General features: G+C 43.5%; 1 long non-coding RNA gene across 1 annotated transcript; it reads left to right on the top strand.

Annotated features, from left to right (window-relative positions):
- Window positions 1-3,251: 3,251 nt before the first annotated feature.
- On the top strand, window positions 3,252-48,201 carry LOC116760792. The gene is made up of 5 exons (XR_004351870.1): window positions 3,252-3,383; window positions 20,372-20,535; window positions 24,112-24,327; window positions 44,095-44,254; window positions 48,043-48,201. It is a non-coding gene; the product is annotated as an uncharacterized LOC116760792 (long non-coding RNA).
- Window positions 48,202-72,089: the final 23,888 nt, after the last annotated feature.

A 72,089-nucleotide genomic window follows, 5' to 3' on the forward strand; every position in this document is an offset into this window, starting at 1 on the left:
GCTGCTGTGCATCTGTGCATGAACATGCCAAAAATAATACATGGAAGTTAACAATTTGGCTGCTCAGGGCACTCAGATGTTATAAACATGAGCACAAAAGATGGAACATCCAAAGACCAATGTCAGAAGAAGCCGAGATTTCAAGAAGCTTAAGGACAGCAAAGATTTTTGTTTCAGTCGTGTTCAGAGCAGGAAGAACCAGAAAAAGTCTAGGCTAACTGCTTGAGGCAGATGGTGTAATATTACAAACAGGACTGAAAAGCTGGAAACCAACATGGGATCATTAAGAACAAGTCTCATCAAACTCTCATTTGCTTTATTGATGGGATTACCAAACAGGTAATGTACCGTAGCTTGATCTGAGCAAAATATCTTATCAAAGCTCTCATGGGTAATGCTTTCATGGGCAAGATGGGGAAGCCTAAGATGACTTCCTAACTCACTGAGCAACTAAGCCCATAGAGTATAAGTGGACTATGCCGGTCTGAAGGCCAAGCGTGCCTCGATGTTCTGTACTCTTAACACCTGAAGATGAAATTTGATCTAAGAGTGCACGTTATCACATTCACAGATAACCTGATGCCTGGTAGACGCCTGATTTGTTCAAAACAGACTCAAGTGGCAGAAATATCTGGCAGGCTGAGGCTAACAAGTTTGATGTATATCTACGTAAATAGCTCGGAACTAGTTAGTACAGGATGTGAGGGGTTTGACTTTACAGTATTTGCTTGGAAAGGACCTGGGAATATTAATTCACAGAACAAGAAATGGACAAGAACAGAACCTTCCAAAAGCCTGCAGTCTTTGGCTGTATTCACAAAAATATGGTGTTGAAATTAAAGAAGAAAGTATTTTCACTGCATCTGTAGTGCTCCATTCCCTATTTGGAGAATTGTTTTTTAATTCAAAAAACCAAATTATAAAATGATCTTTAATGGATAAAAGGAATTGTTGATAGCAAAAGTCAACTCTGGGATCTTAGGATCAGAAAACATATTACAGAAAAAAATATAAATAATTAGCTTTGAAAAAAAGTAGGAATTCTAATACTGAAAAAGCTGAGTTCCTTGGAGACTCTATCACGTTGCCCTGGGTGTAGGCTCTGTTGTATTTATCAGCATCTGAAATCATCCTGCTTCTTTATTGTCTATTTCCCCTTCATATTTTTCTCTTTTTTTGGCCACACCATGTGGCATAGGGAATCTTAATTCCCTGACCAGGGATCAAACTCACATCCCCTGCATTGGAAGAATGGAGTCTTAACTGCTGGACTGCCAGGGAAATCCCAATGATTCACTATTTTATCTACAGCACCTAGAACAGTGCCAGACACATAGTAGACACCAAGGGAAAGAATGGGATTGACTCTACACAAGTCACAGACAGCCTCCTTTGGGTCCGGTGGATGGGGACAAACTGGTATCTGGGTCCTACCTTTCCCCAGCAGGGGATATGGGGAGAGGCAGTTCTTTAGAAGAGGCTCTGGGGATAAAACCCCTAAACATCTCACTATATGCAGAGGGACATGTAGCTTGAGCTGACAGTTTTTGCTGACCCCTCTGAGGCTTCAGGCATGTCTGGACATGTCCAGGGAAACGGTGGGACATGCTGGGTAGAAGTCAAATTTGCACAGAGTCTAAAGAGCCCTCTGGGAGAAACAAACAAACAAATAAACAATCTCAGGCTGTGCCCCCTGGGTGAATTTCAACCTGTCTGGGAGGGTCTGGTGATTTGGTGGGGTAGTCAGTTAAAAGTTTACTTTCTGATGAAGATGTGGAGAAACTGGATTCCTCCCACATTGCTAGTGGTGACAGACAATGGTCCCACAACTCTAGAAAACTATGTGGCAACTTCTTACAACACGAAACCTGCAACTACCCTACAACCTAGCAATTGCACTGCTGGGCATTTGTCCCAGAGAAATGAAATTTTATATTCACATAAAAACCTATAAAGAGCAGTTTTATTCATAATAATCAAAACCTGGAAACAACTCAGATGTCCTTCAGTAGGTGACTAGATAAACAAACGATGGCACATCTGCACCATGGAATACTGCTCAGCCATAAAAAGGAATGAACTATTGATAAAAGAACTTCAGTGAATCTCCAGATAATTAGGGACTTACACTGAGTGAAGAGAAGTCAATTCCAAAAAGGCACACGCTGTATGATTCCATTTATATAATATTCTCAAAATGACAAAATTACAGGAATTGAGAACAGATTGCCAGAGATCAGGGATGGGGGAAGGAGGTGGAGTTGGCTACGCCAGAGTGATATGAGGGATTCTTGTGGTGGATGTGGAAATTTTCTGTGTCTGGCTGTGTTGATGTCAATTCTGACTGTGGTATTGTACCATCGTTTTACAAGATGGGGGAAATGAAGTAGATGGTACACAGGATCTCTCCATATTATTTATTACAATTGCAAATGAATCTACAATCATCTCAGAATAAAAATTTAATTAAAACAATGTTTACTTGCAAGTTGGGAAGGTGAGATGGTAGGGAGGTGTGTAGGAGGGGAGTGAACAATCCAGATAAGTCTCCCAGGAAAGAACTCATCCTAGATAAACAAAGAACTTGGTGCTATGACCTTGACCTTCCAGAGGGTAAGATCCAATAGAGTAGGAATTGCATCCACCTTATATGTCACTGGATCACTTGTGTCTACAACTACAAGCCTGACATATCAGAGGGCTTATGACTAGCGTTCCCATCTATCCAAATAAGAGCACTTAGGTATTGAAGAATGATGGGCTACCCAAATCTGCTTGAGTCTTTAGTTTTGAACAACAAAGGTTTAACTGAAAATGTACTTTACTCCATTCAGTTCCTAAGTTCAGACTGACTGATAGACAGCCCTGTTGTGGAGACACCCAGTGGAATCCAGTAGAGCTCTGTGGCTGTTAAATGCACCTGTCCCAAGGTCACCCCCGGATACATAAAAACTGACATAGCTGCTCAGTTAAACCCTGTATCACACTGCAGTCATAACAACACTGCTTTGGGAGTCTCTGACAAAGCATGATTCCACAAAGAGGGAGGTCCCCTACACTGCCACAGAGCACCAGATATCCTTGACAGCCTGAGGACTGGAAACGAGTACTAGCAGAAACTGGTGGGTCTGATGAAGTTGCAGGAAAGAGCACAGCTCCAGAGAGGCAACGACAGTGCTGGGGTGGGTCCTGATCAGTGGCCTAGGGTGCTGTGACCTTCATGGGGTCCAGCCAGAACTGGAACAGTCACCGGCAGCAAAACTTCTGTGAGTGGTCTTCTTGCTGAACGCATATGAGAAACCTCTTAGGGACTCCCAGAACTTAGGGACTCCCAGAACTAATCAAGGGGGAATTTGCAGGAGAGTAAACGCCTGCATACACAGGTAAGCGGCAGAAGCATGTAACTTGGACTATAGACTTTTTAAAAAATTGAAATAACCTTATATCATATTGGTCCTGATTTTCATGAGGGAGCTGGATTTGGGATCAGAAGACCTCAAGCCCAAGCTTCAGATTTAATTTCTTAAACTGGTATCCTAATGTCTCCTCTGCCGCTTGATAAGGCTGTTATTCTGAGAATTATATGAAATGATATAGATGAGAAAGCTTATAACATTGTCAAGCACTGTATGCATGCAATGTTTGGTATCATTATTTTAAGAGTGCTTTGTCACCTCCACTGTAACTTTCTGTCATCTCATCTTCTAGAAGCTGCATACTTTCTTAGCCCCCTTTTTGTGCCCCCTATAAAATACCGTGGTATTTCAGGTGCTTGTGACCTAAGACTATTTGAAGTGTGTGTCTGTGGCGGTCTTTGTCTGACATCATTTAAAAGTTGTTCTGGGACCAGAATCTCCTGCAGTTCCCTGCACCCCTACCCAGGGCTCTGCTGAAGGTGTGGTCATGGGTGTTGGCTGAATGTGAAGGCAGAGGATCCAATTACCCGAAGGCTAGGAATTTGATAATGTGTTCCAGGATTAGGCTTCTAATTGTCTAATTCATAGCATTTTACAAGACCCAAAACCTGAAAATTAAGGGATGATAGTGAATCCTGGAAATGAGGGAGGCGAGAGCCAGGAAGTCAGACTCCCTGTGCCTGGCCCCCACCCGCTCAGTGGAACCCACAGCTCTGGGAAAGATTTAGTTCCAAGGAAAAGTGGAAAATGCACTGATTCAGAGTCATGGATTGACTCTGCCACTTAAAGCTGTGTGACTCTGGCTTCAAAAGCTACTCTTTTGAAATAGGGATAATACCTGCTCTGCATATCTTGATCAATGGGAGCTTTTTTTTTTTTAATAAAAAAACCTGTTGTGAATTGTAAAGCATGCAAATGCAAAGATTTGTATAGCCCCGGGTCCCCAGACCCCCAAAAAGAAAAGGTCAGCTATAACTGGCTACTGGGATGAACCTTCCACTTACAGATAGAAACTCTCATCAGTCCTTCAGCTGAAAAAAGGTCTTGTTTGTTTCTGGATCAAGAGACCTTTCAGACACACACTGGAAGCCATAAGCTTTTGTTTTTGCACATAAGCTTCTAAATTGAGTGAAGGAAAATTATTACAACCCATGAAGATATAGCTCATTTCATGGAATTAAAAGAAGCATCAAGGGCTTCCCTGGTGGCGCAGTGGTTGAGAGTCCGCCTGCCGATGCAGAGGACACGGGTTCATGCCCCGGTCCGGGAAGATCCCACATGCCGCAGAGCGGCTGGGGCCGTGAGCCATGGACACTGAGCCTGCGCGTCCGGAGCCTGTGCTCTGCAACGGGAGAGGCCACAACAGTGAGAGGCCCGCGTACCGCAAAAAAAAAAAAAAAAAAAAAGAAGCATCAATTAAAGTCAAACCCCAGTGTTTCAGATGCTGGGAAGAGGATGAGAGTAGTGCAGTCCTTGCAAGGCCAGGCACGTGAGTGAACCATGGCAACCAGAAGCAGGGACAGAAAAGAGCTGAGAATAGAATGCAAAGAATCCAGCTCTCCAGGTAGCCCGGCTTAGCTGCAGGCTGGGGTTTCTTCATTCATTTATTCATGTGTTCATTCTCCGAGCATCTGCAATATGCTCGATGCGAGAGGTACAGACCTGAATAAGGCAAGGTCTCTGAAACTGAGGCATTCCCAGCAAGAAGGTGTTGCTGCAGAGAAGTCTTGTGTGAAACAGGGAGAGAGCCGCCCGGAAGGTGAGTGTACACATCTGCCCCAGGCTGGCCGAACTCTCTGCTTATGTGCTTCTCCAGCTGCCAGCTAGAATGTGTACCACAAAGGAGTCTGAATGTCCCAGGGCCTGCAATGACTCACCTGGATGCAAGAGCAGACAGTTACCTTTGCAAACAAGCAGATTTGGGGTTCTTAAGTCATTATTACTTGAGAAACAGGCCACTGGATCTTTGAGGCAGGGTCCCCCAACATATTAAGGAATCTAGAGGTCGTGACCCCTTGCCAAGGTGGAAAACAGACACCATCGTGGACTTCTAAGGCCCAGGCAGAATTAGACATTTTCTCTTCTGGGCTCTCACAGCCCTGGGCCCACAGCTCTTTTCAGCATTTCTTACAGTGCATGGTAGCCATCCTCACTGCACCAAGAGCTCCACCAGAGAAGGAACCGTAGGGTGCAGTGGTTAGGCACCTGATCTAGGTGGCAGAAAGATCTAGGTTCACACCCTGATTGGGTCCCTTAAAGACTGTGTGCTTTTGCTGGGACAGTGCAATTAGATAACATCTGTAAACGTTTGGACCTATAGTATAACCAATATTTGGTAGCTGTTATTATTTTAATATTATTTAATATATACAAATACTATATTAATGTGCATAATATATAATGATATATTATATATTATTTATGACAAGATAATATAATATATTAATATTAATAACACATACAAATAATAATAGTTGTATCCATCAGAATTCAGGGCATGAAATAGAAATTGCTTTATTTATATTAAATAGGATTTAATTTAATGATTGGAAATGGAGTTTATAAAGGAATAATGTGCTTGCAAAGTTAGTAGAAGGGTTGAAGGAGCCGATTCTAGGCTGGGGCTCCAGAAACAGCTTCCAAAACAACACAGAAATGACCAGTCAGGGGAGTTACCACCTCTGGGGCACCTCGGGAGCTGTGCTAGAATCCTGAAGCTACCTCTGCTACAGTCCCTGCCTCTCAATGCCCAAGAAGCTGGAAAATGGACTCCAGAGCACCACTGCAGAAAACTCTCACATTTCCACAACTTTGGTTGCCAGCAAAAACGGCTAAAAGAGGGTCAACCTAAATAAACCTCAGAGACAATAATCAAGCAAAAAGCTTGATTATTTAGGATCAAAGAATTGCAATTCGGGCACACAGATTTCGGTAACAACCCAGTGTCCCTAGTAGGGACACTGAGTAAAGTTCAGGGGCTTTTAAAGGCAAAGAAGGGCAGAAGATCTAAATAGACATTTCTCCAAAGAAGACATACAGGTGGCCAAAAGGCACATGAAAAGATGCTCAACATTGCTAATTACTAGTAATGCAAATCAAAACTGTGAGGTATCACCTCACTCCAGTCAGAATGGTCATCATCAAAAAGTCTACAAATAATAAATGCTGGAGAGGATGTGGTGAAAAAGGAACCCTCCTACACTGTTGGTGGGAATATAAATTGGTATAGCCACTATGGAGAACAGTATGGAGAACAGAATAGAATAGAATAGAACAGAACAGCCAAGACATGGAAGCAATCTAAATATCCATTGACAGATGAAAGGATAAAGAAGATGTGTGGTGTGTGTATGTGTATGTGTGTGTGTGTGTGTATACATATATATGCAATGGATTATTATTCAGCCATAAAAAAAGAATGAAATAATGCCATTTGCAGCAACATGGAATGACCTAGAGATTATCATACTAAGTGAAGTAAGCCAGACAAAGACAGATATCACATGATATTGCTTATATGTGAAATCTAAAAAAAAAAAGATACAAATGAACTTATATATGAAACAGAACTAGAACAACAGACATAGAAATCAAACTTATGGTTACCAAAGGGGAAAGGGAGAGGGGTGATAAATTAGGAGTTTGGGATTAACATATACACACTAAAATAGATAACCAACAAGGGCCTTCTGTATAGCACCAGGAACTATACTCAGTATTTTATAATAACCTATAAGGGAAAAGAATCTGAAAAAGATATATATTTATATATGTATATATATATATATCTGAATCACTGTGTGTACACTTGAAACTAACACAATATTGTAAATCAACTATACTTCAAGAAAAAATTTTTTTTAAAGAAACAAGTATTAGAAGCTGGATATTCAAAGCAAAAAATAAATAAATAAAAACAAAATAAAGGCAAAGATGGGAGGTCTGCATTACAAAGTCTTAATTGGAGTTGGAGGTGGAAGCTAGTCTTGGCTAATCATGATTTCATGCTAAGGCTATCACTAGAGGAAGGTAGAAGTTTGTTACTATGACAGTTTTCAGGTGTTCTTATAGAGTCCTTGGAATTTTCGTGGTTTCAGTTCAAACCTTCATGGTTCCACCCAGTGAGGACATGCATAAGGTTCACCTCCTTAATAACCTCCCAGCTCCATTTTAAGACCCCTTGACATAAGTGACTCCATTTTATTTCACATATCACAAAAGGGAGCAGATTATGCCTTGCACTTCTTATGCTGAGTGCGTCTACATGATAGAAGGCAGTTTGCATCTAGAACTCTGACTGCAAAGACATCCAGAAAACATGGTGCTTGGCTTCCCAACGTCTCCCTCTACCTGGGAGGCTGGAATGAAGGTCTGTGAGCCAGTCCACACAAGAGCTAACATGTGTGGACTATTGCATTCCTGGCACTCTTCTATGTACTTCATGCCAGGTTAACCTCACAGCCATCCAGTGAGGTATGTACTTATTTCACAAATAAGGCAGCAGAGCCTTAAGGAAGTTGCTTTGTCAAAGGTCACAGATTAAGAGGTGAGGATGGGAGGTAAACAGGTTCTATATTATTCTGGAGCCCTCACTCTTAACTACCGTATTATTCTACCCATCACTGTACCTTGCATGCCTAACCCAGCATGTGGCCACACCTACTCAATGAACATTAGAGGAATTAATTATCAGGGATTTAGACAGAGAATTAAACCTAGATACTGTGGCTTCAGTCTTCTTCACCTTCTGGGTCTGATCCAGGTCAGGAAGGCAGAAGGCCGACAATGATAAGAGAGACACAAAAGAGGTGCCCATGTGGTGGACGGAGTTGGAGCTGTGTGTGCAAGTCCCACAGAGAACTGAAGCCAGAATATAGGGGAAAAGCCATTTGGTGGATTTGAGTGCTTCTAGGATCAGAGGATGCTGAGATGGAAGGGCCTAATAACAATGACTGACTGATTCACCCAAGAGATTTTTACTTTTGCCTTTTCTTTTTCTTTTAATAGAGAATGAAAGTATGATCTTAGAGGAGAAACAGACCCCCAGGAATTCAAGCAGCCTGGTGCCTGTGGTAATTGCTTCCTGAGGGTCCTGTCTCTGCTGATAACTGCAGACACCTGTCCTCTGCAGAAGCAGTTGGCATATCACACACCCAGGCACACGACTGTGCAGGCTTATAAACACCTGCAATAGGACATGCTTTCTCCACTCTCTCCGGACACAAACCGCAGTCCATGTGAGTGCCTAGGAAGTCTCTGTATCTGTATTCTGGCACAGATGCTGAGGTCTGAGAGAAGGGCCCAGGACCAAGACCTGTGGGACTGAAGTCCCCATACAGGAGTGAACACACACACAGGCACAGAAACACAAACATACACACACGGAGGGACACGAACATACACACCACATATCACACACAGAAACATATGCACCACAAATATACACACATATGTACACACAGATGTACACAACACACACACAGACATACATACCACACACACCTCCACACACAGAGATTCACCACATACACACACAGGCACATACACACTACAAACCACACATACAAACACACAGAGACACACATACACACCACATCCATCACAAAACCCTCCACACACTTCACCACACACAAACACAGAGACATTCACATACATACACCATGTACACACACACAGGCACAAATACATATGCCACAAACATATACACACAAATACACATACCATACCACACACATGAACATATACCACATATACATACCGAGACACACAGCAGACACATACTATCACATATAATACATACATCCCAAACATACACACCCACAAACATACACAGTGAACACTTAATACCACATACATATACACAGGCATAAATTTTCTTCTCAATAAGTGCCTCACTATGGTTTAGCCATATTACAAAAGGTTTAAGGTAATATTTATGTGGACTGTGAATGTGGGAGATATGTATACAAAACAGTACCAGAAATAAGAAAAGCAGCAGAAAAGGTAAATACACAAAGATGAAATCCAGTGATATGCATGCATGATATTTATAGGAACAGGAAGGCAACGTAAGCAATACAAATAATTGATGTTTATTTAGTAACCTTTGGATCATTTTCTGCGAATGGATTTAGTTGAACAGTACAGTTTTTCCAGTAACTACTCTTTAGCCTGATACATTCACTATGTGGCCCCTGACTTCTTTCCACGGGGCAGGGTCTGCTCCACCTCTAGCTCACCTCCTTCCATTCTGAATGTACCTGTTGTTAGGGGGACAGCCGCACAGAGCCCCTGCAATGTGTGGTTGATGACAGAGCTTGCCACCCACTCCCTCTTGTCCTTCCTAGCTCCCTCCCTGCCCCAGTGTTCTTGCCTCAGAGTACATACAGGGAAGTGCAAGGGTTTGGTGCTGACCATAGTGAGACACCGTCTTCTCCCAGAGCTACAATTTTTCTCTGTGTGCCTAGGGGGCGCTCAGGCCCAGGAATTGAAAATGTCAGAAGTTCCTAATTTAGCATTTCTAAGACCCAGTAGGGAAGGGCTGGAAATCAAAAGTTAAGGGACAGCTGATGAGAATGATGGCTGAGGGCTGTGGAGGAGGAAAGGGTGGGCTAGTTGTAAATATACCTCCAAGACCCATTGTCTCATTGAAGTTCAAATCTAAAAGGAATCTTACAGACCATCAGGTCTAATCCCTACATTTCTCCACTGCAGAATCCAAGGCCAGAAGAGTGAGCGACATGTTCAAAGTTAAACCTAATTAGAAGCAACTCTATAATAACAAATGTAGAATTCCTCTCTGTTGGAGCAAATGGTTACCATTTTTTATCTTCCTGTTCCACAGTATTGTTTCATTATTCAGTGTATGAGCCAAGATATTATCCTGGATATGAGATTTTATTAGAGAAGCTAATTGATTAAATATACTTTATTTAAGACTTTCCATTTTATTAGATGAATGTTGAAGAATATTGTATAAAATGCACAAATCAGCTGCTTAATGCAAACACGTCCTGCTTTAATAGAGTTCAAAATACAAAAATCCTAAATTAAGGTATGATTGCTTCATTACAAAATATATCATTTAGTGGGGTTTTTATTTTTTTGATAGGAAGTTTCCACTACATATTTTGACACTGAAGCTTTCCAGGGAAAAAGGGATGTAACTCAAGAAAAATGATGATGAATTTTTGTGTAGTTTTGGCATTCTATCCTGATAATTCTCAACTGTGTGTTTTTATTACATTTAACAAAACAACAAGAAATGGGGAAGATGTATGGATTAGCAATGGGAACCAGAGGTCTAATCCTACACTGGCCTCTAATCCCAAGGCCTTACATGAGTCTCTGAACCTTTGTGAGCTCCAGGTCCCCTTGCAAAAGAACAGGCTGGGACCAGACAAGCTCTATGGGTTCTAATTAGGTTGCAAAGAAGAGTGGGAGTATGGTCAGATGTAAGAGTTAGACCAACTGGAGCTGGTTTATCTCCATCCTTAACTCTCTGAGCAAGTGACTTACCTTATCCAGACTGCAGTTCTCTTTAGAGTATAAAATGTTGCTATCCACCATGGAGGTCTATTTGAATGTTAAATGAGAAAATACACACGAAGGGCTTAGACATTACCTGCCACATCATGGGTGCCCAGTAATTTTAGTTTTATCCCCACCTCCAACTTTGCCATTCTGTCATTTGATAACCATATTAATTTTACAAAGAATTCATGGCATCTATCTGCCTTAGGGTAACATCTTAGGGATGCAGTAGTGGAGGACTTGACCTTGTGCTTCCACAAAATGCCTTTTGCTATCAGTGTGGGAGAGACGGAAGCCAGATGGATGGAGGAGACCCTGCACCCACTCCCCTGCCGCCACTGCAGCTTTTTGGAGCAGATATTTGCCCCACTGTGGTTTGGCTTTATTTGTTTTGCCTTCTCTTCATTGAGTTTTGCTCATTTGCTTTTTACAGATGACTGTTTTTTTGAGATTCTTTTTTTTCACCTGACTCTTCCTTCATTCGTGCTATTATTTCCTGATTAGGTCATTTCCCCAAACTCCCCCTCTCTTTCATCTGGCTAATCCTCCAGGGCTCAGCTTTCCTCATGGAAATTTTTTTGAACCATCGCCACCCTGTTATTTGCTTTCATAGCACCCTGTGCCTCTGCTTCCTAACACTTACCACAATTACAGTTACATAATTTGTGTCGTATTAGTCTGTCTCCCTTACCAGGCAAAAGCTCCAAGAAAGCAGCAATCTTTCCTATTTTATTCACTGATCTGCCCCCAACAATATAATGCTTAGCACACAGTAAATGGTTCTGTGAATATGTGTTGAGTGACTGGGTGGATAAATGAATGAAAAAAGAACGAATGAATGAATCCCCAAAGCCATCTGTCATGACTAGCTTATTAGTACAGTTCTGTCCCTTTTCTCCTTCCATATTTCATCTTCACTCTTTGCAGGATTCTTCACAGCTTCTCCTGCACTCTTAAGAAAGGAATTGATTTACAGCTGCCACAGAAAAATTCAGCCAGAAGTGCTGACAGATCAAGACTTTAGAGAAACTTTATCTTGCTCACAATGAGCCTCACACATCCACAATAATCCCCCGTGTCCTTTAGTTGGGCACTTAAATCTACTTTGGGGTATCCATGGGATTATCTAAAGAAGCAGAAGGGCCAAAGGATTTTATTGATGACAGATCCCATTTTAGATTCCACCTTGACAATTTTTCTAGCCCAACAATTCGCTTCTAAAGATTCTATACACTCCATCTTGGGCCCTGGTTTTGTCTCTGGGATTTTCTACTCTCATCAGGTCCCCAGGTAATCAAATGAGCAGATGAGCAGGTAGGAGTTCCACAAAAGGAAGAAAGGCATGTAAGTCAAATCAATATTTTCTCCTAATGACAACAGCCCTTAGAGCTAAGAGAACACTTGAGTCTTGGAAAGTGATGTCGAAGAGGGAGCAGAAAGGGAAGACAGAACAATGGGAATGGCTCACACCACTCTTCTTATTTATGTCTTTATGTTTCTCTCCTTAATGGAATAGCAGCACATAGGAGTAGTTTTCCTCTCCAGGTCCAGTCTGACTGAAGATTAGGTTGAATAACCGCAGGCAGCTATGGAGGAAACATTTTCAACAATAATTTTTTGGAGCACTGCTATGTTTGTGTCAGCCCTCAAGCTTCCTGACAATATAGCTTTGTTCTCATTTCCTCCCCGATACCTGATCCAGCAGAGTGCCCCGCTCTCAACCTCCCAGAGGTAAATTGTCATTATGAGGGAAACAATAGGCCAAGCTGCTCTGTGGAGGGTATATATTCAAGGATGTCATGTTTAATTTCCCTGCTTCCATGAATAGTCTTCAAGATGAATAGCTTCAAGATTCCTGGGATTTCTGTTTCTTTTTTTGTTTGTTTCTTTAAATAGCATACAGGGTCCCCCACTGCAGCCTAAATGGTGCCCATTTCAGGGATTCAGACCTGCCTGAGTGTGTGTCACAGAAAGGTTGGCAAGAGTCACTTTGGAAGGGATTTATGTGGCAGGAGTGGGAATGGGTATCTCAGACATTAGCCAATCTCGCCCTTGGCCCCAGGGAAAGAGAAGCTACAAGCTGAAGCTACAACAGCCAGTTTTCAACGTTGGAGGAGATATAAAAAGCAGGATTCTGATGCTAGGGTAACTGAAAGTGGAAAGGAAGAGCATTCTGTTTGCTTCTGTGCTGAGGCTGCGGTGTTTTAGACATACTGAGGACTAAGGTCTTCTGAGACTGTAACAGCTCCTTGGTCTACACAGCTTTGGGGACACGGGGTAAGGGCCGGGGGTGGGGGCGGGCAGACAGCAACACCTGCACAGATATCAGCACTGTCATGGAGGGAACTGGCAGCTGTGGTGCTGAAGGGTCCTCAAGTGGCTTCTCAGGCATTGAACGTCTGAAGAGTCCATGGGAGAAGAGGAAGCGCACGGCAGATAGGATGTAGGAGCACATGAGGAGGTATGCCTGAGCAGTCTGCTGCAAGAGGCCTTATTGACTGTGGAGGAGACAGACTATTTGAGCCATCATTTCATTATGCAGTGAGCCAGTGGGGCTTCAGGGGAGAATGAACTTTCACCAGGTTTCTGGTCAAGCTCCATCCCCCACCCAATGCAGCCCATGATGCCCTGGGATCCAGTCATACACAAAGTGTTCTCTTGGGCCTATTTACATTCTTAGACTCCTGCCTAATCTCCCTAGAAAAAGAGTCAATCTGAAGAATATCTACTTCTAGCGCCCAAAACTCTCATGAGAAAGTCTGCTCTAAAAGAAGGGCCAGACACTAATGGCTAGAACACACAGGGTGAGATGAAACCAACAACATGAAACTCAGTAGAGTTTGGGAAAGTCTCCAGAGATTAAAAAAAAAAAAACTCTGATAAAAGCATCATCGAAGGATTAAGGGTCAAGTGTTGTGATGAAGGCAGATGGGGTGTTATCTACCCAATGGTCCCACAGCAAGTTGTAAGAGTTCTCACAACCACCCCATGTCTTTCTAAAGAGAGGGATTGTCAGCAGCAGGGCATAGTTATGTCACTGATCAAGTTCCACAAGGCTGGGATGACCCGATGGTCATGCGCCCATGGCCATTCACTGCTCTGAGCTAATCCAAGGAGACAGCTCATGGCTTGGGAGAGGTACAGACTTATGGATCTTTTACCTCTGACCTCCAGCCCTGATCCTGAAGAACTGACATCTTGTCCTCTATGCAGTTCTTTTGGTCAAAGATACCTTGAGCAGTAGCAGGCAGACAGAATGGCTCTCTGGAGGAAAAACTCCTCAACTATTAGAGAAAGAAATTTTCAACTGCCAGACTAAGGGATCCAAAAGATGTGGGAGAAGCCCCGGGACAAGGATGATGATACTTTTCTTCTCCTGTTTGGGGGAAAAAAAAGTGAACCTCTGGATGGTTAACAAATCCCTCACATTTATTTAGTTTTCAATCCAGTTTTTAAAATTTGTCCCCACTCCTATTCCTCTATGAAATCTTTTTTTATCTTCCAATTTTTTTAATTAATTAATTAATTTTTTTGGCTGTGCGGCATGCGGGATCTTAGTTCCCCAGCCAGGGGTGGAACCCACACCCCCTGCAGTGGAAACCCAGAGTTTTAACCACTGGACCGCCAGGGAAGTCCTTTCATCTTCCAATTAAAATGGAATTGTAGCAGCCTGCTCTGAGCACTGGGGGTACTTATGTGTACTTTTATAATGCTTTACTATGTCTATCTTCTCCACCAAAGTGGAAGCTTCTGTGTTACTGTCTCAAAGAGTTTAACCATTAGAAAAAGAGCAGTCAGTGGGTTGTAAGGACAAGTAATTCATGAAACTTTCCTGGGGATGAGTAGACAAGTCTTCCTCACTGTCCTGCCCCTTCCTTTCTACACTCTGCCCTTTGGCCAATGTTGACACCCATCCTATGGTCCAGAGAGTGGTACTCGCTGAGATTGTGCAGGAGGAGGGACTTTGCTGAACAAGAGATATGCATGACAAAGCCTGAAGTGAACTATCTAGAAAGAAGCATGCAGGGGAAGAAAACCCAATGAATACTACCAGGGAGTTGTTTGGCATTTCTCAGATTTGAAAGGGATAGGATAGAGTTTTAGAACTATAGGACTTTATAACCAGCCAGCTCTGTGTTTCACTCTACATGACTTAGCCTTTTTCCAGAGGCTGCCCTGTCTCCTTTAGTACATCTACTACTCGAGTGGGGACCAGCAGTTCATGTCCTTACCTATTTATTCAAGGTTAACAAATTGGTCTGTATCACTGTCATTAACACCATCATCTCTATAACCACCACTGTCATCACCATCACCCACACATGTCTAGTGCCTCATAGTTTACAAAGTGTCTTCATATTCACTCTCATTCCATGCTAACAACCCTCTAAGGACATTCTGCAGTTGGGGTCATGAGTACTGAAGTCACTGGCTTTTCCTTAGGCCTTGAAGCGGGTATTTCCATGGTATAAGAGTATAGACAATGTAATAAAACGTACTGTTGTATAACGTGGGAGAGAAGGATCCTTTAGATAACTGTATTGTTGAGGCCATTTCGCTGGGGTCACCTATTTGGCACTTCTTCTGGTTTTTTGCTACAGAAATAATGATGCCAACCAAAATAAAAATAAGGACATTGGTCATGAAGATTATAATAAAAAGAGTAATTTCCCAAACTGTCCTTTTGTAAAACAAGAATAAGACCCACTGGGTCAAGTTACATGTGGAATGATAATAATGTAATAATAAAATAACAACTACCTTTCAAGTTATTAAAATAATCATTATTATCTCCATTTTACAGATGAAAAAGGATCTCAGGTAAATAGCTCGCTAAGTCGGTATCAAAAACAGACAAAGATCCAAGTCACCTAGCTCCTGGACTAATGCTCATCTCTCTACTGGGCTGCCAACATGTAGTTCTGCACTGACGGGGTGGGCTTTCTCAGAAGCCCTCTGGGAGGGAATAAATCAACAAAACAGTAGACTTCTTTTTCTGATTGGCACATCCAGTAGGAATTTGCTTGCCCATTTACAGAACCCAGATTGAAGACATTGTAAAACAATAACCTTTTTATTGTCTAATTATTAGCAAACAAATTGGTATTAATACATGAATTGTGGATTTAAAAGGTGTGTTTCAAAAGGTTCACAGGATCTTTGTGGAATATAGAGGCTCATGAGTTGTCATTTTAAAATGGGCTTCGGTTTACTGGTTTCTGTAGATCTCTTTTCAATGGTTCTTTTAGGCCTCCCTCTCTCCACCCCACCCCCTGCCAAACGTATATTCTTCTGTGGGGATAGAAATCACCTGGTGCTAGGTTAGGTCAAGGTCTTCTTTGGTGTTTACCCACCAGGCTGCCCCCTCCTCAGAGCAATTGCATCTCTGAACCTCAGGGAATAGAGCCCACGTGTCTTTTAAAGGCACCACCCCACCAAGTATTTCTCATCTAAAGTAAAGGTTAAAGATAACAGTTTTACTTTATTTTAAATGTTATCACTATGTTCTCATCGTTATTCTTGCAGGTTGACAAGCCAGTTTAATTTTGCAAGAATGTATGGCAACAAGGGCCTTCTCCTCCGGGTCCCTCGGTCCTTTTTGACTAGGTTTTCCTGGATTTGGGGGTATTTTGTGGTAGCTACAGAACCAGAAGTGGACAAGGGGCAAGGCTTCTGTAGGCCAGTCTTTCTTTCCATGATAAAAAATGGCAATTGTTGGTTAAATAAGTTTCTTGGAAAATCTCTGCCCAGTTTTTCATTCTCCTCTATCTGCTTGTGGATGAATTGCAATCTGAAATATTTAAATTATATCACCAATCAAGTGTCTAATTGAAAAAAAATATCCTCCTTCCCCTGCCCAAAGCTTGACCAGGCTGCTATAAATGCAAATTATGAGGCTGGGTGAGACATCGGGGATCATTCCTGCTAGAATTATACTCCAGTACATTAGTCCACGTATATTCTAACCTCAGACCCCTTCTCTTGCCACAAAGTGAATGACCATGGGCACTGCTTAGAGCTCTGTTCATTGGGAGGACTTTCTCTTGCCCCTGCCTTTTTCAAGGCCAAGCCTGAGTGAGACTGTCCTGCAGCTGTCATCAACGTTCAACTTTCACAGAAATACCCAGCCAATCCATTCATATGCAAGCTTGCACTTTTCGATCCTCCTTCAGTTAGTTGTTAAGAATCACCCCAGGGCTTTCCTGGTGGTGCAGTGGCTGAGAGTCCGCCTGCCAATGCAGGGGACACGGGTTCGTGCCCGGGGTCCGGGAAGATCCCACATGCTGCGGAGCGGCTGGGCCTATGAGCCATGGCTGCTGAGCCTGCGCGTCCAGAGCCTGTGCTCCACAACGGGAGAGGCCACAACAGTGAGAGGCCCGCGTACCGCAAAAAAAAAAAAAAAATCACCCTTCACACCCCTGGGTGTGAGCTGAGGGAGAGGCGTGGATGCAACAGTGATGAGTGTGCGGTGCGGGGGAGCTCTGTTATGTAGCCTGCGTGTGCTCAGTCCCAGATGAACCACTTCTCTTTTATGATGAGTTATTCGGGGGCCCACTTGGCCTTATGACTTCATGGGTATAACAGGATTCAGCTCAAGATGAATAGTCCTAGACTCATGGTCACTTGGTCTCACATGGTCAAGCATTTCTTCCAGGGCCCAGTACCACACCTGGAGTTGTTTTTTAAAAAGGCATATAATCATCTACTGCAAATTGCATGGCCTTGATCCATGTGACTCTCCTTCTAGGGCTTTCCACACATTCCAAATGGCACCTTTCCTTACCAAGGATGCCTCTAACACCAGTGGGTCTGCTGGATCATATGGTCCAAGTGGCAGAAATGCTTGTATTGCTGCCTGGACCTGCCACTGGGCTTTTGTCTGCTCTGAGCCTCACTCAAATCTGGCATCCTTTCATGTCCTCCATTCCTAGGAGTGGAATATGCTGCCTCTGGAACCCCAAAAGGCCCCCTGGGTGTTGTGCTTCCTTTTTTATAGTAGGAGGTATGTGATGCAATAATTTATATTTTATTTTGAAAGGGATTTCCCAGCACATTCCTTACTACTAGACCTCCAAAAATTGTACAGAAGTGACAGGAACCTGAATCTACATAGGGTTTATTTTCTACTCTCTAAAGTGCACGTGTGCTAGCCATCTGTTGCTCATCCAGCCTGATTAACATAATATCATCAATATAATGGATCAGTACTATAGAATGTCCAGACAGTAGAGCTGTCTTTGGACTTTGTTAGGACAAAAGTCAGGAGAGTTAATATAGCCCTGGAGCAACATGAAAACTGCTTCCGATCCTCTTTTTTAAATGGGATTAAAAAGAATGCATGTACCAAATCAATGACGATATACCATGAACCTGAGGCTATATTAGCCTGTTCTAGCAGAAAGACCTAATCTGGAACAGCAGCTGTGCTGTAATCAGGCTACTCCTTATTTGAGTTGGTAATAATCTGCAGTCACCCTCCAGGATTCATCTAGTTTTTGCAGTGGCCAGACTGGTGACTCACATGGAGATATTCTAGGAACCACTGCTCCTGAATCCTTTGGACACTTAAGGATGACACTTATCTCTGCCATCCCCCCTGGGATGCAATAGTGGTTTTTAAAATTTTATTTACTATCTCGGGAAGAGGCAGTTTCATATACTTCCACTTGGCCTTCTCCACTATAATAACTCTTACCCCATAAGCTAAGGACCCAATGTGGGAGTTGGACCAAGTATGTCAATCCTAATTTTACACTTAAGGGTTAAGGAAGTGACAACAGGTGGGTCTGCACACTCAGTGGGCCTACTCTAAGCAGAACTTTGGCTAGGACTGTATTGAATATCTGACCTCAGGTGCCCTCCAGAAGGACCACAATTATACTGCAGGTCTCTGCATAGCAATGTCAATTCAGACCCTGTGCCCAGGACACAGTTACTCAAATAAATAGCTATAGATCCTTTTGGAAAAGGACTAGAGAAACACCCTGTTCACTTGTCATGGTGTTGCAGCATCCTCCAGATTGTTGCCTGGAGACCCAGCCACCTCATCAGACAGTGTGTTCCAGGTCTGAAAACTGGATCCTATCTAGGGGCTGTGCAAGGAGTGGTGACTTAGTATTGGGATGACCACCCTCCTCTCATACACAATCTGCCAATCACCCATGCTAGATTTTTTCTGCTAATACAGTCTGAGTAATATCCTTGTCAACTTTCCATCTCTTTTCTCCTAGGACCCCCATGTTCTGTTAACTGTTGCCATAACTCTCTGTGGATCAGGCCTCCTTTGCTGCCACTCTGACCTCATCAGTCTTTTTAATAATTACAAACTTTTAACTTTGGCAGTTAAATGCTGTCTCCTGACCTTTATTATTTCAATGTCCCATCATCCCTACTGCTATGAGCAAGCCAAGGTCTGTAACAGTTTCTGCTACCATCAGCCCCTGGCCTTCAGAGGGGGTCCACTGTTTAACTTTCCCCTAGCACATCCCAAAGGCCTTGTGGAATGGTGTGTCCTTTGGGCATTCCTCTGAAACATAAGCATTCAGTGGATCATCCAGCCATACCTACTATACTCACTGTCACATGACCAGCCCCATAGCTTTTTTAAAATATTTATTTGTTTGTTTATATATTTTGGCTGTGCCAGGTCTTAGTTGTGGCATGAGGGATCTTCACTGAGGCATGCGGGATCTTTTTTTAGTTGCAGCATGTGGGCTTCTCAGTTGCGGCATGCATGCGGGATCTAGTTCCCTACCAGGGATTGAACCTGGGCCCCTTACATTGAGAGCGTGTAGCTAAACCCACTGGACCACCAGGGAAGTCCCCCCCACCACCATAGCGTTTTGATCCCTTCCTCTACTATCTGCCACCACAATTCTAGCATTTCAGTTTCTCTCAATGTGTACCATCACTTTTTCTTTATGCTTCTAGGAGCCATCCGAGTAGCAAGTTCACACTATCTCCTGGGTTCCTTGCCAGGGTGTTCAGTCTTGTATCTCAGGAGGCTTCCCTCAATCCTATAAACCCTTCCCTATCTGTATATTTCAGCTCCCTTGATCAAACACCCACAGAACTTAATTATACATATGGTCCCTTGGCTTCTACCAGTATCTTCTGTTCAGTTTTTCCAACTCCTTTGAGGCATAGGCTCTCTCCTTCCTCATCAGGCCTGGTACATTTCCAGCTGTGCTATCCTGTGACTCAAACCTAGAGGCCATGAGGGAGGTAGGGATGGGTCCTGTGGAGGGACGATCCACCCAAGTGTCCCCACATGCACTGTGCTAGGGTCTCAGGTTTTTCCAACCAGTGCCCTGAACTTGGCATAGCAGATCTGCCTCGGTTGGGCATTTAACTGTCTTTGAAGTTCAGGCACTCTTAAGTCATGGGCTTGGTCCTTGTCTTTCTCCATTCTTCCTCTGCAGGGCAACCAAAGAGGCCATCTGGCTTCCACACCTGGCTTTCAATTGCCTGTGACTCTTCATCTGATCTTCATCTCCATGCAGAGCACCAGTGGCGCTTAGTAATAACCATCCGACAATATCATCCTTCCCTCCACACACTGCAGACACCTGGAGTATCTGCACAGGTTAGTGCATCCCCTGCCACCAGTACACCTTCCCAATTCACAGAAGTTAACGTTTGAACGAGTGAATAACCACCTCATGCAGGGGGGCTGTGTGTGCTTCACTCACCACCAGTGACAAGTTTGCCAACCAGGCAGTGAGGGGTCCAGCCAGTGAAATCTCATTTCACACCCTTGCCTGTTTGGCATCCATACTCGAAGGTTGGGTTCTTTGGACGATATTAAGATGGAGCTTAGGGTGCAGATATTTTTGGGGTTCAACACCTGTGAGAGGATGGGGGGAAGAAGCAGAGCTGGGCGGAGGAAGCAGTCAACCTGCAACGTAGATCTGACAGAACCTGGGCTGACCCGGGCAGGGAGATCTGGGGTGAGCGTTGCCCACTGTGGTCATCGTGCAGGGGGCTGAAGTGCTGGGCTTTTCTACCCCTCCTCACTCAGTCACCTCTGAGAAGGGTGTGCCTCAGGTGAGGTGGATCTTGGCCGCTGAGGCCACTCCGAAGGAGCTGACAGTGAGAGGCTGTCTGCTGGTCAGTCGCGTGCCCTTCGGCTGGGTCCTTCCTTGGCAGGAGAGATGTGCTCCCACATCCACTGCTCCTCCACACTGTAAAGTGGGGATGGTAGAGTTGGGCCAATTTACTCATGTGATCATAAGGACCAGATAAGGCAGGTGAAAGTATTACACAAGCCAACATTTTTATGGGAATATTGTTACTCTGGATGTTACTTAGAAATAAATTGGCCATAGGTAGGGACTTGAAATTTTAAATTTTATTCGGACCTTTTTAAAAAAAATTTTATATTAGAGTATAGTTGATTAACAATGTTGTGTTAGTTTCAGGTGTACAGCAAAGTGATTCAGTTATACATATACATGTATCTATTCTTTTTCAAAATTTTTTCCCATTTAGGTTATTACAGAGTATCGAGCAGCTTCCCTGTGCTATACAGTAGGTCCTTCTTGGTTATGTATTTTAAACATAGCAGGGCGTACATGTCAATCCCAAACTCCCAATGCATCCCTCACTTATTCTGACCTTTTTATGATGATGGTGTTACTTATAAGAAGATTTTACCTTAAAACACCAAAAAAAGCAACTTTTAATAATAATCCTAGGGATATGGGGGGTGGGGGGTGAGATGAATTGGGAGGTTGGGATTGACATATATACACTAATATGTATAAAATAGATAACTAATAAGAACCTGCTGTATAGCACAGGGACCTCTCCTTCACTTTGCTGTACAGTAGAAACTAACAGAACATTGTAAAACGACTATACTCCAATAACCATATCTGAGCTTAGAAAGACATATTAAGTGTTTTGAGCTTACATAGCATCAATTGCATTTTATAAATCAGTCATGTGATACCTTCCATCCAAATTAGGAGCAGAGTAGGAACCCTCTCACCCCGGCCACAACCAGGCTGGGGGGCCTTATCAACATGGCCAGTGGGCAAGTCAGATGATAATCTTCACCTGATCATAGTGCTGGGACCCCAGTCCTGGTCCCCTGACTGGCAGGCCCTGTTCCAGGCTGTAATCCACCCAGCCTCTGACAATACCCAGCTCTGCTCTTCACGTTTTCAGCCTAGGGAGGAGTTCCCCTTCAGGCAAGAGAAGTAGCAGAGGGGGCTTTTAGAATCCTAGGTTGGTGATGGTTGGTCCAGGGCCCATCTCTGATCTCTGGCCATATTTTGGCCTGCTTCTCTTCCTTCCTCCAAATTAGGTTGACCTGCCAACTTGCTTGAAGAAGTCATCCACTGGGTTCATTAGATGCTATCTCTAAGGAAGCCACTGTGCCTGGCCTGGTGGTTTTGGTGTATGTAAGACAGAGGCAAACCATCCTAGAATTTCCAGTGTCCCAAGGTGTGCACCAGAGGATCAGATGTGACCGAAAACAAAAGACAGGGTGTGGTATTTGGGCATGTGCCTGGGTGGATTTGGATGGGTCAGAGCATTCAGCCTGGGGCCGGTCTTTCTGTGCTGGCTTTAACACAGTGCTTTCAGCAAACCCTGGCAGTGAAGCCTGGCCATTTCTAAGAATGGACCTTGCTGTATCAGGAGACAGCACTTGCCAGAGATGTGGCAGAGAAAGCTTCTTTCTTTCTTTTCTTTCTTTCTCTCTCTGTCTGTCTGTCTTGTTCTCGCTCGCTCTCTCTCTTTCTCCCTTTTTCTTAGTAACAAGTGATGTAACTTTTAGAAGTCTGGGGCTTGGGGCCAGTGTCTTCATCCCAGAACTCACATTTGTGTGTGATCAGTTAGCTAAATCATCCAGAAAAGCACAAGAGCCATCACAGGGCCCCATGCTGAGTCTTCCACAGAAGTCAGCTCTGATCTATGACTCAGCCTGCTTGCCCTTCCTCTTGGAAGCAGCTCTCATTTTCCCCAAGAAAACAGACCACTATGCCTCCCCTCTCACGTGACCGCCCCAGGACTCCATAGCAGCATCTTACCACGAGCCAGCACATTATAGTGCTTGCAGACAAAGCCTGGCTTTATGACTTTCACTGCTAGTTATAACTGCTGGGCTCCCTGGGTGCTTAGAACCGTTAGAATCAAAAGTATCTCAACATACAGCACAATGGCCGCAGGCTTGGCTGGAGTCTAACGGTCATGCCCTGCGGTTATTTTACCAGTTATGGGTGAACCTCAAACAGTTAAGAACTGCGACTCCATTTCAGTTACCTCCCCAGTAACTCGAATGCTTCTCTTTACCTCATGAGTCTGCAGAAGAAGACGGGCAAGTGTTCAAGAACAGACTGTCTCATGAGATTTCCTGTACTTCCTGCTGCTGCTGCCCAGGCCACACATCCCCCAGAAAGTCTTTCTCATGATAGGTCAGCGCTTCTGCTGCCAGTTGTGGTAGAGGCCAGTTGTAAGGAGGGGCATGAAAAGGCAAAATAATGAGGAAGAAATGTACCCTCTACCTTTTTTTGGAGGGGGAGGGTACAGGGAAAGGAGGTGACGACTTGAAAAATTTACATGTAAGCTCATGTAAAGTTTGCAAGGAGGGCGTAGAGTGGGTTGGAAGAGGCCCAAGCCACTGTGGAATTAGCCACATGGGCATGCAGCTCTCTCAATCAGACATCGTCGTGGTAGAGTATTGCAAGAACTAATACCCAGATTCTTTCCCTGCTTTCACCCAGCTCCTCCTTCATGAGCTCCTTGTACAGCTCATTGAGTACAATTATTCAAGAGGGAATCAGCAAGTTCAGGGCGACAGGGAACATTGACAGGATTGTGGTCATCACAGGCAGAAGGCCCCGATCACCTTGGAGGGAGAAGATGCTTGCAATGTCAGTGGTGTATCCCCACGCCCAGAAAAGTGCCTGGCACCTAATCAGCACTCAGGAAATATTTATGGAGGAAGTGAATGGAGGCAAATTTGACTCAGGTTAGCATTACTTTTTAGAGAAAGATAGTTATTTTAAAGCAAAACAGATATGCTACTTTATGCCTGTAGAATGATCTCAGGCCTTCGTCTTTGTCCCCTATCCTGGAGAGAATCTGTAAGTGACTCTTCCCTGCCCCACCCCCCATCATACACCCACTCTGAGTGCTTACCTTTTTTTTTTAGATGATCGTTTAACAGGGAAGAACATGGTAGTTACCACAACGTGACGAGATCCCTGGCCTGTGTATCTTCTCAAAACCTCAAGTCTGGTTTAGCCAAGAGCTAGAGATGACCAGGGGACAGTGGTCAGCCTGGGATGGCTCTGCCACACCTGGAATCACCGCTGAGTGAAGGGCCTGTGGAGACCACAACACTCTGAGAAGTCCACAGCAATTCCAGGTAACTTTTGAGGGAAATTCCTGACATTCCCAGTTCTTTTTGTCCCTTTACTCCACAGAGTTTATGGAATTAATGTACACTTTCTTGGAACTGACTGCTGTGGCCTCTTAGGTATCTGGGATCTGAAATACATTTCCTGTTTCCATCGGGACCCATCTTATATCTCTTGAGGTGGCCTCAGGTAAAAATTCCTGGTGGCATCCCTCCCTCTCTTTCTTCTTTCCTCCTTAGAGAGGTGGCTAACGAATAGTAGTCTCTTCCAAACCCATAGCGTCACGCTAAAATCCAAGGAGCAGAAAGTCAAAGACAGGGGCGACAGCCTCTGAGTTCAGCTGGATAGATCAAAATCCATCCCGTTCTGAAGACTCCGTGAAGGAGATGTTGCTACCCCCTCCCTCCACCATTGTTTTTGTGTGTATGCACTGTCCGCCCATCTTCATCCAAAACAAAACAGGAAGTGACTCACCCAAAACATGACATAAACCAGAACTAGCTACAATAAGAAGTATTAGAAAGAAAAAGGACACACAAGAGTTGGGCACGAGATGGTGCCGTGAATGAAGTTAATACGCAACTCAGGCTCCGAGGCACTAACCAAAGGTCACAAATCTGGCCCAAAGCTGTTGAACAGGAGATGAGAACAGGAAGTGGGTTAAGATATCCGTTCATGGGACCCAGAGATACACACGGCAGAGCAGCCCAGGTGTGTTTCTCAGCTCTGGCAACTTCCTCTTCACCTAGGAAGCCCAATGCCCAGGTCCTTCTGGGCCTTCAATCTCAGCAGCTCCCAACCCCCTGCTTCCTCACCACACGTCAGCCACCCTGGCCTCCTTTCTGTTCCTTGAACACACCAAGGTCATTCCTGACTCGAGAACTTTGCACCTGTTTTTCCTCTTTCCTCAGATCTTCACACATCTGCCTTGTTCTCGTCATTCAGGCCTCAGCCTAAAGTCCCATCTCGGAGAAGTGATTTCTAACTGCCCACTTGAAAACGGCTCCTCTTCCCCTAAGCCCAATGTGAGATTGCTTCACCCTGCTTTTTTTTTCTCATAGCCCCTAATCACTACATGAAAAATTTTAACTCACTTATTTGATAATATGTTTACTGTGTGTCTCTCCCATTACAGAAAATCATGAGCACAAGACCTGGCCTGCACCTCTTAGGACAGAGTCTGGCACTTAGGAGGAGCCTCAGTGAATATTAGTTGAATAATTGAGCTTATACTAAAACTAGGAAAAGCTTTTTCTGAAGGGTCCTCATAAAAGGGACACTGAGCAATATGATGGGCATATCCTTAGCAGCATCCTTACAGCAGTCACTGCAAGGCGTCTCCAAGACTCTTATTTAGTGTCAGGTCAGCTCGGGCAGGGGACAAGGGGAACTTACCATGAATAGTTTTATCTGCACTTGCGTCCAGTTCCCCTTTCTGTCTGACAGCATTCTTGCTTGCTGCAACCAAAGGCCATTATGCCATCCTCAATAGATTCAGATAAAAATTTGCCACCATTGTCTGCCTCAAAAAAAAAGAAAATCATTTTTATAGATGTGAAAAATTCCACTGGGTTTCCCTGGTGGCGCAGTTGTTGAGAGTCCGCATGCCGATGCAGGGGACACGGGTTCATGCCCCTGTCCGGGAGGATCCCACATGCCGTGGATCGGCTGGGCCCGTGAGCCATGGCCGCTGAGCCTGTGCATCCGGAGCCTGTGCTCTGCAGCGGGAGAGGCTGCAACAGTGAGAGACCCGCGTACCGCAAAGAAAAAAAAAAAATTCCACCAATTTGCATTATTTGGAAGGAAACTCTGTGAATTAATAAAAAGGTGGTATTTTGGAATATATTTGGTTTTGTTGCTGCTGTTCTGGTTTTTTTTTTTTGGCCACACCATGGCATGCAGGATCTTAGTTCCCCAACCATGATCGAACCCATGCCCCCTGCAGTGGAAGCACGGAGTCTTAACCACTGGACCGCCAGGGAAGTCCCTGGAATATATTTGAAGTAAATTATTTATTATGGTTGAATAGACACATTGGCACAGTTGCTAATACAAAGGGCTAGACACCTTTACGAGCTCCATTTTACAGAAAGTTATAAAAAGCAAAGCTTGACTTTGCCACGAGCTAGCAACTATTTACACAGAATTTACATTGTACTAGGTATCATAAATACTGTGGTGATGATTTAAAGTATACAGGAGGACGTGCATAGACTATATGCAAATACTACCCCATGTTATGTAAGGGGCTTGAGCATCCTTGCATATTGCTATGAATGGGGGTCCTGGAACCAATCCTCTGCAGATAATGAGGGATGACTGTAATAGAGTTCAGTAATAATACCAGAGTTTAAATAACAAAATAAACTGGAAATTTTCATATAAGAATGTAACGCAATCTTGGACTTCCCTGGTGACACAATGGTTAAGAACCTGCCTGCCAGTGCAGGGGACACGGGTTTGAGCCCTGGTCCGGGAAGATCCCACATGCCGCAGAGCAACTAAGCCTGTGTACCACAACTACTGAGCCTGCGCTCTAGAGCCCATGAGCCACAACTACTGAGCCTGCGTGCCACAACTACTGAAGCTCGTGAACGCCTAGAGCCCGTGCTCTGCAACAAGAGAAGCCACTGCAATGAGAAGCCCGCACACCTCAACGAAGAGTAGCCCCTGCTCGCTGCAACTAGAGAAAGCCCGTGCACAACAAAGACCCAGTGCAGCCAAAAATAAATTAATTAATAAATTAATTAAAAGAATGTAATGCAGTCTTAAGGATTTTCTAGAGACTTAGTGGACAGTGTCTGGTAACTGCAACATGGCCATGGAAGGGTATGCTTTTGTAGATTTCCTGGACCTAGCAGATACAGCAAGTCTCGAGTATCCATGAAGTCAAAGATGAAAGCCCAAAGGGGACCATCTGGGGAAGTCTAAAGACAAGGATAACCAGTAGTAGCAACATGGCTGGACTGAGAATGATGCTATTCTAACACAGGATAGAAAATATAGATGTGATGAGGAATTATTTTCAGTTATCCGGAAATCTACTGTAAGCCTCATTCTTTTTTTTTTTTTTTTTTTTAAATTTATGTATGTATGTATGTATTTATTATTGGTTGCGTTGGGTCTTCGTTGCTGTGCGCAGGCATTCTGTAGTTGCGCCGAGCGGGGTCTACTCTTCATTGCGGTGCACGTGCTTTTCACTGCGGTGGCTTCTCTTGTTGCGGGGCATGGGCTCTAGGCGTGCAGCCTTCAGTAGTTGTGGCTGGCGGGCTCTAGAGCGCAGGCTCAGTAGTTGTGGTGCACAGGCTCAGTTGCTCCGCGGCATGTGGGATCTTCCTGGACCAGGGCTCGAACCCGTGTCTCCTGCATTGGCAGGCGGATTCTTAACCACTGCGCCACCAGGGAAGCCCTAAGCCTCATTCTTTTTCTTAAAACAGAACTCCTCTGAACTCTTGCACATGAGGAAGCAATGAAGGAACTGCTATTCTAGACTTAATTTTGATCAACAAGTAAAAAGTCATCAGGATTGCAGAGATGAGGGAAAATTTAGGGGAAAATAACCATGAAGAGGCAAACAAGTAAATGGTGAGTTGCATATTCCCAACTTCTGGAGAGCAAATTAAAGTTCAGAGAAAAAAGAACACTGGTCCCATGTCAGAAATTGATTTAACAAAATGGACTGAACACATACAAAATTGACTGATAATTACTAGGCACTCTATGGCTAGAATACAGCATTGGATAAAGCAAAGTTCCTGTCCTCATGGAACTTGCGGTATAGTCAGGGGAGAGAGGAATAAAATACAAATATATAAATAAGTATATAATTTAAAAGTAGTTTGAGCAAGCTCTTTGGAGAAATGGCTGATTCTAGAACTAGGGCAAGAAATATACAAAATAAGCTTGAAACATCTTATAGTGTCAGGAAGTAAGGAAGTGCTCAAAAACAAAAAAACCCACACTAATGGGGGTGTGTCAAAGGGACACAGAAGCAAACTGAAAGCATTCCCAATGGCCAGAACTGGAATAAATTGAGCAACAAAACAAAGCAGTACTGAATTATAACCCAAGGTGTAAAATGAATATCTCTGAGTTCACACTGATATAAATAAATGATTCAACAAACAAATAAATGGAGAAGAGGTGACTCTTCCATGAAGAAGAATTCCAAATAATTTATGTAAATAATCCTTCCTCAAGGAGGTGGACCATAACTCCCACCCTATAAGTGTGGGCTCCACATCATGTCTTCCTCCAAAGGCACAAGGCAGAATAGCAGAGTGTGCCCTCTCCAGCCGGCCTGCCCATGTCTCATCCTGGCTCTTCCACATAATAGCTGTGTGCCTTTGGGGAAGTCACTTAACCTCTCTGTGTCAGAAATTCCTCATCTATACGATGTAGATCATACTAGAACCTGCCTCAGAGGGTTGTTGTTAGGATTAAATGAGTTCGTACATTTAAAACACTAACAGGGCTTCCCTGCTGGTGCAGTGGTTGAGAGTCCACCTGCCAATGCAGGGGACACGGGTTCGTGCCCTGGTCCGGGAAGATCCCACATGCCGCGGAGCGGCTGGGCCCGTGAGCGATGGCCGCTGAGCCTGCGCATCCAGAGCCTGTGCTCCGCAACGGGAGAGGCCACAGCAGTGAGAGGCCCGCGTACCGCAAAAAAAAAAAAAAAAAAAAAAGCACTAACATTCTTGGCATACAATAAGTGCTGTATATGTAAATAAGTATTTAGCCACTGGAGGTGTTGAGCAGAGTAGTGTTAATGGCTCAGTTTAGTTCTTTAAGGGATCTCTCTGTGTTTTCTGTGGAGAATAGACTCTAGGGTGGCAAGCCTGGGACTGAGAGGTCAGTTAGGAGGCCACAGTGGTGGCCAGAGTGATGGCGGCTTAGACCAAGGTGGTCATAATGCGTGTGAAAAGAAACAGCTTCAAGATAAATTTTTAAAGTAAAATTGATAGGATTTGCTAATGAATTGGATATAGGGTATAAGTGAAGGAGAGGAGCAACAATGTCTCCAAGAATTTTAGTTTGAGTAATTGAGTGAGTGGTTGTACCATTTTACTGATATAGGATGCTGAGAGAGGAGGGTTGGTTTTCTGTTTTGTTTTTGTTTTTGTTTTGTTTTTATTGGTTTGTTGGTTGGTTTTTTTGTCAGGGGAAGTATTAAGAAATGTTAAGAGAGGAAAGTGAAGTGAGAAGTTCTAAAAAATTCAACTCTGACAATATAAATTATTCCAATACAGGAGAAAGAGGATGGCATCTGAAGAAACTTATGTAGTTACAGTGTTTGTTATTTGATGAACTTCGATTTTTTAGGTCAAAAAAATAGCTAGAACGGCAAAGAACTATGCCCACACGTTGCACCAATATCAGTTTCCTGGTTTTGTTATTATAGTTAAGTAAGTAGGAACCATTGGGTGAAACTGGAGGAACGGTACTTGGGATCTCTTTGTACTATCTTTGCAATTTCCTGAGAATCTATCATTATTTCAAAATAAAAATGTAAAAAAAATTACTCTTGTTTAAGAGAAAGAAATAACAGCAGATATTTTAGAGGTTTTAGTTGACTACAAGATATTATGAATCAATATTGTGATGTGGTTGACAAACTAATGTTGATGTGGCTAGGATTTATAGAAGTTAAAAAAATTCCAAAGAGGGACTGTAGAAGTACCACTTTATTTTGTCCAGGTCAATCCACATGCGAAGTAGTAAATTCAATTCTTGGTGCCACACTCGCAGATTAACAGGCACACTGAATGACAACTAGACACAATACCCAGAATAGGGCAGCCCTGCCATATAAGAAATAGTTGGAAGGAAGCTAAGATATTTACCCAAGAAAATTGCAGACTTCCATGAGAAAGTCTTCAAATACTTGACAGACTGTCATTTGATAATCAAATTTAGAAGAGCCTTTGACATCCCTTTAGCTAAAATAAACTTACACTTTCTCTTCGCAAAATGCCAGAAGTATTTTTAAAGAACACTTAGAGAATCTGTTTTAGCTGTGTTAAAATTTCTGATTTTTTTGAAAACAACTGAAGCTGAATAAACCTGGAACATCAAAATGTTCTCCCAACTGAATCTAAACTGTTATTTCATTCGGTTTGAAACTGTTACTAATTTTAAGGAATCTCTACTTTATTACCACCACCTTCAACCATTTCTTCCTGCAACTGTCTCAAGAGCTATTAAGATATAAGACCTATTACTCAGAGGTCTGTCAGCTTTTCAGATGGAACCAAGAAGTTTTATATTAAATATTTGCTTTGACTAGCAGAGATGGGAGTACAGCACTTTTCCTATTTCTCCTGATCTATGGATGGAAAGGAAGATGGATTTAATACTGTAAAGTTAATATTGCTACCTCTTAATATTATTTTATATTATACACTGCAATGAAGTTTAGACAGGAATTTAAAAAGAAAGAAATCACTTGGCAGTTTGCTGTAATAAAAGGCTATAAAAATATGATAATAAACCCAATGAAAAGAATCTTACAGATACTGATCTTCATATCCTGATTATGATGGAGGCGTTAATTGAGGAGTCTCACTATTGTGTGCCTATTCCATGTGCTGATGAATTTTTCTAATTCTGAGCCAGCAACGAGCATGAGATGAATATACTGCTTTGGTCAAAAAAAGTCAAACAAAAATGCTGAACATCATCATGAACCAGAAACAAAACAAAGAGCATTATTCTTCCTTGGAACAAAATTCAACTCTTGTTGCACCTAGAATGGAGAGTATTTGTAGTTCTGGTTGGTGACTGTCTTAGACTCTTGTACCATTTGCATCATCACTGGGAAGAGGCAATGAGCAAAATAAATAAGTGAAGATATAACCTGTTAGATGAGATCAGTGTTATAGAGAAAAATAAACTAAGAAAGGAGGTTAGAAGATGCTGAGATAAAGACCTAAAAATGAGAGAGTAAGATAAGCAAAACTCAGAGAGAAGAGCAGTTCAGGAAAAGTCCTGGGACTGTGCCTGGTACGTTCTGAAGCAGAGTTAACAGCATGAGAAGTCACAGAGAACCTCGCAGGCCACTGTAAGAATTTTGGCTTCTACTCTGAGTGAGAAGGGGATCTGTTGGGGAGTCTGAGTGGAAGATTGACCTGATCTAAACTACAGTTTTATGGGAGGGCTCTGACTGCTGTGTTGAGAATAGACTGGATGGACTGGGAAAGGAGGTCATAGGTGGAAGCAGAGCAGTCTGGAGGCTGTTATCATGATCTAGATAAGCACTAATGATGGCTTGGAGTGGGGTGACAGTGGTTGAAGTGGGGAGAAGTGATTGGGTTCTGGGTTCCATTTTGAAGGTCAGGTCAACAGGATTTGCCAACTGTTTTGTTGTGGGATGTGAGAGGAAGAGGAGAGTCAAGGAAGGATGAAGTTGCCATTAACTGAGAAGAGGAAGACTGTGGAAGAGCAAGTTTGGGAGACGGAGGACGTCAGAATCTCATTTGGGGGATGCTTGGCTGGGTATACTTTTAGATATCTGATTGGAGATAACAAGCAGGCAGTTGGATATATGAGGCTGGAAAGCAGGGAATAGGTTGGTGCTAGAGGTATAAATTGGGAATGGTCAGTATTTAGATGAGATGTATAATCACTAGACTAGATGAAAACACTGAGGGCAAATGTAGAGAGAAGGGAGACGAGGCCTACTGCCTGAGTTGTGGAGCATGGCAGAATTCAGCATCAGAGAACGAGACGGAACAGGAGGAAGGGAGGAGGGAAACCTGGAGGATGTGGGTCGTTCGTTGTCATAGCTGCTCTCCCTCCATCTCTCATTCTCCTTGTTTGCTCTCCACCTCTCTCAGCCTCACCTCCCTCAGCCTCACTCTTAGGTAAACAAAGACATTTTCTGTCAAAGTGCATGAGCCAAAACAGATATTTCCCAGGTAAACACTATCCTTTTAATTGGGTGATTCTTTTAAAAGGCACATAGATCGCTCTTAGGTACATTAGTTACAGCATGTGGAACAGCCAGAACATCAAGTTGCCCAGCTCTGTGGGTTCCATGGACCCGCCTGCCAAGTGGTATGGAAGATATTCTCATTAGTGTTGCTGTTGGTATTGTTCAGGGAGGCTTTGGCCCTTGCCACACCCCTCCCTCCTTCCGTCTCCCACTCCACCCCCTGATCCAGAGGCCAATGAATGCTCACATCATTTTGCTTTGGTCCAGCTGCCAGGCTGGGGAACAGATGTTGTATTGTTAACACCAAGTAAAAAACAAACAGCCCCATTCCTCTGTGTTCTCCCGCCTCCCCCTCCATCCCCATTTTAGTCCCCTGGTGAAAATGGGCAAACAATGTTGGGGAGAGGAATGGATGGGGTTCCAGTGAGTAATGCCATCCTCCCCAGCCAGGGCTGAGCCTTGGCTGGAGGCGAGTGTTCTCCCAGTCCCTGTTTACAGCAAACACGAGTTCTATCAGCTGAGTGGCTGGCTCGTGGCTGGTGACGTGAAGATGCTCACACTGAGCAGGGCATTGAGAGAAAGAAGACAATGACCCTCTTCTGCATGTGGCCCCAGTAATGCATCTAATTGCATTTGATGAGCAAGAGCTATGACCACAAGACAATCCCAAGGGAAGAAGGAAATGATTTCTTGGCTGAGGTCTTTCTCTATGTTTTGTTCATTTCTTCTTTAGAAACGTTTAAGAGATTGGAGGGGGCTGGGATGTTCTTTTCTTTTCTGGAGACCAGAGGTTTAGATTCTTCTGATTTTTTTTTTTTTTTTCACTTCTCATGCAGACCCTTTCCTCAGGTTCAGGGACATGGAGGGGTGCAGGGGGTGGGAGTAACCATGGGACAATCCAGGGCCAAGGCTAGAAGTGAAGTAGCGCATGGAGTTGAGGAGGCCAAATGCGGGGAAGCAGGGTGTGCAGGGCCATGGCAAGTGGTTGGAACTTCCCTTGAAGGTACTAAGTGTCAATGAAAAGATTTTACACAGGAGAGTGACATACAGGAAGCAGATATTTCCTCTGTGAAGAAGATACATCTTCTGTGAAGGACAGATGGGAAGGAAGAGCCAGTTAAGGGGCTGCCGTAGCAAGCCGGGTAGCAGACAGCAAAAGCCCCAACATTCCATTAGAGTTGGCTCAATTGTTGTTAATGAGACAAAGTCAACAGGGCTTAGGAACAAATTGGGTGTGGAGAGGGGTTGGGTGAGCATGATCAGGGTTGTAGTAAGAACTTACGTACTGGTTCTCAGCCCTGAAAAATTTATGCCCAATCAGCCTCCTGTGTATACATCATTCAAAATAAAATAGGTGTATGGAATTCCAAACATTTTCTGTTTTATTTTAGAATGGCTACTTTGATACTGTTTGAAAGCACTAAACTCTTTCCAAATAATTCTTTGGCATCCTGGTTTTGTTTTCTTGGTGTTTCACGCACGTGCCTTTTCATGCTTATTGGAAAAGCCAGCACTGGGAGGGAGTTGTGAAATTCATGTGTGAGCCACTAGGTGGATGGCATGCCTTTCACCAAGAACAGGGATGCAGGAAGAGGATATGCAGGGGCAGAGTAGAGATGAGCTCAGCCTTGGACGTGTGAGTTTGAAGTATCAACAGAGACAGACACTGCCAGAAGGCAGCTGATTAGATGAGTCTGGAGCGGAGATGGTAGAACTGGGCGTCATCAGCACTCATGGTGGGGGAGAGTCATAGGAGAGGATAAGGTCATTCGGGGTGAATGTGTGGAGGGAGAAGGGAGAGGGCCTGGAATAAAACCTGCAGAAAACTGGCATTTTGGGAATTGGGCCAGGAAAGGAGTCTGATGAGGAGTATCCTAGGAAGATGCAAGAAAATTCAGGAGGCAGTAGAGCCCCCAAAGGGTAAGGAACAAAGGAATTTTGAGAAGTAGGAAATAATCAACAGCATCAAATGCTATAGCCTGATTCAAGGCAGATTAGAGGATGAGAAGCATTGATTAGCATCACCGCATGTAATATCAAAGAGGTCACTTATTATTGAGAGTGATTCCTAAGGAGTGTGGAAGGATATGAATGAAATGATAAAAAAAAAGAGGTAGTGAGTTTACACTATTAGTGGTAGCTATAGAAGAATGGAAAGATGAGGCTGAGAGAGGGTTTTATGTAAAGATGGCAGAGAACACATTAATACCTTATTTAAACCTGCCAGACAAATACATCAAGACTCACCAGATTCGGGGGGCAGGGTGGAGAGCTTTAATACATAAACGAGTTTTAGGGGAAGATTTTTCTTTGCACCACCTATAGGCTACAGAGAGTCAGCTGAGGCAAAATTTTGCTTGGCTTCAGCATGGTATTCTGCAAAGTTGGACAGTCATTTACCAGGTACCTATTATGCATGCTGGCTAATGCATGAGCTGCTGTGGGGAGACTCAGAAACAATGAGCTCAAGAAGCTCATCACCCCCTGAAGAGAGAAAACTTATGTCAGAGGAAACAAACCTACAGCATGAAACACCCACTGTGCTTGTCCTACACTGTGTTTTTTGTTCAATTGACACCATATTTTAAAAGATCACACGAAAAGCTGGATATCTGGCTCCTCTCGAAAAACTAGAAGGTATATGACTTCTAACCTGCATTACTGCCAGGCAGCAATTGACTGCAGTGAAGGTGTGACTGCCCATTACTGAGAGCGCCCATTCTCCAGTTCACTCCGGTCCCCAGAATTCCCTATGAGCTGACTCATTGAGAAGACGTCATTTACATTATCTGCTCGCCCTTGGGAGTCATTTGTGCTCGTTGACTGCTCCTGAGGACAATCTAAGTCGTGAACTATTATATGCTAGAATGCATGAAGCTGATAGCTATGTTTGCAGGTATTCAGGGAAAGGAGAAATCTGTAGAATTAGACAGTTAAGCAAAGCTTCTCAAACTTGGTCTCAACAAGTAGATAGGATAAGGTTGGTTGGATGGATAAATTAATTAGATAGATTAAAGAGAGGAAAGCATTTCCCTTGGGTTCCAGGATGGACTTGACGCCTTTTCATGGCATGCCATGGCTGGAATTGAGGAAGTACAGATCTGGCACTTTCCTTTAAAATACGAAAGCTTGTTTTTCAGAGCAGGGAGAAGAAATTTCAACTTATTTAAAGACAGTGGTATCTGTAATTTCTCCATTCCAATATGACTGTCCTATTGTAGACAGCTTCCTAGTCAACAGCAGTGATCCTGTAGTGATATTGCAATAAGCTGCTCCCTTGAAAGTCAAACAGAAAGATCATATAACATTAGGATTTTATATCTGTATAGTCTCACTCTTGCTTGCCACAGTTGCATCAATCCCAATTCCCTGGATAGTCATAATATCCAAGTAATCTTTCTTTTCATCTTTTCCAGCTGATTGTTTGTGCCCCACCCCCAAAGAGGGTGCTTTTTCAGGCTCAGTGAGCTGCAGTTCCAACCTTGAATCTAGTTCCAAGATTGGACAGCATTTGAAATGACCTCAAAGGGATAATAACTTATTAATCCCTTTGATGATTTCTAAAGTTCAAGAATGAAACAGTCACCCTAAATGAGAGGGAAAAGCACTGAACTTTTACCATACTAATTCATTGACCCCTGTTTCAATTCCACCCCTGTGGCCTTTGCACTGCATTTTCTGTCTTCTGAATATGACCAGCTGTGTGTGAAAAGCCCACTTGTCACCTGATGACTGTAAAATGTAGCCTACCAGTTGACAGACCTCACTCTTAAATAAGAGCAGACAACCAGGAAACTTCAGATGCTTAAGGAAACCCTCCAACATGAAAGATGAAAATAATAACAAACAGTAATAAAGCAACTTGGAGGAAGCAGAGGCAATTCCAAAAACAGAAAACTACCGTGAAACAGAAAAAAACAGAAAAAACTAACTTCAGAGAGGTAAGGGAAAGTTTATATCTATGCAACAAGCAGAAGATGCAAAACAACAGCAAAAGGAACCATGAAAATAAGAAAAAGTGCTTGAGAACTAAAGATACAATAAACTCAGTGGAAGATGTAAAAAATAAAATTGAAGGACTCTTCCAAAAGGTAAGAGAAAATGTGTACAGTGATGGATAAAAATATCTTTTAAAAATAAGAGAAGCCAGGGAGTTATTTTTCTGACTAGTGATAGTTCCAGAAAGAAAAAGAAAAGAAAAAATAAATAATAGAGAAGAAATTATCAAAGGTATAATACAAGAAATCGAAGAATCCGAAGTCCCAGACTGAAAGGGCCCATCAAGTGCACAACATAATGAATTTAAAAAGGCTCACACTAATGTATAAAATCATAGAATTTCAACATACCAGGGATAAACAAAAGCTTCTACAGAGAAAAGTAAGTTACAGACAAAGAAATGAGATATAAGAATAGTAGTAAACTTCTCAACATCAGCACTAGCCTAAGCTAGTAGACAAAAAAATTTTTTGAAGGAAAATTATTTTCAACTATTCCCAACTAAAAGTCTTAATTAAATGTGAGCATATAATAGACATTTTCATATAAGCACGATTTCAAAACATTGCCGATGTATGCTTTCTCAGGAATTCTTAGTGAGTGTGCCCCACCAAAATGAAGATGTAAACTGAGAAGAAGGCATGGGATCCAGGAAATGGGAGATGCAGCAGAAGAGAAAGATAGAGGAAATTCTCGGGATGACTATGAAGGGAATTTCCATGTGGTCAGGTTTTCAATGAGCCTGGAGAGCAAGCCCAAAGAGGAGTTGGAGGACAGAGCCTCCTGGAGCAAGAGCTACAGAAAAAAAATGAAGCTGGACACATAACAAGCTTCAAGACAAACGCAAAATTATCTCCATCCTCCACTGACACCTGGTTTGACCACATGGAAATGTATATAGAGTGGATGTTGAATGGTGTAGGGGAATTTAGCCATAGATACCAAGGTAATTGGTAGAAGAAGAGGAAGAGGAAGTGGAGGAGAAGGAGGAGGATGAGTACAAGGAGGAGGAGGAGGAGGAGAAGGGAGTAGGTTACCGTGAATTACCTGAAAAAGCAAAAGGTTGAAATCATAGTCCTTAGGCTTGGCATGCACAGTCTATCAGTGATAATAATAATGTAAACCCTGAATATTGTTTTTAATTCTCTGTAGGAGGAATAGGAATTGGAAGCATTAGAGAAAAAAAAGAGGGTATGAGAAATCTAATACCTCATTTACAGTAAAAATTTAAAAATAATGTCAAATCATTAATCAAGTGACAGCAGGATGAGTATATTATTTTAAAATATGGGCTTCCCTGGTGGCTCAGTGGTTGAGAGTCCACCTGCCGATGCAGGGGACACGGGTTCGTGCCCCGGTCCGGGAAGATCCCACATGCCGCAGAGCGGCTGGGCCCGTGAGCCATGGCCGCTGAGCCTGCACGTCCGGAGACTGTGCTCCGCAACAGGAGAGGCCACAACAGTGATAGGCCCGCGTACTGGAAAAAGAAAAATGGAAGTACATATCACAAGAAAGAGCTGGAAGATGAGTGTAATTGCCTCTAGGGAGCAGAATGTGGGGGAAGGTGGTCAGGAGGCCACTGGGCTACTGGGTTGATAAGTATCTTTAGCACATTTGACTTGTTCCAACTCAGGGCCTATGTCGCTTCAATTAAATTTTAAATTAATTTATTCTCCGAAATATATAGTAGCCCCCAGACAGTTTTAGAATAACTATGCACCTACCAAGGTGAATGCTGGAAAAATAACAACTCACTTAGATGCATCGTTTGTACATCTGGCATCTTATCAAGCAGTTACCAACCTGGAGTTACAGCTCCTTACCACAGTCACCCGTTCAGACAAACCCCCGCCCGGTATGCTCAGGCAACAGCTGCTTCTGCCAGTCCTCATTTCGGGAAGAGGGAAAGGGATGAGTTAGACAAAAATAGGTGTCTGTGTGGAAAGAGATTTTTTTACCTTGATCTTTAAGCCAGCTACGTGTACATCTACTATGATAGAAGCCTGAATGTTGAACAGTGTTGAAGCCAACAGCTAGTTCTCAGCCTCATTCAGAGAGATCTACACAAAGCTATAGAAAAACAGAATGAAATTTGCCAACTTGCTGAGATTTATAATATTCCCCTTCCAGCAAAAAACTATCAGCTAATTAGTCAGAAAAAAACCCATCCTATCCAGAGGTGATAGAATGCTTTACACTGAAGGTAAGTGTTAGAAAGGACCTTAGAAATCATCCAGTTCAACTGCCCCCAGAGAACCAGAGAGGCAAAGAGATTGTCCAAAGCTACGCAGCTTACTCATATCAGAACTGGATCTAGAACCCTGGATGGGACTCCATACTGCCAACCTCAGAGTTTGACCTGTAGCCTTCAGACAGATAAATAGATATAGATTTTAGAACAAGATCAGGATCTGGACACAGTTGTAGTTCTGAGACTTGTGATCCTTCCACCACTCCAGGCTGCCTCACAAAGCAACAACAGTAAAAGGGGAGATATAAAATCCAACAAGTCAGAGGCTTACCTCTCCCTGAGCTGCCAACCTTTAGGGTTTAGATGGTCCATGAATTCAACAATGACTTATTGAGCACCCACTATGTCCTGAGGGATTTCCAGATAGAGGTGTCCAGTGGACAGGTGGATATTGGGGTCTGAGGTGAGAGATTTCAGAGTCATCGACAAGTTAGGTGGTGATCACTGTCACACTGAAGAATGAGATTGCCTCGGGAGAATGAGTACGCTGAAAAGAGAAGATGCCCAAGACAAGATCCTAAGGAACACCAGCCTTAGGACAGGAAGAGTAAAGGAGAATACAAGCAGTGCCTGGAACCTATACCTGTCTCTGAGTAACCATCTTATACGTCTTAAACTCATTGCTTGTTTTTCTCCTGAGTGTTAAACGTGTGTCATCAGTATCTTTAGCCAGTGCTTGAAGTTATAGAAGGAAGGAAGTGGGAGAATTTAAGGGTGAGCAAAGGCATTCAAACTTCTCCAGGTTCATCCTGGAGAAGTTGGTGGAACAAGTTTTGGACTTCCTGTGGAAAAGTAAGCTGCTGCCCCCTCTGCCCCCATTGTAGCACTGTTGCCACTAGCAGGGGCCCCAGGGAAACCTGGGGAGGACAGGTGTTTCCTGGAAGGGTCAATGGAAGGCCATCTACCCCTCTGCCAAATGAACCTGGTCCAGATCAGAGCATGTGCTGCTCAGAGCCATGTGGTATAAAGGTTGGGTAAACATGCACTTGCTCTGTGATAAGGAGAACGGCCAAGGAGACTGGACATGACCAAAAAGGTTATCATATGCTAAAAGCAAAGGGAAAAAGGCAATGACATGCATCTTTCACCTAGTTAAGTGTATTTCTCAGGGAAATGTCATTTTAGAAAAATAGAAATTCTAAGTAGGAAAGTGTTGAGTTGGCCTGGAAGGGGTTGTTGGTTGATTGTTAGTTTTTGATTGATCCAAGATCCAGTAGGTTTTATGAGCAAGGAGTTCCAGATCTCCTCCCCCATGTCCTAATTACACTAGGCCCTCCCTGGAGGCTCTCCCTGGCTGGGATTTCATACCCAAAGGGAGTAGAGAGAGCTGGAAAGCACTGTAGTGGAGAAGAAAGAGCCCAGGCTTTGGAGCTACGCAGCCTAAGGTTGAACCCTGACTTTAACAATTAATCAGTGTGATCTTGTGAGAGTTATGTAAACCCCATGAGTCTTGCTTTCTTCATCTTTAAAATGGGGAAGATGCTTACCTCAAAGGATCGAATGAGATAGTATTTATGAAAAGGTACCAGTGGGTACTCAACAAGCGCTCCCTCACCTCCTACTTCCTTCTGCTCATCTTCCCCTTGAAAGCCACCCTTGAATGGGCAAGATAACACTTAATAATCTTGGCTTTCCTGCAACTCCTTGCAAATTAGACACATTGCCCAAGCTGACAATGATCTCAGCATTTTCTCTGTGGACCATTAGTAGGGATTCTACCATCATGTCACCAAGATATTGCACCCTGAGCATTGCATGCGTCAATCATTGGGTATGAGCTGACATGCTTTTGTAACTCTCAGCTGTTCACCCGGTTCTTTGAGAAAATATTGCATTTCTATCTGTCATTAGAGGTAGTGGAAGCTTGATGAGGTTCCTGGTCTTCTGTCATCTTTAAATCCTCGGGAAGGCTCAAGTGTGTCAGTTAAAGACAACCCCTCCCACCCCCCACCCCAGCCTCGTCCCCCACATACTGTGATGTATACTGGTCAGCATTGATGAGACTTCCCTCTTTTGCTGCTGTGATTCACCAGCCATGGGTACCATCTTTTCTGTTCTCTCTCCCTGGCATATAAGTGTTTCCTCATTTGTATTTCTTTCCCTGAAGTTCATGCCCTCAATCATCTCCAGCAACCTGGATAAATTTAGCTCTTCTCAGGGACTTTTGCTGACTTGGTTCCATGACTATTGAATGTTTGGCTGCTCCCCAGAAAGAGTTTGGGTCTGGCTCCCCTCACTTGGAGATCTCATCTTGTTCTGGTGACTACTGTGTCACTTGTGTAATTGGTCATTTGAGTCACCTCAGGCCAACCAGTTTGAGAACCAACAAGTTTGTGTTCTTGGAACCTGAAGTCCTTCATTCCCGCTTCTGACCCTCTGACCCCTTAGTATCCCTTCCTTGTTTTTATTCTTGTCCTGAACAGCCTGTGGCTACTGCTCTTATCTATCATGGTCACTTCCCATTAGGGCTAAGAAGGCAACTAATAAATGCTTCTCGACTCTCTTCTCCAGGAGCAGGGCCTCAGGTCTCATTACCAGGATCCAGCAGAGTGAAGTGTACTTAGCAGATGCTCATTTAACGTTTACTAATTTGACTTGTTCAAACTAAACATCAGAGGGGTTAAAGTCAGACTCCCTTGGTCAGCAACTAAATGAAAGAGAAATGCACGCAAAGGCCATTATGTTTTTAGACACCCTCATTTTCAAGCATCCAAAATAAGGCTCATGGGTCATGTTGAGTAGGTTTGTGTCGGACTTTGAAGGATGGGAAAGATTTGAATAGATACAGAGGAAAGGGAAGGACTTATTAGGAGAAAAGAACAGCACAAACATAGAAGACATAGAACCAGAGGGGGAAACTGGCACAAGATGCATGTATGTAATGTGACTTGGGGGTGTCTGTAGAGAGCTAGTCTTATTCCAGTGAAAATATGTATAAGGGGAAGAGGAAGGAAAAAATGATAGCCACCCTTTGCTGGGCCTTGAGAGCTTGGCTGTGACCTAAATCAACCAACCAGCTACAGACTCCCCCTACCCCTCAATGTCCTTGTTCCTTATAGGAACAACTAGGTATGGCTTCTTTCCAGTCCCATATTCACCCACACCCCAGTTTAGCTGCTGTTGTTTCATGGAAAACCAAGTTAAAAAGCGTCTGTAGAGCCAAAGTAATTTACTCCAGAGACCACTCATGCACAAGCCCCATAGTGAGGTTGTCTAGCAGTGTCTGGGGCGGCAAACACTCATCTGAGGACTCTAGCACTTGGTGGTGATCAGGGCTACCAAAGGCTACAGCTTCAGGAGGCAGCGAGAGGAAGGAACAGCTGTGTCCTGCATAAAGAACCCACACACTCCTGATTGGCCATTGTTCTGGCATGCGAGTGGGACCAGTGACCCAGATGTCACTGCTGCCATCCTGGCTGATCCACAAAGAAGTGAATCAGGTCTATTTTAGGAATCTGTTCAACTGGTCACATGGAGAAATTGCTATTAAAAAACAGCTATTTACCAGGAAAGCAAAGCTCCTGCAAAACAAAAGGTTAGTATACTCCCCCCAGTAACTCTTTAAACCAAAGCAAACACTGGTGCAGGCCAGGTTTGCTCTGTAGTTCTGCTGTCCACCCTTGGTCATCTGATTCCCAAGGTTCCTGGTTGATCTCCTCCTCGGGAATAAGCTGAGAAAGGCAGCTGGGAATATCAAAGGACAGGGATTTCTAGAGGGTAAGAGGGTTAGGGTCACATAGCAGTTCTCTTGTTAAATGAGTGGTTGATTTTTCCAGGAAAGTCAAGGGGCTTGACCAGGCAAAGCTCAAAAGAATCTGGAAGGTCTAAGACCCTTTATCATAAAAGTGTCCCCTCCACTAGTATTTGAGGATTCTGTATTAATGGATGGGAAGTACATCAAATATAGTCCATAGAGATATTGCTCTAACTAGAGGACCAAACCATGAAGGCAACACCAAGAGCATTAAGATCAACATTGAAGAGATGACAAATGCGCTGATTATGGTGCCCATGCAGTGGCTGGGACTTCCTACAAGCCATCACCACCGTATGACCTCAGCTTCTCGATGGGTATCCCTAAGCCTTCCTTTCCTCTCAGCTTCTAAGGTGTGCTACCACTCTGAGTCATGTCAAGTTAGGAAATCCTTATGTGACCTGTCCTATGAAACTTACAATCTTGCTTTGTGCACAGTGTGACACATATATCCAACAGAGAAAATAAGATAAGGCAATAATACTAGAGAATAAGTGGCATAAAAAATACAAGTTGTGGCTGGGGACAGATCAGCGTGCATCTGGTGGGCAGATCAGATAGTGTGGCCTAGAGCACACAATGAAAAAGACATTGTCTATAATGGAAATTGAAGTCCCTAGCCTGACTTCCAGTGCTTTCCATAATCTGACCTCCACCCCCATCTCAGCCTTACCTCCCAGGGCTCCTCCTACAATCCAACCAGACTGCACCCTAAGTTCACCTTGCTCCATGGGTGGTTTTTTACCATGTAGCAAAATTCTTCCTTTCCTCTGCTTCACCAAATGCTAACCGTGTTTGAGGTCTGGCTCACATTTCTTCTGCTCCTTGACACAATTCCAGCCACCCAATCCCCCAGCCCTCAGTGACCTCACACTGCCCTTTGTCCACCTGTACTTCACTCACAGTGTTCACTGTCTGGACGCTCATTCATTCATCAATCACAGACAGCTTAGGATGGCTCTCAGCTAGTTATCTCAGACTATTACCTAACTTTGACTCTTTGTATATCATCCCCCCAGCTGTATTATTCTCTCCTTGAGAGCTTGCATCTTGGATATCCTGCATCACCTAGCACAGGACCTAACACATAGTAGGTGGTCGATAATTTGTAAAATGAATGACAGTACAGACAACCTTTTGATGCACAACTACATTTTCTAATTTATTCCACCTGAGGGGGTAAACAAAGGGGCTACATTTAATGAAGGTCTATCATGTGCACTTGTTTGGCATTTTCTGAACATCATACCATTTAAACTTCACATCAGTCTGAGAGGTAAGAATAACATCTTCAGTTTATACATTATGAAAATAAGGATCAAAGATGTGAGTGAGATAATTTGTTCAGTGTCAGTCAGCAACAGTGAGCTAGAGTCGAGAGGCAAACTCTGGTGTGCCTCGCTTAGAATACCACACTCTTTCAATGGTCCTGCACTGCCTTCCATCTGAACATCCATGGGAAGGTTGCTGAGTTTCTTCCTGTGGGTCTCATGCCCTACCCATGACTTTTACTTCATCACTCCATGCATTCCCTCTCCCTTCAAGCTACCTCCCAAGAGTTGCTTCTCCTGGAACCCATTGCATGCTTTCATATTTCCATGTAACTCCCTTAGCCTGGAAAATGTCCTTCCATCTTTTCTACCTGTGAAATCTTACTTATCCTTGAAGGTCCACCTGAAATGAATATCGTCTCCATGAAATTTTCTGTAATCCTGCATGATAATTAAATGCCCTTACGTCTGAGTTCCCACAGCCCACTGCCCCTTCCACAGTTCAGAACTCACTTTATTCTACTTCAAATTCCAATCATTTGTTTACCTTCCTGCTTCTTCTCCTAGGCTGTAACGCAAGGGCAGGGAATGCATCCTCTTCATCTCTGTAACTCAAGCCTTACATGACAGCAGCCCGGCCTCCCAAGAGCCTTTGATGGTAAAGGCAGCCGATGGTGCGGAGCATGAATTCAGCAGCATCACACACACCTTCCGTGATTCTGCCCAGGTAATGAGCCACTGGGTACCAATCAGAGCCAAGAGTAAGAAGCTCTAAGCAGATTTCCCACATCTGTCCCCAACGCTCAACCTAGAGGGGTTTCACCTTGAGGCTATATAGTCCCCAGTGTTCAGTGATTCAAGAATGGTTCTACCTCCCTTCTTAATCTGGTCTAAGGTCTAACTTGTTACTAAGATCATTAATGCCACAGGGAGAGGCTGTCATAACAGCTTTTCCTGTGTTTTAAAGTGCTATAGAGGGATTTCCCTGGCAGTCCAGTGGTTAAGACTCCGTCTTTCCACTGCAGGGGGCACGGGTTCGATGTCTAGTCAAGTAACTAAGATCCCACATGCTGTGAGGCAAAAAAAATAAAATAAAGTGCTGTGGAAAAGAAATGGCTGGATATATTCTTTTTTTTTTTTAAACATCTTTATTGGGGTATAATTGCTTTACAATGGTGTGTTAGTTTCTGCTTTATAACAAAGTGAATCAGTTATACATATACATATGTTCCCATATGTCTTCCCTCTTGCGTCTCCCTCCCTCCCACTCTCCCTATCCCACCCCTCCAGGCTGTCACAAAGCACGAGCTAATATCCCTGTGCCTTGCGGCTGCTTCCCCCCAGCTATCTACCTTACTACGTTTGTTAGTGTGTACATGTCCATGACTCTCTCTCGCCCTGTCAAAGCTCACCCTTCCTCCTCCCCACAGCCTCAAGTCCGTTCTCCAGTAGGTCTGCATCTTTATTCCTGTCTTACCCCTAGGTTCTTCATGACATTTTTTTTCCTTAAATTCCATATCTATGTGTTAGCATACGGTATTTGTCTTTTTCTTTCTGACTTACTTCACTCTGTATGACAGACTCTAGGTCTATCCATCTCATTACAAATAGCTCAATTTCATTTCTTTTTAAGGCTGAGTAATATTCCATTGTATATATGTGCCACATCTTCTTTATCCATTCATCCGATGATGGGCGCTTAGGTTGTTTCCATCTCCGGGCTATTGTAAATAGAGCTGCAATGAACATTTTGGTACATGACTCTTTTTGAATTTTGGTTTTCTCAGGGTATATGCCCAGTAGTGGGATTGCTGGGTCATATGGTAATTCTATTTGTAGTTTTTTAAGGAACCTCCATACTGTTCTCCATAGTGGCTGAACCAATTCACATTCCCACCAGCAGTGCAAGAGTGTTCCCTTTTCTCCACACCCTCTCCAGCATTTATTGTTTATAGATTTTTTGATGATGGCCATTCTGACTGGTGTGAGATGATATCTCATTGTAGTTTTGATTTGCATTTCTCTAATGATTAATGATGTTGAGCATTCTTTCATGTGTTTGTTGGCATTCTGTATATCTTCTTTGGAGAAATGTCTGTTTAGGTCTTCTGCCCATTTTTGGATTGGGTTGTTTGTTTTTTTGATATTGAGCTGCATGAGCTGCTTGTAAATTTTGGAGATTAATCCTTTGTCAGTTGCTTCATTTGCAAATATTTTCTCCCATTCTGAGGGTTGTCTTTTGGTCTTGATTATGGTTTCCTTTGCTGTGCAAAAGCTTTGAAGTTTCATTAGGTCCCATTTGTTTATTTTTGTTTTTATTTCCATTACTCTAGGAGGTGGGTCAGAAAGGATCTTGCTGTGATTTATGTCATAGAGCGTTCTGCCTATGTTTTCCTCTAAGAGTTTGATAGTTTCTGGCCTTACATTTAGGTCTTTAATCCATTTTGAGCTTATTTTTGTGTATGGTGTTAGGGAGTGATCTAATCTCATACTTTTACATGTACCTGTCCAGTTTTCCCAGCACCATTTATTGAAGAGGCTGTCCTTTCTCCACTGTACATTCCTGCCACCTTTATCAAAGATAAGGTGTCCATTGGATATATTCTTTTTAATCTCACCTTTAGCAATAAGGTGTGATCTCTAAGTTTGAAAAATGAACAAATGAATAAATAAATGGTGAACGTGCCAGACTCTATTTAAATGAAGATATTTGACATTTCTTTGGTCTTCCTTATAGAGTTGCAGCCCCTCCCCATGGCTCTAGAACACATTCCATCTAAAGATGGAGACTGGGTTTCCTCCTGAAGAACAGGCAGCCATGAAAGGATGTTAGTTCAGGAGCCAACACAGTGAATACGACCAGCATGGCATCTGGAGCCCAGAAATCTGTACACAGCCTCTGACTCCATATGACTCATCCAAACAACAAAGATCTCTAGAAGCAATCACTAGGGCAGGGCTTAGGAAACACATTTTCTGTGGTATGCCATCCCTTGAAGGCACAGCTTGAAAATTTTAATTCTATGTTCCTAGTTTCTAGCACAAAGCCTACACCGTAATTAACACTTAATACATATTTGTAAATGGATTCTATCCTTGCTTTTCGTTCTCTCCTTTTATCCTCCAACTTTCTCTTTTTCCTCCTTTCCCATCTCCTTTCTGTCCATTAGGACTTGTTGAGGTCCTAATAACTGGAAATAATTAAGGTCTTAATCACCTTCCCCTTGTCCACATTACCCTAACCTCCAGGCAATATATGAATGTTCTTTATGAAATATTAAATATTGGGTTCCCTTGTTTTTGGATACCTGAGCATGACAGTTGGCTTCTTGGTGATCAAGCCCTGCTCCTATTCCTTCACCTTTACTCTCATTTTTCCTCTCGCTTCTTTCCAACCTCCAGTGGTGTCGAAAGCTGCATGAATGAGCTGCTGACCCTCCAAGCTGAGAAACTTGGCCCTCAGAACCATTCCTTGGGAACTCTCACTTGCTGCTTGTGTCAGGTTTCTTGCAGATGGGTTCACAGTTGCTGTCAGCCATAATTCCCACCTATACCCCCATTCTCCTACCCTCTGCTCGCCCCACCAAATCCAAAATATTACCAAGAACTGTGCCCTAGGGGACTGGACACATAGGCTGTGCTGGTGGCCTTTAGGGCTGTGCTGGCCACCATCTCCACAGAAAGGATGCTTCTGTTCTGGAGTGTGTGACAGATTAAGGGCAGCCCAGGGAAGCAGGAAAATAAACCACGATGTGGAGAATGTCAGCACTCCCAGGAAAACAGATAAAACTCCCTGTCTGATCCATTTTTATTTGGGCAGAGTTCATGTTGAATCATTTTGCTTGCTTGAACATCAAAACATACGCCCTGGTCCCAGCACAGTCCATCCCAGATGAAGTTCTCCGCTTAAGGAGTGGGGCCTTCAAGAGGGGGAATGAGCAGCTATAAACAATCCCTGTGTGCTTACCTCCCACCCCCGGGCTTCCACCCCACCCCAAGCCTACAAATCCCATCTGGAGAGTCTGCCCCTCATAGTGAGGAGTATTTGATCCACCTGACTTCCTGATAAGCCTTCAGACAGAAGTGTGTGTGTGTAGTGTTGAGTGGGGATGTTAATGTCGTCAATAATAATTCAAAATGAATTCCTGCATATGAACATTGTCTAGTCTTGGAAGGCAAATATCTCTTCGTTAAATGTCAATCATTGCTTTAGAAGAATTTTTAATGGGGAAATACTCAAAAAAAAAAGCCAATAGGAAAAAAAAAAAAGCAGGCTTTCAAATGGTAGATACCATATATTATAGGTAGAGATAGAGACAAAGATATGCATTGAGCAAAGAGTAGAAGGAAATACATCAAAATGCCTGGAGAAATTTTCCCAGCATTGTGAATTATGGGTCATTTTGCTTCCTATTTGTCTTTATGTTTCTGTGCTGTCCGAGGTTTTTTACTATGAACAAATGTGACTCTAGTAATGGTGGATGGGATGAATTTTTAAATTTGTTTTTAATGTAGATCGCCTTGCCTTGACCTGATCCCATCAAGAAGCCTCACTGAAAGCTGAGTGACCTGAGTACAAAGGCTTCAGATCTTCCTACCTCACGGCCGGCCCAGCCCTCCTTCCTGTTGTCCAGCACAGCATCCGGCAAAGGCCATTACCCTTATTTAAGGGCAGATGGTGAGTTGAAAACCACACAACAGAGGTAGTTCAGGCACATAGGTCTGTAGGAACCAAGTTCAGACGTAAGCTAAGAGGTCACCAATGGCTCCACAGCTGTGCCCCTACCCCCAGCGCACCCCGAGAGCTTCCTCCCAAAAGATTCATTAGCAAAATGGGAAAGGGAGGAGATCAAGAGTAGGAGGGGAATGAGGCAAAGGAGCCAAGAAGGGGGTTTCTAATACAGAATTGAAACTGCCCTGTTCAGGGGCTGGCAGATTTCCAAGGACCTCCAAGGATGCAGAGAAGGCCTGGGAGAAAACCAGCGACAGGAGGCAAGGTTCACTTCAGCTCAGACACACTCCACCTCCTCCTCTGGCTCCAACCCCCTCTACTCATGGCCAGACATCTTAAATTCCCCCTTTTTTTTTTTTTCCCCCTTTTTTGCGGTACGCAGGCCTCTCACTGTTGTGGCCTCTCCCGTTGCAAACGCAGGCTCCGGACACGCAGGCTCAGTGGCCATGGCTCACGGGCCCAGCCGCTCCGCGGCATGTGGGATCCTCCCAGACCGGGGCACGAACCCGTGTCCCCTGCATCGGCAGGCGGACTCTCAACCACTGCGCCACCAGGGAAGCCCCTTAAGTTCCCTTTTGTGTTCCTTTTATCTTCCTCACCCAAACTCTAGCTCCCACCCTCACCCCCAACTTAATTCCACCACCCCCTGACAATCTGAGCTTGTTTCTCCAGGGCTTGCAGCTCCTGCTGTGAGGGTGACAGCCACACCCGGTTCTTGAAGAGGGAAGTAGCTTGTGAGGTCAGGGAGGAAGTGGGGGAGGTGGGGCTGGGTGGGGAGGAGGGAAAAAGCTTGGAGTAGACTTTTCAGAAGTGTGGAGAGGGCAGCTGAGGGTACCCAGCTCCCCACCACCCCCATTACACTGCTAGTGCGGCCCACCCTTGAGCTGCCCTCAGTATTGGGTTCCAAGTGGGTGGGTGTCCAAGGAAGAGAAACTATGGAAGCAGAAGGCAGGAAAGTGCAGGCACTGCTGGGCGATGCCCACCTTTGCACTCACCTGGCAGGGCCCACTGGAAGCAGTGACAATAGGTTGACATCTGTTCTTTAGATACTAATGCCAAATAGGTTGCTTGACAGTAGTTTAACATGCACGCCTAAGATGGTGTGTGTGGGTGTGCGCGTGTGTGTGTGGAGGGCGGGTTAGTGGAGGGTAGTGGGAAGCAATGAGGGGAGGGTCCCTGTGGAGACTGAGGTGATTTGTGCATTCCTCCAAATTTCTGGGGGAAAGAACTAGATAACAAGTTCAGAAAAGTCATTAAGTCTTGGGGGATTCGGAGCCAATCTTCCCATGGTCATCTTTGTCCCCCATTTTATCTTTTGGAAACCCGACCTCTTTTTGATAAAATATATCTGTGTTCTTGAAAAACATAAGCCTTCACATATGGTTTCCACAGCACTGACACTTTGCCACAGAAGGCAGTCTGATGCAGTGGTCAGAACACATACCTCAGAACCAGACAGACCTTCAAAAGCCTGACTCTGACAGTTAACGGGCTGGGTGACCAGTTTGAGTCCCTGTAAAGTAGGGATGATCCTAGTTCCTTGCTCCTGGGATTTTTGTAAGAAATAAATGAGAGAGCATATGAAGCGCAGAGCCCAGCTCTTGGTGAGGCTACTATGGTCCTATGATAAAGTCAGCACTCTCCATGTGGCTTTGGTCCCAATAAAGCTACTCCGGGTAGTGTAGTAGTGGACTAAGCACCAGGGCAGTAGTAGCAAACTGCTACTGATGCCTACTTTTGTATGGCCTGAGAGCTAAGAATGGTTTTTTCCATGTTTAAATGGTTGGGAAAAAAATCAAAAGAAGAAGACTATTTTACAACACGTGAACGGTATATGAAATTCACATTACAGTGTTCATGAGTAAGGTTTTTCGGGAACACAGTCACGATCGTTTGTTACGTATCTTCTATAGCTGCTTTTGCAAAGGACCCACAAAGCCTAAAATACAAAAAAGTTGGTCCGCCGTGCATTAGAAGATCAGTAGCCCAATTCCAGCCGTGCTTCCCACCTCCCAACTAAAGATAACACCTTCCCCTCTGTCACCACAAAAATGCCTACCAGCGCACACACACACCATTTGGCTCATTCACCATGCTGTTGTTAACACCAGCTGGCCTACATGCTGGAAAGTGTAAGATAGGACCTGGCAATAAAGCATTACTGTTATTTTCTGAGCAAGCATTGGGGGTAGTGCAATCCCAGTCACCCCTACTGAAAAGACTCAGTGTGTTCTTTGTTCTCCTAGCCCTTGATCTTTCACTCTTATTACTATTTCTCATGCCTTCTGTGTCCATTAGCACTGGCTCAGCTGGGAAAATATGAGTTGGGCTTTGTCTATACCTTTAATCAGTTTACTGGAAAGAGGTCAGAAACAAAAAAGGGAAGAAGCATTAAAACATATACATTGTTGAGTGCTTACTATAGGCCAGGCACTTGGGGATTATAGTGGTGAATAAGGAAAGATCCCTGAGAGAGGAAGAGAGAAGCAATAAGGCAAATAGTTATGAAACAATGCAATAGCTGCTATAATAGAGGCATGTTCAAAGTACCGAGGGAGCAAAGAAAATGATTTCATCTATTGGGATATTGAAGAGGAGCATCAGGAAAAGTCACAGGGAGGTGACAGCTTTGAAGAGTGGAGAAGAGTTTGTTAGGTGTGAAGAAAGGGTGAAGTCATGAGGGTACAGGGGAACAGCAAGGGCAAAAGCAGGGGCAGGGCACCAAGGGCATGTTCAACAGAGGGGGTGACCCATGGGAAATAAGCTGACACTAGAGTGTGGATGACCCTGTGTACCATAGTCGGGGGTAACACTTTATTCTAGATGGGTAACCTTCAGAGACTTCATAGACTTAAAAGAAGGGAGCGAGATCATTAGATGTGCTCTTTAAAAGTGATTATTGGTAGCAACAGGGAGGGATGCACTAGTATAGAGAGATCCTGGGTTAAGAACAAGTCATGAGTTGTTAATCAACTATACTCCAATATAAAATAAAAAGTTTAAAAACAAAACAAAACAAGTCATGGGTGTTGGAGAAGTGTGGCAGGAAGAAAGATCTTGGATGCAGTGGTAACAGGAATTCATGACATATTGAGCTCTTAGGTGAGGTAGAGAAAGGAGTTGAAGAACAAATCCTGGGATTCTGGAGTGAATCCAGAATCTGCCCAAGGCAGATATTAATGCTATTAACTGAAACAGAAAATGCTGGAGTTCTACTTGGGATGTGGGTGATCCTTGGGCATAGTTAACTTGTGGAAGATGGCACGATTTTAGTTCATCCAGGTGAAGAAATCCAGTAGGTGATCATTGACACTCTAAGTCGAGAGCCCAGAAGATGTAGGGGCTATAAATATACGTTTAAGAATCATCAGTCAGGACTTCCCTGGTGGCACAGTGGTTAAGAACCCGCCTGCCAATACAGGGGACACGGGTTTGAGCCGTGGTCTGGGAAGATCCCACATGCCATGGAGCAACTAAGCCCGTGCGCCACAACTACTGATCCTCCACTCTACAGCCTGCGAGCCACAGCTACTGTGCCCGCGTGCCACAACTACTGAAGCCTGCGCACCTAGAGCCCGTGCTCCACAACAAGTGAAGCCACCACAATGAGAAACCCTTGCACCGCATCGAAGAGTAGCCCCGCTCACCGCAGGTAGAGAAAGCCCATGTGCAGCAATGAAGACCCAACGCAGCCCGAAAGAAAGAAAGAATCATCAGTCAATGATGTATGAAATAGAGGACATTATTCAGCAAATATGAAAGGGAAAAAAATTACAATTAGAACCCTGAAGATGTAGGAGCTAGAAATATACATTTGAGAATCATCAGTCAATGATGTATGAAAGTAGAGGACATTATTCAGCAAATATGAAAGGAAAAAGAAAATTACAATTAGAACCCTGGGGAGTACTAGCATTTAATGGGGTGCAAAGCTAGAGACACCAATCAGAGATGGGAAACTAAAAGGAGAACCTGGAATGAGGAGCATCACCAAAGCCATGGAGAAGAGAACTGTGAAAGTTTCTCCTGCACAGAAGAGGAAGGTCAACAGAATGAAAATGCAAAGAGCAAAAACTCCTCAAATAATGGGTTCCCATAACCCCACTTGGAATCCTGTGAAACACTAAGTGTCACCACAGAGAGTTATAAAAATCAATCTGTCTGTTTCCAGAACTCAGTGCACAGGATTTGAAAAGCAGAGGTATTTTTCAGGACAGATTATTGGTTTTGCATAAGCACCAAAAAGAAGCTGCTGGGTTTGCAAAAAATGGTAGTCATTGATGAGCTGGACAGGAGCAGTTTCTATAGAGCAGTAGGAACAGAAAGCAAATTCCTGTGGGTGCAATTGTCCGTGGATCTGAAGAAGTAAGGACGAGGAGCATAGAGTGGACCTTCAAGAAGTGATATTTCTGTAACTCTTCTCTTTTTTCCTCTCAAAAAACAATTGTCTGTCCTGGAAAATCCCTCTGCTTTCCAATTTACTAACCCTGGGCACTGTGTTCTGGATATAGACCAAGTGACTTTTACAACTCTCCTAGGTGACATTTATCCTTTCACAGAATTCCAAGTGGGCCTTATGGAAACACTATTTGAGGGATTTTTGCTTTTACCTCAAAAGTATTTCTAGATAAAATCAATGAAAAGGATTAAAAAGTCTTGCTGTGTGTGAACCTACAAGGATAGGTTCCTCTGTAAAGGGTTCTGCCATGAGTCCACGCAAGAAGTCAGCCCTCCTTTCTCTCCAGCTTATGGCATGGTATTGATACAAGTAAAGAAGGAAAAGGGGGCCAGCTGTGCTCTTAAGCTTCACTTCTAACCCAAGGTTCCTTTTTCACTTTAGTCTGAGACCAACAAAGAGCAGAGAATAGAGCGTGGTAAGATATCAGGCCCCTGGAGAGCTGCTATCTAGTTCCAGCTGTACTTCTTATCCACAGAACCTACCAAAAGGAGAGCGTTGTCCCTTTTCAAGTCTGATTTTCCTAAAATATAAATATTAAATTTATAAATATAAGTTTGCTTAAAACCTGGAGTGGCTTCACCTTGTCCCAGGATTAAGTCCCATATTTTAAACAGGGCAAACAGGGCCCTCCACATCTAATGGCTCCCAGATAACTCCTCAAATTCTCCTTTCCAACCCACTGGGCTTTTTTTTCTTCCAAAGCATGCTGCTCTGTATTCTTGTAACTTTGGAATATGCTAACCCTCTGCCCAAACTACCTCCATTTTCCCACTTTATCTAGCAAGCTTAAACTCATCTCAGGTTATGTGTCAGGTGCCTCACAAAACTCTTTGCGATCCCTGAGGCTAGGTTGGACCTCCTAGATCAGACGATATGTCCCTTTCCTAGCACTTCCATGCCTATGCTTGCTTAAGGTCAGTCTCTCCTCCTAGAAGATTAGGCACCCATCAGGGCAGAGAACGGGTCTGACTTTTCACTACTATGATCCTAGTACTAGGCACAAAAAAGTGAATGGTGTGCTCTTTTGTTCATTTATTCATTCATTTATTCACTGAACATGTAAGTAGCATATCACATAATACATGGAAAACTTTTTGAAAAGTATAATGCAAGAACCAAGTATTTGGAATGTTCTATGCAGAAGATTGCAAAGTCAATTTCAATTCAGTCAACACTTCTGGAAAAAACTCAAAATATTCTCCATAGTATACCCTTTATAATCAAAGCACAATGCTATTATTGTTATACATACTTCAAACAAGTCTTTATATCTTCTTGCTTTTATAATCAAAGGCTAATATTATTATTACTATATGTGATCTCAGACAATTCATTATACCTTCCAGAGGGATGTTAGATGTCCTCCAACTCTACTCCTTGTATTTTCTGGTGCTATATCAAATTTAAATATCCCAGCCCTCATAGAGTCCTGCCAACAATATCCGAATGAATCCATCAGTAAATATTATGACTGAGTAACCTTTATTCTTTGACACACAAATATAATCAAAGTAATATTCTTTCAACTTCTGTTGTCAATGAATGGTAAAAATCACAACTCAAATATTTTATTAAATAACATTTTTCTTAACTTTTTAAATTAATTAACTAATTAATTAATTATTTTTGGCTGTGTTGGGGTCTTCGTTGCTGCACACGGGCTTTCTCTCTAGTTGTGGCGAGCGGGGGCTACCCTTCTTTGCAGTGTGTGAGCTTCTCATTGTGGTGGCTTCTCTTTGTTGTGGAGCACAGGCTCTAGGCATGCGGGCTTCAGTAGTTGTGGCTCACGGACTCAGTAGTTGTGGCTTGCAGGCTCTAGAACGCAGGCTCAGTAGTTGTGGCGCATGGGCTTAGTTGCTCCGCAGCATGTGGTATCTTCCCGGACCAGGGCACGAACCCGTGTCCACTGCATTGGCAGGCGGATTCTTAACCACTGCATCACCAGGGAAGTCCCTTAACTTTTTATATTGAAGTAAAATGCCCAAATCTCTGAGTGACACTGGATCAATTTTTACAAACATATACAACCTTAAAGCTGCCACACAGATCAAGCAAGAGCATATTATCTACACCCAGAGGCCTCCCTCTGCCCCTTTCTAATCAACCCCTGCTCCCACCCCCACCAAAGATAACCAATATCCTGACTTCTTTCACCACAGATTAGGTTTTCTTGTTCTTGAACTTATATAAATGCAATCATACAGTATGTCCTCTTTTATGTCTGGATATGTTTGCTCAATATTATGTGGCTGAGAATTATATATGTTTTTGCATGCAATAATAGTTTGCTGGGGTTTTTTTTCATTTCTGTATAATGTTCCATTGACTATATATGCTACATGCACTTGTCCATTCTACAGTACTATTGACAGCCATGTGGATTGTTTCCAATATGAGGCTTTGATGAACAAAACTGCTGTGAGCACTTTTCGGTTTGGATGCACGTATGTCTGAGTTTCCATTGGGTCCAAACCTCGGTGTGAAATTGTTAAACCATAGGGTAAGCTTATGTTCAACTTCAGTAAAAGTTTTCCAGTGTGACTGTGCTAATTTACTGTGTAGGTTTACCCACCCACCAGTAGAGCATGAACGTTCCAGTTGCTCACATCCTCTCTAACACTTGGTATTGTACTTTTTCATTTTATATATATATATATATATATATATATATATATATATATATATACCATTCTGGTATAGATATACCTCTTTACAGTTTTCATTTGTATTTCTCTGGTGAATAATGATGTCAGGCATCTTTTCACGAGCTTGTTAGCCATCTGAACATTCTCTAATATAGCTTCTAGAAGAAGACATATAATATTGCCATGACCTTGGGGCAGTCAAAGACTTCTCAAACAGAACACAAAAAAAGGCTATCCATAAAGGAAAAGAGTGATAATGTAGACTCCCTTAAAATTTAAATATTCTGTTCATGAAAGGACACCATTAAAAGAATGAAAAGGCAAGCCACTGAATGAGAAAAGATATTTGCAATCATAGCCAGAATTCTTAAAGAACTCTTGGAAATCAGTAAGAATGAAAACAGACAACTCAATGCAATAGTGAGCAAAAGACTTGAATTAAGTCTTCGTTGTTGTGAAATGCTACAAACATTAAAATATTTTTGACTGTACTTTTTACTTTTGTGTAATTATGGTCCTTAATAAAGACCATTCATTCAAGGCAATTTCATTATTTTATATCTTCTCATGATCTTTACGTAAATAAAATCACAAATCAGAATTTAAACAATTCTTTTATGCCATAGTTTGTTCTATATTGGTTTTGAAAATTTGGTTACAATGATTACTTCATCTAGTGCAGCTTCCCACCCACCCTGAGTCCTTATCTGATGAATGAGCTCTCTATTTTTAGGACTTCCAAATGCTCAACAAAAACATGGAAAAGAATGATTGCCCCTCTGCCTTACAAGATCAGGTTCAGATAACGCTCTCCAAGCCTCCAGGCCCTTAGGGAAAGTGTACAACCTCATCTTTTTTCATTTCTCTTGGGACTGCCTCAGAAAGTTGGATTTCCCCCCCAAGCTACCTACAAACTCCCCTTCTCCCCATACACCACCACTACCACCACATTCTTTGAAAATCTTCAAAGCGCCAGGAATGGACAGAGAAGGCAGTATAAGTAGGAAGGGATCTCTGCAGGGAAGGAGGTGGAACAGTGGGAAAGACTAGGGTAGGCGCCAAAGCTCTCTTATCTACAGAAATAACATCTCCCTGCAGTCCCTTGGGGGCTGGACCACAGCCCAGGGTTAAGAAATCTCTATAAGTAAATGCAAATATCCCGTCCCCCTTTTCTTCTCATCTTACTCAATTTTTAAAAAGAAAAAAAAATATATTGAATTGAGAACCTGAAGTGGCAAAGCCAACATTGAAAACAGGAGAAGGATATAAAACCCAAATGTCTACTGAACACCTCCCAGATGCCAGGCAGTATACTAGATATTAAATAAATCATTGCCTTCAAGCCACTTAGAGTCTAGTATGGATGAGCAATTGTAACAGGTAGAATAACAGTGACATTTATTTAGTGCTTACACTATACAGAGAATTTTAATATATGTTTTGATATATAATATATAATATATTTAACATAAAATACTATATTCTGATATATAATATATTTAACATATGTTGTAATACACTTATTTTAATAAACATTTATTTATTTATTTATTTATATTTTTGGCTGTGTTGGGTCTCTGTTGCTGTGCGTGGGCTTTCTCTAGTTGCGGTGAGCGGGGGCTACTCTTCATTGCGGTGCACGGGCTTCTCATTGCAGTGGCTTATCTTGTTGTGGAGCACAGGCTCTAGGCACGTGGGCTCAGTAGTTGTGACTCGTGGGCTCTAGAGCGCAGACTCAGTAGTTGTGGCGCACAGGCTTAGTTGCTCCGTGGCATGTGGGATCTTCCCAGACCAGGGCTTGAACCCGTGTCCCCTGCATTGGCAGGCAGACTCTTAACCACTGTGCCACCAGGGAAGCCCCATGTAATACATTTTAATGTTTTAAATATCTTGAATCTTCAGAGCACATTTATGAGAAATGACATTTTCACCCCCTTTTATAGATGAGTAAATTGAGGAATCAAGAGTTTGAATAACCTGCATAAGGTCAAGTGGTTAGGAAGAAGCCAGACTAAGAGTTGAATCTAACACAATTAGAAGACAATAGAAAGAAGTGCATAGATAGTAAAGAATATATAAATTATGCTGGGGGCACCAAAGAGGGGCTTTTAGACCAGCCAGGGGAAGTCAGGGAAGGCTTCCTGGAGGAGGTGATATGTACACCATCCTGAAGGTTAGGTGTGGGATTAGGAAGTCAGGTAAGGGGAAAGCATTCCAGGCACAATTATAGCACCTGGGAAGATACAGAAGGGTGGGATAGCAGACCATGCAGTGTGACTGAGTCACAGGTGGAAGACAGAGCTAAAGGGGGTGGGCAGAACCCTCACCAGGAAGGGTTTGTGTGTCAGCAAAGTCAATGAGAATCCAGAGGAGGATTTTAAGTAGGAATGGATGAGGTCAAATTTGGATGGTGTTGAAGATGATTGCTGAGGGTGGGAGAGTGGTGGTAAGGAAGCAGGTGAGGAGGGCATGGGAAGCCAAGGGAAAGAACTATTATAGAAGTAAGAATATTTTGACTTCCTTCAGAACTGTACACCACCCAGGGGTGTGGACTTCCTAGAGCAAGCAAGACCCAGCCCACCACCAGCTGTGGCTAAGCCAGCTTCATCCTAGTTCCTGACCCTGCAAACAGGCACAGAAGCCATCTCCCATCCTTGCCCCAACCCCCCATATCCTTCACCCTGCACTGTGTTATAAGCTCCATGAGGTAAGGACATTTTAGCATCATGCACATGCAGCAAGATGTATGACCAAGGGCCTAGACTTTGGAGTCAAAGAATCCTGGGTGTGAATTTCAGCTAAACCATACCAGATATGTAGCCCCTTGGCTTCCTTGCTGTAGTGTGTGAATAATAACATAGAGCCGATTAAGCACTAGTGGTCTTATAGGTAAAGTCTGCTTTGTTAATTGTAGCCTTTATTGTTCTTATTATTATACAGATCCCTTATGATTTGGTCCCTACCTACTACTCCAAGTTCACCTCCTACCAAATATCCCTTTGCCATGTACTTTACATTCCCATCAATATCACACTGCTCATGTGTTATCAGATATGCTATTTGGTTTCACGTACTCATGCCTTTTACATACTATTCTCAATGCCTAAAAATACCATAACTCCTTGCTTGTCATGCAAATTATATTTCCATTTGTCTTTCAAAACCCATCTCAGGCATCATCTCCTCAAGGAAGCACTTCCTCATATTCCATCTCCCAGTTAGTCCCTCTACTGTGCTTTCTCTGTGTCTTGCATCTTTTTTTTTTTTTTTTAATTTTTTGGCCACACCAAGTGGCACGCAGGATCTTAGTTCCCCAACAAGGAAGTGAACCCATGCCCCTTGCAGTGGAAGCTCGGAGTCTTAACAACCAGACCGCCAGGGAAGTCCCTGTGTTTTGCATCTTAAATGTGTTTCTATTTTTTCACTTCCCTCTGATGATGTCTTACAGTATACTTCTCTGATTGTTTACCTGTCTCCAAGTGCCCAGTCCCTTGTGGGCAGGGGTTGTATCTTATTTATCTCTGTACCCTTTAGCACAGGGCCCAGTGTCTAGGATCTAGTAAGGAAGGGATCAATCTATTGAATGAATGATGTGACAGGGAGCATAAGTCTAAACAGACACAGGCTTTTGGTAGTGTCAGTCCTCAAGATAAGGATAACAGGAGAATAACTGGCTTAGGGGTTAAGTTCATCCAATGAAGGTCTAGCAGGCAGTTTATCACATGCGACTACAAGTGTGATGAGCGATAAGGGCCTGATGCAGTTTTGAGAGCCCAATCCATGTCTATATGGTAGATGAAGCTGTTATTTTGGTTATTGATGCCCAAGAACTATGAATAGAGTGAGAAAAGGAGAAAGCCAAGGACTCCTGAGGACTCCTTTTCATTTCAAAAGTCAGCCAAAGGAGGTGAAAGAGATTAAAAGATGAGCAGCTTTAAATGAAGGAGGAGAACCAATGAAAAGGAAAAAACCAAAGGAAGACAGAATTTCAAGAGATGTCAATACTCCACAGGTGGGGGCTTCCCTGGTGGCACAGTGGTTAAGAATTTTCCTACCAATGCAGGGGACATGGGTTCAAGCCCTGGTCCGCGGAGCAACTAAGCCCATGCACCACAACTACTGAGCCTGCGCTCTAGAGCCTGCGAGCCACAGCTACTGAGCCCGTGTGCCACAACTACTGAAGCCCATGCGCCTAGAGCTCTTGCTCCGCAACAAGAGAAACCACAACAATGAGAAGCCCGTGCACTGCAACAAAGAGTAGCCCCTGCTCACCACAACTAGAGAAAGCCCGAGCACAACAACGAAGACCCAACGCAGCCAAAAATAAATATAAATAAATAAATTTATATTAAAAAAATACTCCACAGATGCAAGTGGATATGGTTTTGGCAAAATGGAGGTCATTGGGAAATTTAGTGGAAACAACTTCAGCAAATAGCAGAGGGATGGAGTGGTTGGGATTGCAGATTACTAGGGAGAAGGGATAAAAGGAGTAAGTGGAAGATCCACCTGCCTGCTCATTCAGTTGAAGCACTTTCTTACCGACTTAAGGATTTTAAGGTAATGTTTGTGGTTTCTCAAAGGACAGTCAACAACTCTAGAAGTCCAACTCATAGTGCTAGCAAAGGCCTAACACACTGTAGGCACTCAATATTTGTGGAATGAATGAATTAATGAGTGGAACTGAAAGAAAGTAAGGGCAAAGTCTTACTCCAACTCCACTTGGCCTGGGGGCTCTTTCACCTTTTTTTGTTCCCAGAACAAGGCAGTTCCTAGCTCTGTCTCATTCCTTCCCATCCTCTCCCACCCATTACCCTGTCGGGGTAGGGCATCTGGCTTCAAAACGTTTTTAAATTTCCATACTTTGGTAAATTTTGTTGCATTGAATCATGACCCAGACTCCCCAGGATTAATCAGATAAACCCACCTAATCAGTTAACTATGAGTTTTTTCTTCTCCCTAACTTGAAGTTTTAATCCCCTTTTGTCTCCAGAAGCCCTTAAAAGGAAAGCTGGAAAAAAATCAGTAGGGTTTTTCCTATCCCCACAGTTATTTCCCTTCCCCCACTCCACTTTGACTCTCCAAACTCTGCAACTCCTCCCACAATACAAGCAGGAAGATGTGCTTTTGAGGCGGGCTGATGAATGAGGAGACTTCTCTGCCAGCCCCTTTGCTTACATGTTAGGGGAGAGCTGCATCAGGACTGGCTGAGACCAGGTTCAGTGACCTTCTGCCTTGTTAACTTGTTTTATTGCTTGTGTCAAGATGATCCTGGGAAAATTGCTTGTGTCACCTCCTAGGCCTAAGGGAAGATCTCTGGCTGCTGAAACTGCTCACCCCATCCAGCCACCATCCCAGGTTACCCTTTTGTTCCCTAATCCCAGTTTGCCTTCCTTGGCTTGCTGCTAGGAGCTAAATGGCTCAGGGGATTTCTTCCGTTGATGGTGTTGTTGTTGGTATTGAGCTTTGTTTTGTCTTTCTCCTAATTTGGAACAGATGGAAGGAGGAAATGAAAAACATTTGACTTCTCTTTGGTAAATTTCAAAGAGAGAGTGGAAGCAAATAACCATTCAGTAAACAAGTATTTAATGCAGTTGAGGAGCGTTTTGGTGATCCAGATTAGTCCTGGCCAATAGAAGAATAATGTGAGTCATGAATGCTATTAAAATGTTTTAGTAGACACATTATAAAGTTTAAAAAAAGATAAAAAATAGCAATGTTAATTTTTATAACAGGGACTTCCCTGGTGGAGCAGCGGTTAAGACTCCACGCTCCCAATGCAGGGGGCCCAGGTTCGATCCCTGGTCAGGGAACTAGATACCACATGCATGCCACAACTAAGAGTTCACATGCCACAACTAAGGAGCCCTCGAGCCACAACTAAAAAGGGGCCCTTGAGCTGCAACTAAGGAGCCCGCCTGCTGCAACTAAGACCCGGTGCAACCAAATAAATAAATATTAAAGAAAAAAAATGTTTAAAAAAATTTTTTAATATAATTTATTTAAACTAGTATTTCCAGAATATTATCATTTCAACATGTAATCAGTATAAACTTATCAATATGATATTTTCATACTAAATCTTCAAATTCTGACATGTATTTTATACTTTAAGCACATCTCAATTTAGACTAGCCACATCTCAAGTTCCCAGTAGCCACACGTGGGTCTAGTGGTTACCATACTAGACAACACAGATCTAGATAGAAATCTCTCTTGCCGTCATACAAGTGGGAAAGTTAGAAAATAAATATGTAAAGAGATTAATAAAGAAGATGATTTTAGATTATGAGAAATGCTAGAAGTGAAATAATGGTGATGAGATAGCCACTGAGGGGTAGGGATGGGGAGTATTGCTACTTTAGATGAAGTCATCGTGGGCCTCTCATGGGAAGCATCGCAGTGGGTACCTGCAAGGTAAAAATGGACCAGCCAGGTGAAGAAGTGAGCAGAGCATGCCAGGCAGAGAGCGCTGTCAGAGCAAAGGTCCCTAGGCATCAAATGCTTGGCAAGTAATGTTTTCGGTGTGGCTAGAGGGCAGTGTCAGTGGGGGAGAACGGAGTGAGAGGACTTTGAAGAGGTGAGCAAACCCCAGAGCACATGGGGCTTGTAGGCCTTGGAGGAGAGCTGGATGTAATTCTAGCTGAGATGGGATTTAAGCAGGGAAGTAATATGATCTAATTTGCACTTATAAATGATTTCTCTATCATCTGCATGGAGAATTAATTAGAAATTAGCAAGAGAGATGCACAAAAACTAGTTGGAGGAGGTAATCTGGTTGACTAGATGAGAGATGGCAGAAGCTTGGCTAGGGTGATGGCAGTGAGGGTAAACAGATAGAAGGGACTTCAGGACAAGCTTTGAAGGTGGGACTGCCAGACTTGCTAATAGACTGGTTATGAGGGGTGAGAAGGAGAGAAAAATCAAGAATGTCACCTATGACTTTGTCTTGAGCACATGGCTTCCTTCCCCCTCTCATCCCCAGCCCTGGCCTCTGTTAACCCACATCCCCAGAATTTCCCATCTCCCTAAGACTTTAGCCAGAAAACTAGCTTTCCTGGGCTTTGAACAGGAATTTGTCTCCAGAATTTCAAGCCAGCATATGCATCACTCCTCTCTGTTGGCTTGTGTTCATGCGCTCCTGAAATCTTTAAGGAATTCCTGAGCTCCCATGCCAGGACTACATTCCTTCCTTTTTTTTATTTTTTTTTCTGGCCGTGCCTCAGGGCTTGCAGGATCTTAGTTCCTCCAGTAGGGATGGAACCCCGGGCCCCCCCAGGCAGTGAAAGATCGGAGTCCTAACCATTGGACCACCAGGGAATTCCCAGGACTACATTCCTGAGTGGAGTGTGTCTGTGCATTGTGGCCAGTGAAGTGCAGAGAAGACGGCCCCATTCAAATCACTCAGTATTGAGCAGGTGAACCAGCCTAAACTGGCATGTGAATTTGTCCTAACGATCAGAAAAAGGGTAGAAATTTCTTCTAGGGGTGAGTGTCAGCCAACAATGCATTCAAAATAAGGGGTCAGAGGGAATTCCCTAGTGGTCCAGTGGTTAGGACTCGGTGCTTTCACTGCCTGGGGTCTGGGTTCAATGCCTGGTCTGGGAACTAAGATTCCTCAAGCCCAGCACTGTGGCCAAAAGAAAGAAAACAAACAAACAAAAAGGGTCAGAAAGGCAAGCCTATGTGCACCACACTGAAGAACAGCTGTAATAACAAAAGGTGCTGGTCTTGTTTAAGACATAAATAAGATCCTAAGGAATGAATTTCCTAACAGCACTTCCTTATTTACTCCAAGCAAATGTTAAGCCTTAGTACACTTGATATGGAATTCACAGAAGCATTTAAATCATGTCATGGCTTGAAAACTAAGGGAGGGTTTGGCTGTGTATATGTGGGTCAAGGAAATGAGGGGTGTTTACAGAAAGCTGGGTTAATAGGCACAACATAAAAAAGAGGGAGAACTGGATGGTGGCAAATGCCTGAGCCCTACCCTTGTTCCCTGACGCCTGGGACGAGGCTGGTGGGAGGCATGCCACATAGCAGCTACACCAAAATCGAACTAATGGCATTTTTGCTGCCCAGAAATAAGTACCCGCAACAGATGGCATTTCCCAGGAGAACTGAATAGGAGGCATAATGGGCCTGCGTTTAAATCCTGGAATTGACTGAGTCACAATAGCAATGAAAAAAGAGTCCCTGTTCAGTTTATCTTTCAGGCTCTCTCCCTGGCCCCTCAACACACACACACACACACACACACACACACACACACACACACACACACACACACACACACACCTAGTCCAGGAACCAATGCTGCACGGACTTACAAGATGGGAGGACACTGTGCCTAGTTATTTCAGTCTGTGCCATGACACTTTCTCAGCAATGGGCATAAATCCTGGGCCTGGCTCTCCAGAAATAACCAATAGCTTCCTGGGAAGGAAGTCTGACTTTCTCTCCAGTTCAGGCACATTTCCTTTTCTGACTCGTTTTTGTTTGTTTGGTTTTTTTTAATATTTATTTATTTATTTGGCTGCATTGGTTTTTTAAAAAAATAAATTTATTTACTTTATTTATTTTTATTTTTGGCTGCATTGGGTCTTTGTTGCTGTGTGTGGGCTTTCTCTGGTTGCAGCGAGCAGGGGCTACTCTTTGTTGCGGTGCACAGGCTTCTCATTGCAGTGGCTTCTCTTGTTGCGGAGCACGGACTCTAGGCACGCGGGCTTCAGTAGTGTGGCATGCAGGCTCTAGAGCGCAGGCTCAGTAGTTTTGGTGCACAGGCTTAGTTGCTTCGCGGCATGTGGGATCTTCCCAGGCCAGGGTTCGAACCCATGTCCCCTGCATAGTCAGGCAGACTCTTAACCACTGTGCCACCAGGGAAGCCCTGCATTGGGTCTTAGTTGCGGCACACAGGATCTCCATTGCGGCATGCGGGCGTCTCTCTAGTTGCGGCACGCAGGCTCTAGAGCGCACAGGCTTAGTTGCCCCATGGAATGCGGAATCTTAGTTCCCTGACCAGGGATGGAACCCAAGTCCCCTGCGTTGGAAGGTGGATTCTTAAGCACTGGACCACCAGGGAAGTCCCTCCTTTTCTGACTCTTTCCCATGCTTTTGCTGGGGGATTGAGGAGGACGATATTGTCTAAGGGAGACCCCTCAAAGCTAACTCATTTCTAAGGCTAATAATACCATGACCTGAAGTCCATCCTCAGAGAGACTCTCAGGAAAAGGGAATGTCACTTCCCCACCAGATCCAAGATATGAACGGATGGGAGGGAGACATGGAGTAGAGGATGGCGGTATGAAGAAAGGAACAGAGAAGCCATCAACGAGTTCAAACCAATTCAGACTCCCTTTGGACCACCGATAGGACTTTAGGTACTGACCTGGTAACCTTAATTGTACATCATCATTAACCTTTCATTTACACCCTCCAGATGATATCCATAACCTTCCCCAACTTCTTTTTTTTTTTTAATTTCCTATACTTGTGTTTTCAAAGTGTAATGACCATGCACTCCAGTTTCATTGACAGAGTCTGTTTTTCTTTTAATCAGAATTGGCCTTTCAGTTGGCAGTGTGACACTTTCCCTAGAATTAGTAAGGACTGAACATTCTAATCCACCCTCAACAGCATTCTGATAATATTGTGTGCACGTGCATGTGTAATCTGAGCCAGGCCCTTGGATCTAATCTAGTGCCTGGAGAACAGGGACCCAGAAATCAGGTGTCCTAGAGTTGGATTGCCGCTTTGCCATTGAGTTGTAACACTTTCAGCAGGTCACTCCTTTCTACTACCAACCCCCAAAGCTGAATTTAGGAAAACACCAATTCAAAACTAGCAACAATTCTATGAGTTTGTTCAGGATTGGAAATGGGGGCAGGGGGGTTGTATCACTTGTATATATATATAAAATCACTTGTATATATATATATTTTTTTCTTTTTGGCCGCACCACATGGCATGAGGAACTTCCCAAACCAGGGATCAAACCTGTGCCCCCCTGCAGTGGAAGAGCAGAGTCTTAACCACTGGACCACCAGGGAAGTCCAACTCACTTGCATTTTTAAACAGTAGAGGTGCACACGTGAAAATCCACTCAGCGGTGCACAAAAACCTGATCTGAGATAAAACTGTGAACAATATCCTCATTATGAGACTCCACAAAGTTTAAAAATTCACCAAAGCTTCTTGGTGGTTTGCTTTTCTGGGGCTTTCAGATCATTTAGTCTTGCACAAGCAGCAGTTGTAATCAGCAGGGAGATTCTGCAAGGGGAAAGTACGTGGCTGATCCTAGCCAAACAGACTTGTCTTTCATTTCTAGAGACCTGGAATTATCCTGCCTGCCTGGGAGGCTGGGAGGAATGAAGGGTTAATCTAATCAGCCTGGCTGCACAAAGCAACCCTGTTAACGTGGAGAAGAGTCAGGAGACTTAGGGACTTAACTACATACCTTCAAATTACAACTGAGAAGTCAAACTGAGTCTGCTTCCAGTGGGGTTTGGCTTTCTCAGTTGAGGAAACCTCTATATTTGAGTCCAGAGAGAAAGACAAAGTCTAGCTAGACCAGTAGTTCTGAACCTGTTTAGGTGTTATTTCATGTTATTATTTATCATTTGCCTCCCTCACTAGAATGTAAGTGCTATGAGAGTAGGGATCACATCTATTATATTTCTATTATATTCTCTGGGCCTAGTAGAGTACCTCACACACAGTAGGCACCTGAAAAATATTTGCTGAATGAAAGATTAATGAATGCATTACTTAGCCTTTTTTGAGGTCCTGGGCCCCTTTTTTTAAATTGGATGAAATTTATAACTCCTCTCTCCATTAAAAAAATTATATATATAATTGAATCGTCCCATGCAAAGACTCTAGTTTCCAAAGGATATTCCTGCATCACCCATAACACTTGATATCCCTCAAAAGCACATAAACAAAAGCTCTTTTGTCACTGCATTCTCCACAGAAGCAATTCTGAAGAGGACCAAGATTGGGACTAGGGTCTCCTGACTCCTGGGCTAAGATGTCTGAAAGTGGCCCTTGGATGACCAAAGGATTCTGGGTCGCCTTTGGACACAGACCAAGTAAAAAGAGACCCTCGGTGAAAGGGAAAAAAATAATCCTAAGTTTGTGACTCAGAAAACTTGAGTTGAAACACAGGTCTTGCCCCTTACTAGCTGTAGTATCATAGCCATAACAGATCTCTCTGGACCTTGTTTTCTCATGTGAATTAAGAGGTGTGGCCTAGGCCCAACATCCCATAATATAATAACTTGTGAACCAGGCCAGTGAAGCAGCTGGCAGAGTTGCTATGTAGTTCAAACATCTGTCTCATGGCACAGCTCCCTCACTCTGGCGAGAGCACAGTCTTTGCTGAAGCAGGAGAGATTCTATGTAAGACACTGGGAAGAACTCTAAACTACAGAAAGATTGTGAGACACTGAGTCAGGCATCTGGGTGATGGTGGAATCTCCCTCTGAAGGAGCATCAGGATGATGGCTGACACAGCTCTCTGACGATCTACTCCCAGAACCGCCTGGAAAGGAGTCATCAAGTCAGAATGTCTCCAAAATCTACCCAACCTTTTGATTCTCAGAGAAACCCTAGGCTTACCTTTGCCACAAATAAGATCTTAAGTGCAAAGTTCCTGACAATTTTTTGGAACAGAATATTGGTTCTCTTGAGGTGTTTTTCTTCTGGTCAGTTCTTAAAACAAAGAAGCCTGGTAGAAAGCAACATGGGTTGAGGCCCTACCTGACAGTCCTTTCCATTTCCTATCTTTAATCCTAGAGCAACCCTGCAAGGCACGTTTTTCCATACCAATTTTATAGATAAGAAAACTGAGACTCAGAGAAAGAAAGTAACTTGCTGTTACATAGCGAGGAAATAGAATTTAAATCCACGTCTGTCTGGCTTGGAAATAGTTTCTACAACACCTGGCTGCCAGTGGGCAGGAGCTATGTGCTGGTTGGGCAACAGAGGGGTTTCCAGGCCTCAGGTAGTGTTGCATACAAAGCATACTTTCCTCCTTCTTCTCACTGAGGACCAGTGTGCACTCTGTATCTGGAGTCTTCTCTGTTTAATCTTCTCCTGAGTTACTATCTCTGAGTCTCCTCCTGAAAACAATGGACTTTCAGACCCCAGCACATAGTTGGAATGCAAAAATCTGAGAAAAAAAAAAAATAAGAAAAAGAAGAAGAGACAGTGAATTTGTGAAAAGATGCTCAAACTCATTAGAAATCAGGGAAATAAATGCAAATTGAAATCACAGTGGGAGGGCACTTCTCACCCACTACAAAGGCAAAAGTTTAAAAGACTGATGATACCCCATGTGCAGTGAGGATACTGAACAAAGGGAACTAATGTATACCAATGGAAGAATAATATTTGTACCATCATGTTGGAAAACAATTAACCTTATCTTGCAATGCTAGACGTGCCTATAACCTTTGACTCAGCAATTGTTAACTAGAACATGTTACATATATTCTTCTGTATGTATCAACCATTTAATAATAAAAATATTTTAAAATAAATAAATTAATCTATGATATACATAGACAATGAGGGACTATGGGACTGAGGGGTTCACAGAAGCCTTGGATGAAGAGGTTCCCAGTAGAGAGGGGTCAGCCATGGAACAGAGCAACATAAAGTGTCCTACAGAGAGACTAAACTCACCAACCTGGTCTCATTCATTATGAATATGGATGCCAGATAAGACACAGGATGCCCAGTAAATTTGAATTTCAGATAAACAAAGAATAGTTTTTTAGTGTGAAGCCTATTCCTTGTAATATTTGGGATGTACTTATACTAAAAATATTTAAGCTACAAAATTAATTATCTATCAGAAATTCAGGGCTTCCCTGGTGGCCCAGTGGTTAAGAATCCACCTGCCAACACAGGATATTGGGGTTTGTGCCCTGGTCCGGGAAGATCCCACATACTGCGGAGCAACTAAGCCCCTGTGCCACAACTACTGAGCCTGCGTGCTGCAGCTACTGAAGCCTGAGTGCCTAGAGCCCATGCTCCACAACAAGAGAAGCCACCGCAATGAGAAGCCCGCACACTGCCACGAAGAGTAGCCCCACTCACCGCAACTAGAGAAAGCCTGCGTGCAGCAACGAAGACCCAACACAGCCAAAAATAAATAAATAAATAAAACAAATAGAAAAAAAATTTTAAAAAAAGAAAATGAAAAACACTTGGCATTCTATATTTTTATTTGCTAAATCTAGCAACCCTAATAATGAACCTCTTATTACTTGTAAGGGAAAGGTCTCTTCACCCATAAATCAAAACCAATTTTTCAGCATATAAAGAGAAACTTTTCATAATGGTAGGACTTCCTTGCCAATGGGGAATAGAATAGGACTGTTAAGAGTTTGAAGTGTGAATCAGGCATAATTGGGTCTGAGCCCTAGCTCGGCCACTTGCTAACTGTGATCTAGAGTAAGTTATTTACTCTTTCTGTGTTGGTCTCTTGATCTGTATAATGAAGTGCCTGACTCATTAGGGCTGGTGTGAGTATTAAATGAGGTAGGATGCATTGCATGTGCTCAGCAGGGTGTCAGACACAACATTATGTGCCCTCGATAATATGAATCACTCTTATCCATGCACTGCGTCCCTTTAAAACTAAACACTAGGGACTTCCCTGGTGGCGCAGTGGTTAAGAATCCGCCTGCCAATGCAGAGGACACAGGTTTGAGCCCTGGTCCAGGAATATCCCACATGCCACGGAGCAGCAAAGCCCATGCACCACAACTACTGAGCCCGCGTGCTGCAACTACTGAAGCCCGTGTGCCTAGAGCCCATGCTCCGCAACAAGTGAAGCCACTGCAATGAGAAGGCCACACACCACAACGAAGAGTAGCCCCCACTTGCCGCAACTAGAGAAAGCCCGCACGCAGCAACAAAGACCCAACACAACCAAAAAATAAATAAATATTTTAAAATATAATAATAAATAAATAAACACTAGAACAGATTGATAGCATCTTGGTGGCCAAGACATCATTCTCATTTCTGGGATATTTAGGACAAAATCAGAGGCAGGAGTTCCCCCCTACCCACCCACCCCCTCCTTCAACCAAATGACTCATTGTCTGAGAGCTGGAAGGCAGAAGAAAGGACTAGATGACCTACAAAGTCCTCCCAGCCCTAGCATTTAGTGGTGTCTATGTCCTGAGCAATCTTAGGTTCCTGATAGCCACCCTTCTTTGCAGCTGTAACTGAGGAACATGTCAAGTTGTGTTCTGCCTGGTATGAGTCAGTCCCAACATGGGGATTCACTTTGAGGCGCTAAACCACATATTCATACCCCTGCTCTGGGAAATGCACTTTCCCAGGCTTTTTAATTCTTGTTCATACGTTGTTATTACTTTAGATCCAGAGGAAACAACATACATGATTAGATGAGGACTTGGTTGAGAGTTTAGAGACACAAACTTCAACAACCTCAATCACCCGCAAAACTCTCTTGTCTCTGTGTCTTTTCCCCTTTCCTTGCTCTTATCCTCCCTACCCCCTCCATCACTCGATCTCTATACTCTACCTTAAAAATGACTTTTACTACTGTAGTCACGGGTATAATTAACAGTTCCCATCACTGCATATTTTTTTAAGATTTTTTAAATTAATTAATTAATTTATTTGGCTGCATCGGGTCTTAGTTGCAGCACACGGGATCTTCATTGTGACATGTGGGATCTTTCATCACAGCACGCGGGCTTCTCTTTAGTTGTGACGCACAGGCTCCAGAGTGCTCAGGCTCAGTAGTCGCCGTCCGCGGGCCTAGTTGCCCCACGGCATGTGGGATCTTAGTTCCCCAACCAGAGATTGAACTCGCGTCCCCTGCATTGAAAGGCAGATTCTTAACCACTGGACCACCAGGGAAGTCCCCGTCATTGCATATTAACTTTAAGAATATGGTTAACAAATAATTGATACTTGATAATATTCCCAATGATAAAAAAGTCTACATTTATCCCACTGTCACAAGAATAAGGAATAAACTATCTAGAAGAAACACTGCCATGCTTTTCATCAGTGGTTCCATAGCATCGAATGACATGAAACTATGAGGCCCAGCATTTAAACTCAGCCATCACCTCATGAGAGATGGAGTTACACAGGGGCTTCAAATGATGTCGGAGTCCTGGTGGGTTTTCCTGTGCTTGGGGTATTCCACACCTTGCTCTGTGTCCCTCTTTCTCCATCGTAGAAACCTCAAACATTATAATTTTGGCAGACTTACTTTGGCAGAGTGCTCAGAAATGCATCAAGCATGTTTTCAATACCTTTAGGTTTTAGGATAAGCAGCCTTTATTTGCAGGTGGTCATCTCATCCCTATCTCAGCCCACCCTGTGCACCCACGAATATGACCAAGCTGACCAAGTCCTCAGCACGATCCAGAGGATGCTCCAGCTCAAAGTTTCCAAAAAGTGTCATGTCATGCATGCCATGCTTCAGAGAGAGCTGCAGCAGAACTGGTGACATTGCCCAACAAACTGTATTCCCACTTCTAGCCTGGAGCAGTAGAAAGGGGCAGTGTTGTGATGAAGAGTCCTGTGCAAGAGCTCAGCATTTGGCCTCCATCTTCTTTGACAGGATGGGTCAGGACAATGCCTGAGGTCCCTCCTTATTTTGACATTCTAGGCATCCGCTGTGTCATGGAAGAGGAAGCTCTCCCCTTACTCCCAGATGCAGATTCTGATGGCTTTCTATTGTTACCTCTCTCAAATGAGCAATATTTTGTTATCCTTTCCTCTTTCATTGAGAGAAAGGAAAGAAGGAAGGAAGGAGAGAGGCAAGGGAGGGAGGAAGGAAGGAAAGAAGGGAGGGAGAGAGAGAAAAGCTCTTGGAAACAAAATAAAAAATCACACTACAGAGCCATGCTTTTTAGCGTTGGTTGGTTGCTGGGGGTAGGAGGTGCAGTGCTCCCCTGCAATTCAGGGGCTGGGTACGTGGCATTACATCCTATAAGCCATGACTCTTTGACCCCACTTGGTTATCACATCCCACTTGTTTATTCAAAGTGAAATGTGGAACCCAGACAGCTTGCCAGGTGGTGTCAGAGGTCTCCAACAGGTTAGGAGACAAGGCACCCCATTCTTCCCCACTCCTGCCCCCAAAAGATTTGGGCCTATCAGCCTCTGCTTCCTAATCTAAAAACACCATTTCCTAGCGGAGTTTCACTAGCATGACTAATGGAAACGTCACCCATCAGCCCCAGATGGGTGCTTTGTTACAAGAATATAATAAGACACTGAGAAGTATTTGATTTAAGAAAAGGCAGAACAATCCTTCCAAACACAGGAACATTTTAGTGTCCTTCCTCTTCCCACCAACAGTCAGAAGTGGAAAGCAGATTTTGCTGAGGGGGTTGGGGAAGGGTTTTCTCCTCGTTTCCATCACCACAGTTAAATAAACCGTCCCCAAACTGCAGTGACTACAGCAATGTTAATCATTACTGGAAAATGAAGACAAAATCACTTAGCCACGGGATCTAAGCAACCAGGGGTGCAACATTCAAATCCACTTAGTTCAAAAGGATTTCCAGAGGAAAATTCCACTTGCTGTTCCCTAGGCCAGCACTTTCCTGGCTGCCTATCACTTATGCCCAGAGCTTCCTCCTCCTCCACCCACCTGAACTGCCCCATTAAAAACCAGCCCCAGGCTTCCCTGGTGGCGCAGTGGTTGAGAGTCCGC

Source organism: Phocoena sinus, chromosome 1, assembly GCF_008692025.1.
Source record: "Phocoena sinus isolate mPhoSin1 chromosome 1, mPhoSin1.pri, whole genome shotgun sequence".
Classification (NCBI taxonomy): Eukaryota; Metazoa; Chordata; class Mammalia; order Artiodactyla; family Phocoenidae; genus Phocoena; species Phocoena sinus.